We start from the raw sequence: 72,089 nt of genomic DNA on the forward strand, positions 1-72,089 counted from the left end.
AATTAATTAATAATAAAAGCAAATGAATAAAATAAATGATGAGCTTAATTAAAAAAGAAAAAACAAAACAGTAAGCACGATAAAAAGAAAAAGAAAAAAGAGCTTTATTGTTTTTAATTAGTTTTTATAATTAAAAATATCACAATCCAAAACAAATAAACTGTTTTTACTAAAGGTTAAGTGTCAAATTTGAGAGATTAATGCATTTTTCTAAAGCTGAACCTAAGCCTAATGCACCCATTGCACCAATTTAATTAGACCTTTTTAAATATTGAAGAAAAAATATATCATTAAATAGTTAATTAGAAGGAAAAAATGAAGAAAAAATATGAAATAATAAAATTAATTAATAATAAAAGCAAATGAATAAAATAAATGATGAGCTTAATTAACAAAGAAAAAACAAAACAGCAAGCACGATAAAAAGAAAAAGAAAAAAGAGCTTTATTGTTTTTAATTAGTTTTTATAATTAAAAATATCACAATCCAAAACAAATAAACTGTTTTTACTAAAGGTTAAGTGTCAAATTTGAGAGATTAATGCATTTTGCTAAAGCTGAACCTAAGCCTGATGCACCCATTGCACCAATTTAATTAGACCTTTTTAAATATTGAAGAAAAAATATATCATTAAATAGTTAATTAGAAGGAAAAAATGAAGAAAAAATATGAAATAATAAAATTAATTAATAATAAAAGCAAATGAATAAAATAAATGATGAGCTTAATTAACAAAGAAAAAACAAAACAGCAAGCACGATAAAAAGAAAAAGAAAAAAGAGCTTTATTGTTTTTAATTAGTTTTTATAATTAAAAATATCACAATCCAAAACAAATAAACTGTTTTTACTAAAGGTCAAGTGTCAAATTTGAGAGATTAATGCATTTTGCTAAAGCTGAACCTAAGCCTGATGCACCTTCCTCACCAATATTATTTCTACTTTTTAAATATTGAAGAAAAAATATATCATTAAATAGTTAATTAGAAGGAAAAAATGAAGAAAAAATATGAAATAATAAAATTAATTAATAATAAAAGCAAATGAATAAAATAAATGATGAGCTTAATTAACAAAGAAAAAACAAAACAGCAAGCACGATAAAAAGAAAAAGAAAAAAGAGCTTTATTGTTTTTAATTAGTTTTTATAATTAAAAATATCACAATCCAAAACAAATAAACTGTTTTTACCCAAGGTCAAGTGTCAAATTTGAGAGATTAATGCATTTTGCTAAAGCTGAACCTAAGCCTGATGCACCCATTGCACCAATATAATTAAACCTTTTTAAATATTGAAGAAAAAATATATCATTAAATAGAGTAAGTTGCCATAAAAATTTACAAAAAGCGAGTTTAATATACCAGTTTTTATATTTTATAAAATTAAAATTAAAAATTTTTTTATGTGTTTTTTTCTATCATAGGTTTTCAAAATTTATATTTTTTAAAAAAAATGATATGTTATAAGAATATGTGGGTATATATAATTTCAAATTTGACATTTTCTGAATTCAAAGCTTTCAATTAACTCAAAAGTAAAGCTAATTTAAGCTAATTTAGCTTTATATCAAGTTATTAAGATATATTACATTTCGCCTTTTATAAATTAAAAAGGCGGCATTTCGCTCGTTAATTAGGAGGGAAAAATGAAAAAAAAAAAATGAAATAATAAGATTAATTAATAATAAATAAAATTAACAAAGAATCAAAAAATAAGAAATTATAATAAAAAGAAAAAGGTAAACAAATCAAATAAATTAAAAGAGCTTTAATGTTTTAAATTAACTTTTATAATTAAAAATATTAAAATGCAAATCAAATAAACTGCTTTTATTAAGTGTAAATTTTAATAGCAAAAAATGAAGAAAAAGTATCAAATAATACAAAATGAATAATAAATAATTAATTAAAAATTTAAATGAAAATTAAGTTAAAATAATAGCTAAAAAATTTTTGTTTTAATAAAAATCATTAAATAATAATGATAATTTCTATAATAAAAATTATTTATTTAAATAAATTGAAAATTAAATATACAAAAAATATTAATAATAATAAAAATAATATCTTTTAATTAAATATACTTGAGATCAATATGTAGAATCTAATGAGGTAAATGTGAAGACCTTAAAAACTTTTTTTATAAATTAAAATAAATTTAAAGGATATTAATATAAAAATTAATAATTACTTCTTCTAATTTTTTATATTTTTTAATCTATTATATCATTTATTTTTTTTTTTTCAAAAATATTGAATAGCAATTTATTAAATTTGATTAATTTATTAATTAATTATAAATGGATAAAAAGAACAAATAAATATAATAATGAATTAATTATCAAATATAAATTTATAATTTGGTTTTATGAAGAGATATCACAGAAAAATTAATTTAACATTCACTATTTAAACTTAATATTTGTATTTAAAACAAACGCTTAAAAATATATATAGTAAGAATTAGAGATGGTCAGTTATTTATTTAGTCCTATTTGAAAAAATTCTAGTTGTTAATGTTCTTAAATTTTATAAGAATAACGTTTATAAGTAGATTTTTCTGTTTTAGTTTTGTAATTTTGGGAATATTTATAATATTTCTAATATAGCAAGATGCCATACAAAAATTTCATGGTTTGTATTCCACTTTTTATGAAATATATTTTTTTATTAATTTATTAAAAAATTTAATGTATATATATATGTATTATAATATAATTATAATTAATAAATAATTTAATTTATTTTTATTTCAAAATAAATAATCTCGTTTTTTTGTAAGAATACTACTAGTTAGATTACTTACAAGTTGAAGTAACTTTACCATATATCTATTTTCTTATTAATTACTAAAAATAATTTAAACATGAATTCCTAAATCATTTTTAAGATTTTATTTCATTCTATTCACATCATTTGACTCTATTTTTTGGCTTTTAAAAATTGAATAAAGCTGATCAATAATTTTGTATTAAAAATGTGACATTATTCTTTTTTTCTCCTCAAATATTTTTGTTAACACATCTGCAGCGTTAAAATAGTTCTAGACATAAATAAGCTAAGCAATTTCAGCAAAATTTAGCATCAAATCTAAATTTTCAAATGAAAAGTAGTTATTTAAAAACTGTTATGCTTGTTAGTCTTATTCTTAATTTCTAAATAACTCAAATAAATTTTCTAAAACGCTTAAATTATGCTATTAAAAGGAATCTTAATAAGATTATTTTAATTAAATATCTTTAAATTTTAGTTTTTTTTGAATAGAAGAAAGCAAAATAGTTTCTAAGTGTTGATTACTCTTCAAAGATTTCCCCATTACTTTTTAATCCTTAAAATAGACTACGTCATTCTATAAATTAGTAATATTTGCATTCAAATATTAATTGCTCAAGAATAATTAATTATAAGTTCCATCTTCTTCTTCCTCATATTTTTAAAAAATGTTAGATGTAATCTTTTGTTATTGTTAGTCTACGAGCAAAATATTTTAAGATTGATTGCCTGCTTTTTAAAATTTTATCGCTCTTGTAAACTTTTTTGTTTACTTAGAAGATAGTAAAGGGCTATATTTTTCATTAAAGCTTAAAATAGTTTGAGGACAAACTACTTGCTTTTAACTGTTTTCTCGTTCATTTATTTATATTTAACTAAGCTAATTTCTACGATATAATAACATATTTTATGATTTTGTTTGTTTATTCATTTTAAAATAGCATCGAGACATCAATAGGTAAATTTCAACTTATAATTATTTGCTTTGTGGTAAATGCTTTGTAATTTTTATCAAACGTTTACAAAGCTACTCTATTTCAGGCCAAAAGTTAAATTCATTTGAGCAGTGTTGTATTTGCCTTAAAGAATCAAAATGTTCTTAAAGTGCTTAAAGAGAGACAATAAAGTTTCTTTCTCTTTAGTATAAATTATTTAAAAGTTCAATTCCTTATTCTTTTAACTCATCATTGAACTTACTTTCTTATAAAATACATTCTTTGCTGTTACAGAAGCTGTCTCTCACTTTTTTAATATTATTGTTTACTCTCTCAATTGAAAAAATGCTCTTATCTTTATCCCTCGTCTTCTATTAATTAAAACTGTTTTTCTAGCTGAGCTCATAAAAAGATGTGCTTTTTTTTTTCTAGTTAAATTTGATAAAAAATAATAATTAATTACTCTAATATTAATATGAAATATTTTATTTAAAAAAATAGTCGAAATACTTACATTAATTTCTTTGTTACCATCTTACTATTTTAATTATAAATAACTGTAACTTTAGAGGGTATCAAAGAATGTGCAGCTTGGATTCTAAATTAAAAACTCTTGTATTTCATATCTAGCATAAATTATGGAAGATTAAAAATTTTCTAAAGCTTGAAAATAATGCTCTTATTTTAGTAATATTGAACCTATGTTATTATAAGTAATTCCTACTGCTTTTATATTTCCAAACTATTTGAAAAATTCAATGTTCTCATTTAATTTCAATAACTGTTCAGTATCGTTTTAATTATAAAAATCTTCTGACGAGTAAAGCATAATTTAATAAATCTACTTGAAGCTATCATATAATTAGCTTGCATCTAAAGATAATAATTAGTCAGCGGTAATAATATCGAATATGCTTGATGATAATTTTTTGTCATTCATTTTAATTAAAATATCAGTTAATTAGTTAATTGAAATATAAAAAATATTCTTTATTTTTGATGTGTAGTATGTGATGACTAAAATGGATATTAAGCCTAGAATGCCAAATGATATGTTGAATGCTAAAAAGTAATTTTAAAAAAAATTTTCTATTTATTATGCATGAATTTTTAAATTTTCATTTGAGATAATATTAACTTGTACATAAGGAAATTTAATTAAATACTGGCTAGCTTTTTTATTATTTTGAAGATTTTAAAATTAGGGACTCTTATCAATAATGTAAACAGGGTTTAAAATCGCTATTGTTTTTGTTCCATTTCTATCATATGAAAAGGTTTGATTAAAAGAATTAGCTTCTTCTAAAAATTCAGTATTTAGATTGCTTATATTTTTGAAAATAGGATTAGCGTAATTCTAATTAAGAGTATTGTTAAACTTAAATGCTTCATTTTGTGATTACAAGTGTAGGTTCTAAAAAGTAAACCTATTTTGTAGAACTAGCAAAGTTCTAGAAATAATTTTGAGTTTGATTAAAATATAATCCTGAGCAAATCACGCTTTGTAAATCGTCTGACTATGTAGTTTAGTTAAATAGCATAATCCTTTAACATGATAATGAAGATAAAGAGGGAGTAGAATATCCGTAAGTCAAGCTTGGTGGATATAATTGTACAGATTCCTATTAAGCAGTTAAAGCATACCAGTATCGACATCGAACATCATTCCCAGTCTTACAACTCGGAGCTTTATGTGAAGCTTTTAAAGTAGAATTAACTCCAGTAATAGCATATATTGCTTCATATTAAAAGGTTTCAAAGAAATCACTTATAGCTAATGTTTTTTATCTGAGATATCTTAGTATTAAAAAGCTCTTGAAAGAACATGGTATTAATCCAATATTTTAAGTTTCTATTATCCTATCTAATCCATTTAACTTATAGTACTATAATTTGTCTAAAACCTATATTTAAAATTTGTATTTATTAACATAACATATATTTATGCTTAAGATAACTTGTTAAAAAAGCCAGTAATCTCTACTTTTTATGAGATCAATAATTTTAAATTATATATAATTTTTAGCCACTAAGATTAATTTATTTTTAAATTAAAATTAATAAAATTTAAATGCTTCTAAATTTGTAATAAACAATGACCGGAAAAATACACATTTTTGTTTTATTTTTTGAAAAAGAAATAAATACTAATTCAAATAAATGTATGAAAATGCCTTCTTTTAATTTTATTTTTAAGGTGTAAAATAAAAATATCTTTTTAGAATAGTATAATTTGAGTTTAAACACTCTTTTTTACCAGCAATTAACAAGAATACGGTTTCTCGCAAACATTTTCAATATATATGGATCAACTTGGCTATCGTGGAGCTATTATACGGGAACCATGGAGGATTTATGTTTAGGATTAGATTTGACCTAACCTTAGATGAGCTTAGCTAGAAACTAATTCAGAGTTCTAACATATAAAGGAATTTTTTGTATCTCTTAACTAAGTTAAAATGATATTTATTGACTAAAAGCTTAGCTAAGCATAATTTAAGTTTAGAATAAATTATTTTAAATCTAATTATTGTAATCCTTTAAATAAATAAGAGCTACATACTAACTCATAATTGCAATAGTGAATACTAAAATTATTGGTAAACTAGCCAATCCAACAACAATATACTTAATTCGCATGGCTTGTATTAAAAAGAACTTTTTGTTTTTATGCTTATTATTAATTAATTATTTATTTTTTTTTCTTTTTTAATCGAGTCATATAAAAACATAAACCTATAAAATCTATTCTTGAAAAATACAATATTTTATTATCCTAATTTTTTATTTTTTATTTTCATGCATACCATAAGTAGTAAGTATCGAACTGATTTCTTCTTTGTTTTATGATTAGCCATAAAAATTTATAAATGTAAGCTGGAAATGGTATTTAAATCCTGAACCCATCCCCCCCCCCCCCTCCATTTTCTTTCTTCTCAATTATTTCTCTGTTTATGATCAAATAAAACTTTTTTATTTGTAAACATTAAAAGTATTTTAGATATTTTGTTGGTTTTAAAAGTACAATAGCTTTACATTATTTTTCATTAATCTTAGATTAATTTACAATACCTTTTTTAATCTGTTGTAACTAAAATTTATTTTGATAAACTTTAAATCTAAATAAATCATTATTGTTAATTGCAAATTATAAAACTAAATTTAATTAAAATTTGAATAAAGCTATAAAGTAAATATAAATGTGGAACCTATTTAATAATATATTTTGTTATTCCTTTTGAATTAAAATACTTAAAAAAATTGTTGAAATATGATAATAAAATCAACGACTTTTAGTTTAAAATTGAAATGCTATTGAAACACGCTAAGAAATCAAAGATATGAAAATTAACATTGATTATAAATATAATATTTAATTTTTATGAACATTTGAATTTTTTATATATTAGTTTGTTGCTTAAATTATTTAAATAAGCAAAGTAAGTTGTCATAATCATTATTAGTTTTTATAATATTACTTTTATTCTTATTAAAATTAAAGATCTTTTTATTATTTATAATTTATTTAATTTTAGAAAGCAATTTTTTTGTTCATTTTTTTTCTACTATATTGATTTTTTTGTTTTATTTTTGAGGCAATATAGTCTCGTTATATTTTAAAAATTTAGAATATTTATATAAATAATTTAAATTTTATATTTAATGCGAACTTTCAAGTATTTGCTTCATAGCTTTAAGTCTGTACTTTGAAGTAGATTCTTAAATTAGCTTTTATTGTATGTTTGTATTTAATTTAATATTTGGTTCCTCATTAAATAATCCTATTTAAGCTAAAGTATTTTTTTAAATGAACTCTTTTAATTAACTATTATCAACTTATTCTTTTTAATCCACTACTGAGTTGGTATTTTAGATATTCCTGTTTTAATTAACTGGGATTACTTAGTTTATCTTATCTTTTTTGTTATTTTCTTAATTGTTAGCATTTTCAATTTCACCAAAATCTGTTCTTCTTTTAGAATATGAAGTATTTATAGAAGAGGACCTCTTCGACTTTCTTGAAATTGCATATTTTTTGTGGTTGTATTTACAGTTCATATAAAGCTATTGCAAAGGTTCATTCTCATAAATAAAAATTGTTTTAATTTTCCTTCTGTCTCCTCTGATGGGAGAATTGGTGGTGCAGTTTTGCTATTTTTTAAATGCTTTACTGAGGGAATCTAAGATTTTAGATTTTTTTATGATAGGAGTTAGTGTATCAATATCATTAAAATTGGGTTATTTTACAGAGTTGGTTTCTGCTTCATTTAAGTCATTTTCACCATAATATTAAAGAGGATTTATGGAAAATTTATGTCTTTTACTATCTAAAGTATATACATTAGGGGAATTAATAGAGGATCTAGTTTAGCGGTTTGTACTGATTAAAGTAGAGAGCTAACTTTGATTACGTTCTTAACTTTAACTTATCAATGGGTTAAAAGGTTTGGGATTTAATGTGAGATAAGAATCACTAATCTAAGGGTTATAAGATTCTATTTTATATTAATTTTATTCAAAGTGTTAAACTTGATGTATACTGCTATGATACGAATTGTTTCTTTCAGAAGAAGCGCTTATTGATTTTGATGTAAAATCAGTTTTTAAATATTTTTCTTATTGATGTTTTTGAGTTGGAAAATTATAAAATTCGTATGATTTAATTTTATCTAAATTCTAAGGTAAAAGTGATTTAGGGGATTAATTTAATGATGCAACGAACTCAGCAGATTAAGGAGATTAAATAGGATTAGATATATGATGTTAGAAGCTACTAATACTATTATTATGATTATTATTATTTTAGGAGTAGCTGAATGACTAGTTTCTTGTTTAGTATTTTTAGAAAGGATTTTAAAAAGCATAAGGATCCTAATAAAATTATTTTTCTTCTTTACTGCTATTTTAAGTGTAAATCTTTTTTTCTGAGCTTATTTGGAAATTTATTAAATGATTACTAGGTAAAGATTTCAACTAATTACTGCTTATTTTTTCTATTTATTCCAATTTATTCTAAAATTCTTTTTCGCTATTTTTTTTATTGATGTGATGATCTAATTTCCCAAAATAAAAAAATATTTTAATAAATTTAATTAAATAAATAAAAATTTGTTAAGGAATTTATTTAATTTTAAATTACTCTTTGTATTTTGCTTTGTTGGACTAAGAGGTTCTATTTAAGCTTAAGTTTGAGAATTTTCTAATATTTTTTTTACTTGCTCATGGTGGTTTTTTGTTGCAATTTGTATCTTTCTAAACCTTGACTATCTCCAACTCGATTTATTTTATCTTGCTTAGTTAAGGTTCTCTTTAAGATCTGAATTATCAAGAAGGAATTTGATTTAATTGCTATCAAAAACATAAAATATATTTGTTGTGCTAATGGTTATTGCTCTAGTAATTCTTTTTATGTCTTTTAAAATCTCTGACTCTCCAAAGATCTACCCTGGACCTATGATAGCAATCTTAAAAAACAACAAAGTTTAAAGTAAAAATGTTATTTAAATTAAATTATTTACCTTTTATCTTCTTTGATGGAATTACTGATTAATAAAAGGGTAATCTTCAAATTTCTTTTCTGTTTCTATAATATGATCAATCTAAATTTTTTATTATATAAATTCTATGAAAGGTGTTTATTTTAAAAATTACTTCTATTTCTCCTTCCTTTACTAAGTAAATTCTATCTGATGGATCATCTTCCTTGTATATAATTGAATCTTTTTTGAAACTTACTGACTCAAGCTTAAGCAGTATTTATTCAATTTCAGATTCATCAAATTTGCTAAAGAGGCAATTGTTTTAAAAAAATTTAATTTCATTGATTAGCTTCTCTTCGTGATAAAGCATTAAAATCTCCTCAAAAAAGGTTTTGTCTAATATTGCTAATTTAGCCTCAACTGAATTCACAATAGCAAAAGAAGATCTCTCATGCTTATTTTCAAGCATTTCACTTCCAAACATATCACCTGGTTTATATTCGCTTACCTAATAGAAGTAGGTAAAAATAATTAATACTTAAAAAATTTTTCGTTTTTTTGTTAATACTTTATCTAGATTGCAAAAAAATGAGTTTAGACTCTTTCCTTTAAAGGATTAGTTTATATCAAAATCTTTTATTAGTAAAGATTTATTATATTAGTTATTCACTTTAAAATTGGATGGACTCTCTAAGTCTCCTATACTATTTGCACCAATAGAGTCATCATTTTCATTCTAATTATTATTTTAATTTCCGTCATCTTCTTCAATAATAAGTTGTTACTGCTGAAAATTAGAATCATCGAAAGGGTCTTTACTTTTATTTTTCTGCTTTATTTTATTAATAGAGCTGAAAATAAGACTACCTTTATTGAATCCTCCAAACTTAGATTCAGAAAACGAGTTAAGAGTTTCATCAAAAAGTGACTATTCGCTTTTTTAATCTTTCTTTTTAATACTGCTTTCTCTATTAGTTTACTGCTTCCAATAATACCTTTAAAGTTATATTTATTTTTAAATTTAAGATTACTTACTCAAAATAACATTTTAAGATTATGATTTATAATACTAAATCGATAATAAATGCTAACATTAATTACCTTTTGAGAAGTAAATTATTTTCCCCTTAGTAGCTTAAAGCAGGAGAAGTCGGATTATTATCTTTTAATGGCGACTTGTTCTATTATTTTGAATTTGTTAATTCTATTTTAGGTAAAATTTAATTTGTTTGTTTGAGCTTTTAAGAGGGACTTTCTCTTTTATTGAGTTTAGGATTTAAAGTTCTACCTATGTTAGAAAAATTATTAGCTCTTCTATTACTCTCTATAATTTATTGTATTACTTTTTATCTATTTTCCATTCTTTGAATATCAAATTATATTTTCTCCTACTCTTTTTTTCTTTATTCTTCTAAGTTTTTTGCTCTTTCCCTCATCATATATCTAACTTATCTATCTAATTTTTCTTCACGCTTAAGCTTAAATCGCTATAAAAGTTCAGGGTCATTAATCAATTTGGCTATTTCTTTATCTTCATAATAATATTATGTGCTTTTTAAAAGATTTTCATTATTTTCCTATTTAATTCCTTCTTTATCTTCTTGATCTATATTCAGGTTATTTTTTTATACATATGAATCAATTTATCCTTTCAAACAAATATAAATGGTGTCGCTAATATTGCCTTGCTCATAAATTAACTCGTGCTACTTGAAAGTTTGTATCTTAAACCCTGAATACATTTTTTTCATAATCTAGCTAGGTAATTAATATGAAAGATTTCTTATAAAAATTTATTTTTTAAGATACTTTCCTACCAATTCTAAGTCCAAATCGTTTTTCTCATCTTTCTCAATTAAAGAAATCAAAAACTAATTTTCATAAGGTAAAGGTAAAAAACAAAATAAAGTTCAGTCATGATATTGAATATAAAATTATAAGTTACATCTGCATCTTATTCATTTGAAATATCCTATTAAAGCAGTTTAAATTATTTCATTAACAGCTTTTGATGGCCTTTTTAGAAAAAGATTAATTAAAATCCAATTAAAACTAATTTTTAATCAAAATTACATTTTGACAAAAAAAGATTTTTGATTCATGTAATTATTCATAATAAGATTTTCAATGGTTTTTAAATCGCCATAAATAATACTTAATTAATAAACAAGTAAATAACCATTCAATTAATTATGATTTACATTCTAAATATTAACTGTAATTACATATTATCAATTTGTTTAAATCAGCATGGTAACTCAATAAGAGTGTTTGTTGATTGATGCAATAAATTAATATTTTAGTAGAGAAAAATAATTTATTTTAAAATTTATATTTTTTATTTTTATTTTTTAATATTTATTTAAAAAAATTTTTTAAATATGTTTCAATTTTTTTTTTCATGTTTTTATAATTGTTATTATTATAAAAGTAAAATGTTTTTGTTTCTAAAATAAAATATTATTTAATATGATTTAATGAAAAAGATTTTTAAAATTCTACTAAATAATTTTAAATAAATATGTAAATTATAACTAGGTATTTATGCCATATAAATTATAACATAATAACTTATACAGATTCTTAGATAATTGATTAAAAAATATTCAATATTAATAGTTTACAAGAGGAATTACTAAATTAAAATGCAAAAAAACAACTAAATAAAATGTAAGATCAATATATTTATTCAAGTCTTTTAATTATGTATTTGATAATTTCATTAAAAAAAATGAAATTGAAAATATAATTTAATAATTTTTTGATCTTCACAAGATATAATTTTTTAATAAATTAAATTTAGGAATTAATACTTTTTATTTTTTTTTTCAAAAGGTTTAATTTAAGGTAAAAAAAACCCTAGGTTATGACAAATTATTTATACTTTTTGATTTTTGTAATCAAATCAATTTTAAGCAAGTAGATTCTTGAAAATTCTATCATTCTTTAGTAAGATTCTAAACAGTATGCTTGCTTTGCTTAAAACACTTATGACTCTTTCAGTGGTGTAAGCTTATTTAAGAATTTTTAAAGCGATATTTAAAGCTTAGCAATAACAGGATGGGTATTTTTAAATGGCTTTGGCCCTGTTGCAAATTCAATAGTTTAAATTAAAGAATAAAACAATTAAATTCTAGACTTTACTTATGTCTCAAACGCAATGTTTGTTACAAGATATTTTACAGAGGATGATAAGCAATATACTTTTAATGTTAAAATAAATACATGGTATTATTTTATAGTATTTCTTTAAAAAATTGAATTAAGTGGAAGTTTTTAATATAATCTTCAAATTTAAGTTTTCTATTCAAGCGACAACATTAACATAAATCAGTATACAATTACTTAGCAAGCAGAAAGTACTGATGTTTAATTTGATAAATCAAAATTATTACTTAATATAGGTGGGTCTGACATTTTTAGTTAATGTTGTTGTTAGCTGTAACTTGTTTATTTGTTTTGGAATCTGTAAATGACTGATTTAGATATTTTTGGTATACTAAATGATCCCTCTTCAGGATATTACTAACAAATTTATTCTATTGATTTTTTTGGATAATTAAGTGGTTCAAACTATATATTTAACTAAGGCTTTTATTAAGATAAAATTGATGTAATATACCTTAATTAAGATCCTTCAAAACTATATTCAAATCAATATTTTGCCTTTGATACTTTTATTTCTGAAGCAAAAGGATTCACATTTTCTTTTTATTTTAGAATGCTAGAAACTTCAAGCTTAATAAATTAAATAATGATAGTATAAAGTAATGGCAAATATATTTAGCTAAATGTAAATCCTAATAATTAAATATTTATCTTATAGTAAAGTAGTGAAGCTCCTTATTTATTATAAACTGTTTAGCAGAATTAATGGGTTCAAGTAATATTTGTTTTCTAGCTTAAGTTAAATGCATAAATTTTTGTTTTAGTGTCATTAGGCACAGACTAAAGAACATATAAATGTGAAAATTAAAACAATTAATATTTCGATTATTTTACTATCTAATTTGGAGACAGTGTACTACATAACAAGTTTTAAATAGCTTATATAAATCTTTTTGAAGGAACTTTATTATCATAATCTCAAGAATGCAAATACTAAATTCATCTGATTGATTCTATCAAATGTTTACAATGCAACCAAAATTATCTTTTAGATGTATAAAACGGTTATACATGTGTGCCATAAATGAACTTTTCATCTTCTATTATTGGAGTTAAAGATTAAATGACTCCTCATATATACTGCAGCGGAGATCTTATTTAAGATCAATAATCAAACAAATGCGTATGTAGGAGATAGCATTATTTAAAGAATGGAATCTGCTATAGATGTCCTCTTTACTGTGATGGATGTGTTGATTAAAATACTTGTTTAAAAGGGGGTGATAATAGAATAAATGGAGTATGCTAAACTGGAAATTTTGATGATGGATTTTCTTGTTTATAAATAGGAAATTATTACTTTATCCCTACCAATACTAACCGAGTTTTTTCAGTAACTAATCTAAATTTTGATCCTGAGTGCAATTAAGAAGTTAATTTGTAGTAATTTGTTTATGGAATTATAAATGATAGTTTGATTTTAAATGAAAATGACTCATTTTTCTATGGTTTTACTATGCTTCAGAACACTCCTTCATAACCAGATTCTGTAATTTCTTACTTCAAAAATAATGGGTAAATTGCCTTTTCAATAAGATATAGTAAAGTAAATTAATGGGAGTACATTTAATTTGTAGATTATAACAATGCTGTCCTGTTAAAGTACAGATTTAATTCTTAATTTTAGTTTTGGATTGGAATTTGGACAAATATGCAAAAAGTAATTTTTTACTTATACAATTATGGAATTTATTTCGCATAAACAATATTACTAGGATTAAGTCCATAATATAACCAACCATAGATCTGTATAGGGCCTTGTAAAATTCCTTCCTTACCATATTTTTGTGGGTCTATGTTTGACTCCAAGGCTACTATTATAATAAATTTAAAACCTCCAAATAATTAGCTTTAAACAGATTAACAAATTTTTAACTTAATGACACCTTTTAATTAAGTTATAAATTATTTTATCTTTGATGAAAAAGACCCAAATAATTTAACTAAAACACTAGACTAAATTACTTAAACTTATTTGCTAACATATACAGCTGGTGTTTAACAAAATGATAAATTTAAAGGATTTGCTTACTCTAAAAACTTTAATGGTTAAGTATAAATTAATTTTGAGCATTTTGTATCTTTTTCTTGCTCGATTTATATTAGCGTTAACTAAAAAAGAAATTACTTTCAAAGTATAGGTTTTTTTAAGGTTTTATTTGTCCCTCACGAGTCTCTTTAATCCTCTCTTATATAAATTTGCAATTTTAATATTTGTTTGTCAACTTAAAAGTGCATGATATAATTCTAAACTATCAGCTAATTATTAATAATTCATAGGCTTAAATGTAAATATTGCAATGATATAAACTCTTAAGAATTTACTGTAGTTATTAACTACTGCTAAGAGACACTAACTTTTTAATAATAATTTACTCATACCACATAAACTTAACTCAATATCGGAGTAGCATAAACTGATGATGTCATATACTTTAACTACCTAAAATATTATCAAGAAAATGGATTTTTTTATTTGAGCTATGATTTAACTGATAAGTGCTTTATTTATATAAATCTAAGTTAAATGAAATGTATTTATCCAAAATAGAATTATTATTTTTTAGGTGATTAGATTTTATCATTATAAGAATGTATAGGGAAGAGCTATTATGGAAATTATGTATATTAAATTAATGAATATTCAAGGGAATGTATTTAGACTTAATTAAGTAGTTAACTTTGTGTATAAATTGATTATGAAACAAATTAATGTCTAAAATGCAAGGATAATCTCAAAAGTAAAGAATCATTTTGTTTAAGCTGTATTGATCGGTATTTTTTAGATAAATCAAATTAATGTAAACCTTGCCATTTTAAATGTGTTAAATGCAAAGACTTTTATGATAATTGCTTGATTTGTAAGTATTTAAATAGCTAAAGACCTCCTATTTGTGATTGCTTTCCATCATAATTTTTAAATAGTAATTAGTAGTGCATAAATTGTTCAAAGAAGTGTTTAAATTGTTAAGACAGTCCAGATAAATGTACTTAATGCAATAATAGAAGAGTTATTCCTCCAGCTTGTAACTGTAATGAAAAATTTTATTTATAAAACGAAAACTGCGATGATATAATTTGTGATATTCAATGCCAAACTTGTTAGTATTAATCTAGCTAATGCTTGTTGTGCAAATAAGGGAGAGAAAATCCACCTTAATGCAGTTGCCTAACTAATTATTACCCAAATATAAATGGAGATTGCCTTCCTTGCTAATAAAATTAATACTTTGATTCATAAACATAGTCTTGTAAAGATTGTGATAAAAAGTGTAGTTAATGCTAAAAATTTAAAGATTTTTGTACTGAGTGCTAATCAAACATGTATCTTTAAAATAATTAATGCCTATGTTTAGAGGGAAGTAGTGCTTATTACTAAGGATAATATACTTGCCTACAAAATATGAAAGTAAATTTAGAAATAAAGCTCATAGATAACTAGTATTATTTATAATTCACTTTTGAAAAAAATATCATATAAATTAATTTTTAAATATTAGATATAAAGAATATAATATCTATACATTTTTCTTAAATTCCTGAAGATTTCTACTCTCTTTCATATTTTTAAAGTACTGAAAACTAATTATTGATAAAAATTAATATTAATTAAAGCTTTTAAACATTGTAAGGAAGTGTATAGATATTATAGCCTTATTTGTTTGTTGATATTTCTATGAAATATGTCTTAAGCAGTATTTATCAAACAAACCCATTTCAAATAAAGTTAGGTCCGTTTATGCTTACTAAAGAATATCTATAATAATAATTCTTTGATACATTACTAAAATCTGTTTAGAGTGTTGACTAAAATTTTATAAATGTCCTTTAATAATTTTAGATAGTGTTCTATTTTTTAAACACTGTCTAACCTACAGCGATGATACTTCTATTTAATACTTAGCTTCCTCCAAATTTTTATAAATTATGCTAATTATTTGGAGCATTTGTATTTCCATTTGTCCCTGACTATTAAATACAAAATTATAAAAACACATTTTAGTTATTTGGCTTGGTCTTATCAAACAAAGATATTTAACCAAGTAGCAATAAGATATTAAATAGATTAGGGTTTAGTAACAGCTTATTGGTAAATATGCAATTAATTTTTCTAAAATAGATAGTTATTTCTTTTATTGCATTAATTGTAATTTTAATTAAATTCAAGCATTTCTAATTATAAAAGAGTAAAAAATCCAATTTACAAAAACTAAGTAATTTTTAAAATATTCTATTCAATAAATTTATAGAAGAAAGTGAAATTAATTTTCTATTAACTTTATTATCAATTTTCTGTCAATTTGAAGATTTATAGCAAGACCTTTGGAGCATTAGGTATGGAATATACTTAACTGGTTTGCAAATAATTCTTATAGTAACATAAGCTCTTTTTATATTAAGAAATTTAATTAAAAATAAAAGTTTTTAAAGTATAAAAGTATTTACTTCTAGAATAAATAATAACCATAAATATCTATCAAAATACTATTTCTATATCCAAATGTTGAAGAAATACCTTGTTTTATTTATTAAATTTTACATGTATGATAATTATACTTTTGTTGGCATAGCAGTATCTCTAATATTTTTAATATCTGGTATATTATCATATATTTAATAGCCATACAAAAATTCATTTACTAGATATTTAAAAATATTTGGGGAATTAATACTATCTGTACTTTGGATTATATTGATACTGATAAGAAAAACAGAAGATTAATTTCAATAAAATTACTTGATTAGCTCTGATTTATTAAATAAATATCTTACTTATGGATCAGTAGCTTCTATTATGGTGATTGTATTTAATTTTTTATTTTTATTAGAGTTACTATCACCTTTAGCAAGATATTTTTACAGTATAATACTTGCTTTAAGGAAAAAATAAGAGTAAAGTACAAAAAGTAATTAACTTAAAAAAAGTATATTAAACATATGAAATTTGCTATTTCAATAAAACAATAGCAATTAAGTAAAAATTATTAAAATATTTCCTATTTATTTCGATAATAGATATTATATCCTAGATGCTTTAGGATTACACATATTTCCTATACTAATATTATTGAGTAATTTCTTAAAATTAATAATTTAGAATATCTTTTGTAAATTATACAAATATTTCTTATTATTTCTTTTATTATGGTATGTAAATTAATATTTAAATTAAAAATATTGATATTAATTATTTGTTATAAAAAATCCGTTAATTAATTATATTTAGACAAAATTTGTATTAAAATATTTTAAATACATCTTTAGTTTTAGAAATCTTATTTAATAAATATAATATTAAAAATATACAAAAAAGAAACAAATTTAATAAAATATAAAAAAGGTATTTCATATGTAATTTAAATAATTGTAAGGTAAGTAAATTGTATTTCCTTTATTGTTTGTCCAATATATAATTAGCATTTTGTTGTAAATATTAAAATAAAGTTAATATTCAATATTTATGGTTGCTTAATAATTAAAAATATTTAATGACAAATAAATTATCTTGAAGGTTTTTAGAAATCTATAATTTTATGTATTAGTTGTCATTCAAAAACAAAGAAATTAGATTTTTTCTGAATGAATCTATTCTGTTTACTCTAAATTTTGTATTACTTTATATGTTTTTACAAGTAACTTTTTCAAATAAAATTCCTAACAAATTTAATGTAAATTAAAAATAGTAATTTGTTTAAAAACAATCAAATAAAATATAAGAAGCATCAGAAATTTACTGATCATCATTAAACAAAAAGTTTTATTTGAGAATTTCCTATTTACATTTTTTAATAAGATAAATATATTTTTCTTTTTTCTTTTTATTTTATCACTGTAATATTAATAATAAACTTATATATGGGTTTTAAAATTTATTAATATGATTGTTTTAAAAAATATTTTTACAATTTTTATATTTTTACAGGCAATTATTCAAAAATATTTATTAATTTAGAATTTAATTTTTATATGAATTGATTTATTCTACTAACTATTATGATTTATTTTTATTTTTGATTATTATAATTCCATATTTGTCATTTGAAGATGTATATTTTCTTATTTACTTTTAGCAAATAATAGATAGTCCTAGCAATCATGTTTTTATAAAGAAAAAGAAAGAAATTATAATACTTTGTATTATTTATTATTAATTTTTTAATTAAAAAATAAGCATTAATCAAAAATTAAAAAAATTAATTATGAAAAAGCAAACGAATTTTATCATTTTAGTATAAATGTTTTTCTTAATAAAATCAATTTATCCTAAAAACTACTTCTAATTGAATTATGATGTAAAGTTTTAATAGTCACGCATTGCTAATACACATTAGCTAATTCAAGGAAGCATTATATTTGCAGAGTCTGATTCTACTTAATCCTATGTGAGTTAACTTTCAATATCAGGGTGGTTTTTTATGAGATATTTCTATGCTAACACTTTCAATATTTTTACTATTTCACAAATATAATAGGAAGTTCTTAGCGTATCTTATAATAGTAGTAATCCTTATTAGATTAAATAAGTATTATTATCTTCTTTTAATGACATTTAGAGTGGTATTCCTTTAATCAATAATTAATGGTATTTAATTACATCTTAGATAAATATCTAAAATAGTTAAATTTCTTCGGAAACTTATTTTCACTAATATGGATAATTATTTTATGCAAGCTTAGTTTCCTAATCTTATTCTTTTAGCTAGCTTTTATTTAAGTAAGATTTAGCAATTGAATTAGGTAACTCTAAAGTTTATGGTGTAATTGAATCTCCTTTCTATTATAAATATGTTTATTTTTACTGGGATTCTAATATTAGTATCAGTAATATATCAAACTATATGGATGATTATACTGCTCTTCAAACCTAGTTAGTATGGAATTTTGACTTCTTCTATACTAAAGCTAATCCTAAGACTTATTTTAATGTAGCTAAATAAATGAAGATATATCCATCTAATTATGATACAGGTGATTCTTAAATTCTACTTGTAAAATAAGGAACGGTATTTAAAACAGATTACGTTAATCCTCTTGAATTTGGAGGATTAGTTGTTACTTTCCACTTTAAAATATCTTCTCTTTAGTTCGCAAATTTAAAATTATTTTAAATAGTAAATAACTAAGTGTAAATTAGTATATCCTTAGATTCTTCTTAAAATATATACTTAAATACATAATAAATTTAAGGAGTTTAATATGATAAATGGAATTAAATCACTCTTATAGTTAAGACTTTAATACTAAATCAGGTTTACCTAATTGTAAACACACTACAAAATCAAGCTTAAAATATATCTTTTAATTAGCAATTTTTACTTGGATAGCTTTAATTTGGAGATTTGTAAAACACATCAGATATCTAATTTAGTCACATTAGATATTACAAAGGAACCTTTCTCACTTCTAACGAAGGAAATTGTTTATTATAAAATTCTAGAAACACTGTTTCTTGTATAATTTGTTAATCTGGTTTTTTTATAAACTACCAAAGTAGTTTAACTTGCTCATCTTAAATATTGCCTAGCATTGATGTTAATAAAGATAATATAATTGATTGGAATGAAAATTTTTAGAGTTGCCCTAAAGGTATGGTATATGATCCTATTTCATATCAATGTAATTGCATGAATCAATTCTACCTTTAAAGTAATAATACATGTGCAAAATGTCCAAGCTACTGTGATGGGTGTATTAACTAATAGACCTGCATTTAGTAAGATCCATAACGATTGGCAAATGGCATATGTCAGAATGGGTATTTTGATGATGGGTATTCTTGTATTACCTAAAAACTTACTATCTTCAGCTAAAAAAATATCTTGAAAACATTCTAAGTACCTAATCTGAATCCCATTTGTTCACAATCAATAAACCCTACTGATTACACATTAAATGATAGTTCTCTAAAATTATCATCATTTGATTCTTACTCTTTTTTATTTAGTTTTACATATTAGTTTATTGATAAAATAAGCAACTCATCTATTGCAATTTTTAGAGATGGAATGAATGAAATTTTTACTTTCTCTTTTGATCTAATCTCAAATATTTCCTATTTAAATTTTGAAGTATACGGATAAGTTAAATACAGGGCTATTATAAATTCTAATTAAACCGTTTGGATTAATTTGTGGACTGATTTAAATTCAGTGACTATGTTAATTTAATCTTGTTCTTTATTTTTTCATACTACTATTAATGTCGATCTTAAAATTAAATTGACAAACCCATCTTTTTGTTTAGGTCCTTGCAAATCTTTTTATCATCAAGGATATTTATGTGGAAATATTTAGGATAGGCCTTTGATATTTATCTAAAATATAACAAACCCAATTTATGATTTGATAAGTTTGCAGATGTTTTTATCAAGCACTGTAATTAATGTTGCTTTATTTAAAATTAGCTTGTTTTTAGATTTATCATAAATTTATTAAAATTAACTTCAATCCAACCCTTCTTTGACTATAAATTTTTAAAACACACCTGTTATATTACATAAATTAAAAGGTTATGGATTTAATAAGTAAGTAAATGCAATCATTCAAAATATTAATATTTCAGGTTATTATTGGATATCCTTTTATTGCACAATTCTTCCAGTTGTTATCAATTCTTAAGTATCATTACTATCTTATACTTTGAATGGAGGTAATGTTGAGTATTTTCTTGTTCCTAATGGATAAAAAATATTAATAAGAATTTGTTTCATAACATAGTGCATAGATTCAAAATATTCTATGTTAAGCCTTAATGAAAGCAATAGTTTATTTATTTTAATGAGAAATCAAAGCTCTTTTTCTGCTGGAGTTTTTTTTATTGAGTTTGATGTGATATGCAATTATCTTAGAGAATAAATTTAGTTTTTGAATAAATTTTTTAACACCAATATACCAACTATTAATCTGAATATAGGACTTTAAACATAAGATACTGATGATTTTTTATTCTATCTAAATTTAATTAATATAGACAAAGGTGATGGCTTGTACTACTTTGATTATAATCCAAATTAAGATTGCTTTATATTCTAGCAAATAGACTAAATGAATTGCATTTATTATAAAAATAACTTAATAAAATATTAAGATAAATAAATAACTATTCAATAATGCTTAAGTTTTAATGATAATAATCCATTTACGTTTTTTATTGCTAATCTTTAGACAAAAGAATGCTAAAATACTCATTAATAATTTCCTGGTTGCCTAAACGTAGATTTTGTTAATAATACTCTTTAATGTGTATAATGCATAAAAGATAATACTGACCCACTGAATAACTGTTAGTGCTTAGAAGGTTTTTATTATGATAATTAAAGATAACTTTGTCTTTAATGTGATATAATTTGCTAAGCATGCGAAGGTAGTAAGAGTAATTGTACTAAATGTAAGTAGGAAAATCAAGTAATTCCTTCATGTAATTGTCTTTTAACAAATCAATTTTTGAATTAAAGTTTTGAATGCTAGCAATGCTCTTAAAAATGTGATTCTTGCTTAAAAACTTAAGATTTTTGTTTGATATGCTCAAACTATAGGATAAATCCACCTGAATGCAACTGTGATTATGATAAATTTATGGAAATCAATGGTATATGTACCTAAATTGTGTGTGATAAATCATGTGATAAATGCTAATTTGACATTTCAAATTAAAGTATAACTTGCTTAAAATGTAAAACAGGGAGAGAAAATCCTCCATAATGCACTTGTTTGTAAAATTATGAGGAAAATAGTGATGGTAGCTGTTCTCAATAAAAATGCAATTTAGGTTATTAATATGACTCAAACACTAAAAATTGTATTGTAATAGGTTGCCCTGTTGGGAAATCCTTGACTATTTTAAATAATTAAAAACTTTGCTTAGAAAATATGGATGTAAGTTTATCAGTTTCCTTAAATACAAGTAATTAATATATACTTTAATTTAGGTTTGATTAAACTATTTAACAACTTGATATTAAATACCAATAAAATATTAGCAGTCTAATATAATTAAGCTTTTCTGAAATTTAAGATAACTTTTATAATTTAAGTGATCCATTTATTAAAGAAAATACTCTTTTTGTTAAATTAACTATCAATCATAGCTTTTATGCACAGCAAGGATATATCTTATTTTTAGATAATACAAAATTCGTTAGTACTTCATAACAATTTGTACTAAATTAAATTTATACAAAAAAACAAATTTAATTTGAAATAGGTCCATTCCTACTTGAAGAAAGTACTTTAGCTAATAAAATGGCTGATCAAGCAATAGACTATTTTAAAAACTAAAATTAAGATACCTTGAGATTTTTTTAAAGCTTTTAAATAATTTTGTATATTTTAAATACAGTATAACCCTCAGTACTTTTCTTGCTGCTGAAAGCTTAATTACCCCCTAATCTCTATAAATTTTATTAAATGATTGGATTGTTGATATACCCAGATGTGGTAGATTATTAATCTACAAATTTTAAGTAAGAATTTGAATTATTCTATATGGATTTGAACTCTACAGAAGTTTACTAATCTGGCAACATAATATTTAAAAAATTAGGATTTTCTAATAGCTTTTTAATAAATGTTTAAATCATAATAATCAAGTATTTATTCCTTTTTTTGTTGATTATAATTACTTCAGCAATAATATAATAAAATATTCATTAGCTAAAATACAGTAAATTTTTATAGAAATTTCAATCTATAAATTAAATTGCAAAATAAAGAATTAATTCAGAAAATGATTCAAATTTGCTGATGGTTATTCAATCAATTATGGTTTAGTTTACATTTTTAGACTAATAAAGTTGGGCAGTAAGATATGGTTATTATTTAGCAATACTTTTTCTTCTTCTTCATTTTATATCATTTTATTAGAATTTTAAATATATAAACGGGATATAAAAATATTAAGAGTAAGATTATTCATTTTAATTTGTTGAAAGACTATAAAATTAAAACAGCAAATCAAATAAATATTATTTCTTAAGTTAACTAACTAAAAAATATTTAGTTTTGATTATATTATTTTCTTTTGTAGAGTTCCCCATCATATCTTGCATATTAAATGCAGTAGTCTTTATTATTTCAGCAACTTTAACATATTTGCAGAAGCCTTATAAGAATTGCCTAAGCAGATACATTAAACTAATTGGTGAAATTATTATGTCTGTTTGTTGGTTTATTCATATATTTATTGTAATATAAGAATATAAGATGGTTAAGTTGACAACATTAGATCCAAATGATTTAAACTAATATTTAAGATATGGAGAAATAGTCATCATACTGCTAATTATATTTAATATTTTGTTTTTAATAGAATTATTTGCTTAGCTAGCTTATTTATTATAAATATTAATTGCAAAAATTAAAAAATGAGCAAATTAATTTATAATAAAATAATTAGAGGTGTGTGTTGATTAAAATTAATGTTTTTATTTAGTGTCCTAATTCAAATTGTCCTTTAAAATAAAATTTTATTTAATAAAGTTTAATTTAAATAACATATTTAAAGATTGTTTATCAATTCAATTTAAATATTTCTCTTTACTGTATACTCTCATTAATTAAGACCCATATTTATAAAAGTAAAATATTTTTGAATTAAGACTTTATTTTTTTACTAAAAATTTTAATTTAAAATAATATTTTTTAGAAAAATTTAGATTTACAATAAAATATTTTTGAATTGAATTCAATATTATTTTTGGTTCTTTATCTAATGATATTTCTTTTATTGAATTAATTTTCATTTTTATTCAAAATAAAAAAATTAGAAAAAAAGTGTATGTGCTTAGCTTAAATTTTTTAAACTAATCCATACAATTATTTTTAATTTGAAAATTTGGAAAAAATAAATTATTGATTGGATTTAGTTTAAGAAATGTTGAACTGGGTTTGTATACTTTTTTTCTAATTTTGGGTAAGACTAATTTTTCTTGCTCATTTATAAAAAGACTTGTATTATGTGTATTAGAATTTCACCTAAAATTAGTCACGACCTGCAGATTTTAAAATGGGGCAATAAAAGTAAAATAAAATAAAATGATGAAAGCATTAGTAATTAATATCATAATTAGATTTCTCATTTGCATTGAAATTTTTTCTTATTTAAATTTTTCTTATTTTTTAATGTAAACAAAAATCAATTATTAATTTTTTGATAAAACCTATTCGTTGATATTTAATAGTATCGAATTTATTTACCATAAATTAAATAGCGCCAAAAAGGAAAAATATATGTAAAATAAATAAAAAGCTGATTAATTTTAAAACAAAAGAATTGATTTAATGAAAAGAGTAAATTAAAAAGTATAAAATTTTATTTGTTTATTTTTAATAACAATTTTAGTTTCTAACGCATAAAACTATTATAAGCTTTCAGATGGAACAAAGAATATTGACTGTGATAGATCTTTAAATTCTCAAGTAGTATAGGGTATTGATATTTTTTAAAATATTGGAATGAATACTCCAGCTTCAATTTTAAATATCTCTGGATGGATTTTCTTAAGAGGATTTCAACAAAAGTACTATACTATATTTTCTATACATTAGGCATCTAATTTAGTATTTAGCCTTTAATATACGCTTGTTCCATCACCAAAAATGAAAGTTAGTTTATATAGCATAGAATAAACAGCTGATTACTCATTTTTAACTTAAAAACAATGGTTATTTTTTATGACTTAAATTAATTACAGTTAAGTTTCTTTAGATTTATCATCAAATACTTATTTAATAGGAAATAACATTAATGTTGCTCTTCCATCAATATCTTTTAACACTAATATCATCCATTTTGATAAAAATAATTTATTTATTAATTTTGGATTACCTGGAAATTCACTTTCTGTAGAATCTTCTTGTTCTTTTACTAGAGATTTTGTTATTGTATGGGACTTTGATTTTTATTAAAGTATATTAGGAGCTCGTAGATATGATCTTAGTGATTTTAAGACTTATATACTCTGGAATTATGATCTTTTCTATATTAAAAGTAATTAAGGCTAGTTAATAAGCTAATAAGTAAGGCAGAGTAAAATAAAATCTCCATTCCTTTTCTAACAAAATGATAATTAAGGGATTTTTGAAACTTTGAGGGCTGGATAAGTTTTCACTACTGATTTTATCAATGTTAGTGATGTATAAGGATTAACCTTTTCTTTTTAAGTTTATCTAACAGGCTAAATATTGAGTGATACACAGATAATTACTTTAATTTCAGAAAATAGTTAACTTATTTTTGGATTTAATAAAGATTATAAATTTACCTTAAAAATAATCGAAAATGGAAACAAATAAGAATAATAGACTTTAACAAGAACTATATAATATTAAGAGTGGACATAATTTTTGATGGTATTCAAAATAGGATTGTTTTAAAAGGTTGAATTTCAAATCTCTTCGAACAGTGTAATGAATAATTTTAGATTTAAATTGATTAAAATTAATAAAAATGTTTAAGTTAAATTTGGCTCTACAGAAAATTTAATAGATATAAAATTTAATAATATCTTCATCGTCAAAGGTAGCTATTTAGGTTTTTCTTAATAATGTTTATACTTATTACCAACAAATTAATGTTTAGTTTGTAGCTAAGGCTAGTATTCAATCGATTTTTAAAATAATATGAATTGTGTTGACTAATCGACAATAATTTAAAATCCAGATGGATTCAATCAAAAGCTATGGAATAGAACTGTATGTGCTAAGGATTAACTTAATGTAGGTAATGATTGTATTTGTAGAAATTAATTTTACAAATAAGGAAATGAGTGTTTCAGGTGTCCATCTTATTGTAACGGATGTATAAGTGCATAAATATGTAAAGAAAAGCATATAAACAGAAACAACTAAGGATAATGTTAAAGTGGATATTTTGATGATGGTTTTAATTGTATTTTAAGAGCATTTTCTATTTAAGAATATAATTTAGCGCTAAATTATTAAAATTCACAATATAATTGTAATCTAGCCATTGCCGATTCTAGCTTACACACATTTGATAATAATTTAATGTAGATCTAATAAAATTAATCTATCCTCTATAGTTTTAGCTTTAGCTTAACATAACAACCAGCTGATTACAGTGTTATTTCAATACTTACTGATAATGGGATAGAAGTATTTACAATTTTAGCCATAAATAAAAAAATACATGTATATATTTAAGGAAACGATGCCCTTTCTATCGAATTTAAGGAAAGCGAAACGACATGGGTTGCTATTTATACAAACTGGAATCTTCTTCAATTATTTGTATTTACAGAAGCTCAAATGAATGTAAAATCTGCTCCAATTAGTCCTTCTATAGCTATTAATTCACCAAAAATTTGCGTGGGTTCTTGCTACTCAACTGTATTCCCTAAATATATTTGCGCGAATTTAGGAGAAAGACCATTCATTTTAATTAAAGATATTTCTATAATCTAAGAAAAAACAGATATTTTATTTTTGATTTCTAAACCTATGATTAAAATCGCTCAATTTAGATCCATTAAATCTAGTTTACAGCCTGAATAAATTATACTAATTAATTAAAGCCAATAGATATTTATTGATTTTCAAGATAGCTTGAAATATATTGATGAATTTAAAGGTTTCTTGTTTGACCAGAATACTTCAGCTTAAATTATTTTAGATACAACCTACTAATCTCCAATTACATTTTCCACATCCATATTTATTGAAAAGATGGAAAAGACTGTTTTATTACTCAGCTATGATAATGTTCAGTATTACTTAGTTCCATAAGAAGATCTTAATAGGATTTTTATAAGGATTTGCTTCAAGCTAGATTGTGCTGATTCTAATTATTCAAGTTTAATTTTTAATGAACCTAATTTTCTATTAATTCTTTATAGAAATAAATCACCATTTACAACAGATTACAGCTTTTTATAATTTGAAGTGTATTGCAACTATAAAAAAGAATAGCTTAATATAGTTTAATCTGGATATCAAATTTCATTTTTTTCAAATTTGATGTTAGGTTTATAAAATTAATTAGACGAAACTTCTATGTTTTTGAATAATATTTCACTATATACTGGAGATGGATACTTATATTCTGACTATACTAACCTCAATAATTGTTTTATTTATATAAATATATCACCAAGAGAATGCTTAGTTGCTAAATAAGATCATTTAGTAATAAATGGCAAAGTAGCTTCCATTTAAGAATGCTTAAATTTAAATAAAAATTATATATAAAACTAAGGCTATTATTAAATCAATCCCTTTACAAAAGAATGCTTTATTAAATGTTTAATTTAAAATGCTTTTCCTGATTAAAAAAATAATTGCATTTGTAACAAAGGATATTTCTTGTCGATAGATTAGAATGGCAATAAATAATGTAAAAAATGTAGTAAATAATGCAAAACATGTTTAAATAATCAAGATTATTGCTTAGAATGCTAAAGCGACGATCTTATAGCCCCACAATGTTAGTGTCATAAAGATAACTTTTACTTAGATCAAAATAATTAATGTTAAATATGTTCTCCTCAATGTAAAAGTTGCGAAAAAAAGGAAAATAATTGCTTAGCATGTACTAATGGAAGAACAAACCCTCCTTTATGTGAATGTGATCACAGTGAATTTGACATCGATGGAAATTAATGCTCAAAAAGAAATTGTAGTAAAAAATGTTAAAAATGCTTATAAGATTTAAACACATGCACTTAATGTAGTAAATTTAGAGAAAACCCTCCTATTTGTAACTGTCAATATGGTTACTTTTAAGGCATAAATGAAAATTGTGTAAAATGTAATTTAAATGAATACTTTGATAATAATTTGAAAATTTGTATTCCATGCTTATCACCTTGCTTAACTTGCAGCTAAATTGGGTCTAATTGTCAAAGCTGTATAAATGAGTATATTTTAGATGGAAATGTTTGTAAGTGTCCGAATGGAAATATTAGCTAAATATCTGAAAAAGGTGATATTTACTGTTTAGAGCTAATGGATTTGACATGTCAAATAAAACTATAATAAAATATTTACAAAATTACTTTAACATTTGAGCATAGCTTAAGATATTTTGACATATAAGAAAAGAGTAAACAAATTGAAATTGTTTCTATTTATATTCCACAAATAGAATAATCAGCATTTTCAATTAATAATTTCCAAATATATAGGGAAAATCTTTCATTTGATTTCGTACCTAAAGCTAGTTTTTTAGCTTTGTCTGCTAAAATGTATATCAAATATCCCTAAATTTTTATTAGCCAAGATAGTAAATATATTTTATCAGATAAGTATGTTAAAAAACCTTTTGAGTTCGAAATTGGACCATATATTATATCACAACAAACTCAAGAAAGCATAGTAATAAACTCTGCTTTAGAGGTTTTAAATGATTAAAGTACAATTGTGGAAATATTTCAAAAATTACAGCTCACTTTGTACTTACTTAACACAGTATAACCATCTGCCATTTTTTTATTGTTAAATGCATAACTACCTCCTAATCTCTATCAATTCTTACAATTATTTGGACTATTTATTTACCCAAATGTCTAAAATTATCAATAAAAGTCAATTAAAACTAAGTTTTCACTCTTAGGAATTTCAATTAGTGAAGAAGAGGTTTCTTCACATTGCAAATAGACTTATTCAAAGCTTGGATTTTCGAATAGTCTTTTAGTTAATATTTCTATTATCCTATTGAAGTATTTTTTAATAGTTTTAGCATATATTATAATTGCCCTTTTCACTTCAATTTGCTATTATAAATCTGATAAATAGATATTTTATAAAATCTAAACGTTTTTATTTTAAAGACTTAACAATGAAAACGAAATAAATTTATTAATGGTGACTCTTTCTATTTTAATTCAATATGAGTGCATCCAATCATACTCTTGGTATGTAAGATATGGGATATATGCATCTGCTTTACTTATTGTATTAAAAGTTATTATTCTATTAAAAAATTATTAATACATTAACTATTAAGATGATAAAGAGAAAGTAAAGTCAACTAAAAACTAAATGTTAGAAAATAAATTTTTATTTTTTACAGAAAGATTAAAAAAATCATAAAAATATTTGATAAAAAATTATTTCTTCATTTAGATGATAAAAAAGTATATTTAGGTATTTATATTAGTTATTTTTGAGCAGCTTCCTTAGTTTTCTTGTTTAATTTGTGGAATAGTTTCACTATCATCATTTATCTTAACTATTTTAAGTAGACCTTATCAAAGTAAAAGATCAAATTTTATCAAAATCTTAGGTGAATTTTAACTTTTCATTTGCTGGGTTATTTTTATTATTATCCTTAAAATTGAAGATAAGCTTTCCTCATAAGCAATTTTCAACTAAGATTTAGTGGAAAGTTATTTAGAGTTAGGAAGGGTAGTAATAATATTATTAGTCACTTTTAATCTATTATATTTATTAGAATTTATAGTCTCAAATGCTCTTTAACTTTATGAAAAAGTTTTCAATAAAAAAAAAACAAATAATTTGCAATATAAAAATATGCATTAATGAAGTAAATATTTTATTTTTCTTTTATTCAATTTATTAAAAATGCATTTTTTAAGTTTCAATTATTTTTTAAAAAAGCAAATATTTCAATAACGTAAAATGATGAATACTTTTGAATTAGTGTAATAACTTGAAGAATATGCAAAAGAGTTAATAAAAGATTAAATTTATCCTGAAAGTGATCAACTAAAAACTATTTTTGATATAAATTTATTAAAAGAAGTTTTCCTGGAACGGCTATATTAAGACAATTATCTAATTTAAGCCTCTAATTTAAAGTAAAAATCAAAATAAATGAACTTCCCTAATTTAAGACCTTTCTCCATTAAATATCTTAATTTTTAGTTAATGGAATTTTTGATCTTTTAAAATTAGAGTAATTACAGTACATATGTGGTTTATAAATTGATTCATATTTTTTACTATAATTTCTTGGTGTATAGCTAGCTTTATTGTATTTCTTAAATTTTCAATAAGATATTATAATATTAATAAAATTTAATTTTAATTATGATTCAGTATTTATTTAAAAAATTAAATTATATTTCTATCAATATTAATATTTAATTAAATTTCAAAAGTTATTTCAATTTAAAAATAAACAAAATTTTTTTATTATTTAGGAAATTAAATATTTTGTTAATATTTAAATAATAAATTTTATTTTACTTAATTTGAAAATATAATTACTAAATAAGAATACAGATTGCTTTATCCTATAAATATTCCATAAAAAACTTTTTATTACTTGCAGTCAAGATTATTCTTTATAAAAAAATATTAAAATATACGTTTAAATGTATCAATTTCCTTAAATTTAAATACTTTTTATTTTACACTTAAAATTAAATTTTGATAATAATTTCTAATAGTAAAAGTAAATGTTACATATAAAATTTAAGAACTAAAAGAGTTAAAGTTTTAAAAAATTCATAAAATCTATTTAATTTGAGTTACCTAATATTTATATATTTATTTATAATATCTTTAATTATAATAACCTTAAAGATAGTTTAAAAAAATTAGATTAATTAATTGTAAATTTTTACTCAAATATCAATCTATTAATTAAATTTCTCAAAAAAATATTAGATTTTATTAATGACAGTAAAATTAATTTTAGTTTTACTAACAATTATATAATAATAAAAATCAATAAATATTTATTTTTAGCTCATATGTTTTTAAATAATACCTTTTCATAGATCATATTCAATTAAATTATTTTTTATTATTTTAGACGTTCAAAAATAGCTTTAGAACCCCTATAGGCTTTGTCTCAAAAATAGTTTTTAACTAAATTATTATTTGATTTATTTTATTTTTTCACCACTAAAAAATAAAGGTTAAATGTCACTAAATTCATAATATTTTGCTTTATAAATTAAATGTAAAATATTAATTTATTTTATTTTGTAAAAAAATCACAAAGTCTTACTAATATTAGAAATTATTCTTTGTAAATTAAAAATTTGATACAAAATATTATGAATTAAACATAGAGGCGAAGTGAGGTTAAGTTTATTAAAACACCTAATAAAAGTTTGATGATTTGATATAGATTTTATATTAAATTTGTGCATATATATTTTTGTCAAGTTAATGAAGGTAGAGAGGGGATATATAAAGGATATTTTATGAAATAAAGAAAGCGCTGCCTATTTTTAGGTTAATATTTAAATTATTAATAAAAGAATTATAACTATGATTATTTTAAATTACTTAACATTTCTGATATAATTAGTGTAAAGAAAATAAAAATCATACTAAAAATGAATATTTAACTATGCATAATACTAGCAATGTTATTTAAATGCTAATTATAAAAATTTTAATTTTGAAACATTTTAAAATATTCTGATTAATTAATGCGCTTTAAAATTATAAATTTAGATATCATGACATAATTTTTACATTCTATAAACAAAATGCATGGCTTAAAATTAAAAATTAGATTTATAACAAATCATCTAATTATCTTGATAAAAATTAGATTATAAAGGATTACAAACATTGTCAGGCTAATAGAAGAAAAGAGGTTTTTCAGAAAATTAATAGATTACAAATATTATATTTAATTTGAAACCTTAGATAATAAAAAGCTAATTTGAAAAACTGTAAATAGAGATATAGATATCATACAATTTATAACTTTGTAAATTAATAAATAATTGATATCCTAATCATTATTTCTCAAAAATTTTAAAAAATATTATGTAAGTAATAAAAAAGCATTTAAAAAATTTAAAAATACATTTTAAGTCAACAAATTATTGAAGAAAAATCTTTTTTAAGCTAATTAATTTTGATAAATAAGTACTTTTCTAGTAGATTTCATTAGAAAAATTTAATTTACAGTTTAAAAAAAAAATTTTTTATCAAATCTTACTAATCAAATAATTCAAACCATGCAAAACAAACTATTATTTGGACTGTGCTAAGTTAAGCGCATAGTACTCCTTAATTCATATACATATTATTTTATAGAAACTATTAGATTTAGCTTTATGAATATGAGAAAATGAAAAGCTAAAATTATAAATATAAATAATTGACTTTTAAAGAATATTTCATCATAAATAAGGGACTTTATGAGAGTTTTTATACTTGTAAAATAAAATTCATAAATCTCATTAAAATCAATTTAACTTCAAGCAAGAATTTCTTCTTTTTAAAGAGAGTTATGACATAACTTCAATCCATATTTTTAGTATTAAAAAATTTCAAGATTTTTCCAGATTACTACTTTATTATCATTGAATTAAATAAATTTATAAATTGTATTCAAAATTTTTATTATGAATTTTTCTTTAAAAAAGTATAAAAATTTTTAGGTTAAATCTTTAAATCATAAAAAAATAAATACTTAAATTGTGTAATCTTAACAAAGTAATATAAGCAAGCAATTTAAAGTTAAATATTTGGCAATAACATTTCTAATAAGTATAATTAAGGAGTTTTTGTTAAATTAATATAGCATTATTTGATATTTTATATTTATTTATCTATAATTTTATTGATTTAATTAAAAGATTTTTATTTGATAAATCTGCATACTTTTTTATGTAATCAATAAATTTTTTTTCTATTGTTTTAATCGAGATTTAGTTTATTCATTAAAAAGTGTTTATTTTTTGATTTCTACATTTGATGAATTTATTAATAATCAATTTCAATTGAATAATTAGAAATATATGTAATACTTTTGTTTGGTCTAAGAAATAAGATAGAGCAAAATAAAGATTTAGGTTGCAAGTTATTTAAATGAATTATAAATGGATAACTTAAAATAAATTTAAGCTTTTAGCATTAGTATTTATATTAGTTAAAATGGTTCTGGGTGTTAACTATTAGCAATTAAATTATGATTAAAGGTTTAAATAGTAGCGCATCATTCATTCGAACTAATTTTATTATGGAAATTTTTTGTTTTAAAACTCTGATCCTACATCATCCAGCATAAACCAATTTGCAATCTCAGGATGGTTTTTTATAAGATGTTCTAGTATTGATTATTATAATTTTTTTTCATTTATACTGAAAGGATAATAAATATTGAGCGTATCTTTTAGTTTAGGCAATTTGAAGGTTAGATAAACTCTTCTCTCTTCTAATCAAGACTAAACAGTTAATACAATTGCTTTCAATAGTTGGTTTTTGATTAAATCATAAATAAGTGTATAGAATAATTAAGTTATTGCATAAACATCTGTTCATAGTTATGGGAATTTATTTCTGGCTAATATAGCTCCGGCACCACAAAGTTTTAATTAAATTTTTTCAAAAGCAGATATAACTCTAGAGATAGGAAATTCATCTTAATTATCAGGAATATATGAATCTTGTGCTTATTCTAAAAATGTTTACACCTACTGGGATGAAATCATTGATGATAGTAAGACTTAAAATTATGTAGATGATTTCACAGCACTACAGACCTAACTCGTATGGAATTTTGACTTCTTTTATACTAAAGCTAATCCTAAATCTTATTTTAATACAGCTAAATCAACAAAAATATATTCAACTAATTATGATTTAGGTGAATCATAAATCTTACTTGTAAAATCAGCCACTTAATTCTAAACAGACTATGTTAATCCACTTGATTTCGGAGGATTAGTTATTACATTCCACTTTAAATTAACTTCTCTCTCTTTCGCAAATTTAAAATTATTTTAAATTCTAAATCAGTAGGTTTAAATTTCTATTTCAGTAGATTCCTCTTAAAATATTTATTTAAATACATAGTAAATATAAGGAGTATAATTAAATTAATGGAATTAAGTTACTCTAATTATTAAGACTCTAATTCTTAATTAAGCTTTCTTAATAGTAAATACATTGGAGAATTAAACATAAAAAGTAACTTTAAGCTAACAGTTTCTGTTTGGCTAACTTTAATTTGGAGATGCGTCAAATACATAAGACATTTAATTCAGTCATATCAGATATTACAAAGGAACTTTTCTTACTTCTAATAAAGGAAATTGTTTATTGTAAGATTCTAGAAACACTGTTTCTTGCATTATATGTCAATCTGGTTTCTTTATCAACTACCAAAGTAATTTAACTTGCTCATCTTAAGCACTGCCAAGCATTAATGTCGATAAGGATAATATAATTGATTGGAATAAAAATTTTCAAAATTGCCCTCAAGGTATGGTGTATGATCAGACTACATTTGAATGCAGCTGTTTAAATTAATTTTACATGAAAAACGATAACACCTGCGCAAAATGCCCAAGTTATTGTAATGGGTGTACAAACTAATCTACTTGCATATAGCAAGATCCATAAAGATTAGCAAATGGGATATGCCAGTAAGGTTATTTTGACGATGGATATTCTTGTATTAATCAAAAGCTAACTATTTTCAGCTTAACAAATAATATAGTGAAAATATTCAAAACACCTAATTTAAAGCCTATTTGTTCACAGTCTATAAGTCCCATAGACTATACATTAACAGAGAGTGTTCTTAATTTATCTAAATAAAATTCATACTCATTCTTATTTAGTTTTTCTTATAATTTTTAAGATTTTTAAGATAACTATTCCTTCGCTGTTTTTTCAGATGGAGCTAATGAAATATTTACTTTTTCTGTTAGCTAAACTCCAAACTATTAATTCATAAATCTTGAAGTATAAGGATAAATAGTATATAAAACTGCTATCCTAACAAGCTAAGTAGTTTGGATTGCATTTTGGACAAACTTAAAATCAATAACTTTATTAATATAATCATATTCATAGTTTTTTCATACTTCAGTTAATACCAACCTTAATATGATATTAAATAATCCTTAGTTTTGTGTAGGACCTTGTAAATCTAAATACCATACTGCTGGGTATTTGTGTGGGGATCTTGAACATAGACCTTTAATATTCATATAAAATATAACTGATCCAATTTATGATTTGACAACTTTATAAATGTTTCTGTCTAATCCTACAGTAAATGTTGCTTTATTTAAAGTAGGATTATTCTCTGATTTAACACAAATTTACAAAAATTAATTGACATAAAATCCTTCATTAATTTTAGATTTTTAAACCACTCCTGTAGAGATAAATAGACTAAAAGGTTTTGGTTTTATTAAATAAGTCAAAGCAGTTGTTTAAAATATAAACATTTAAGGTTATTATTGGATTTCATTTTATTGCTCTATACTACCTGTCACTATTAATTCTTAAGTGTCACTTTTATCTTATCCATTGCATGGAGGAAATGTTGAATATTTTCTTGTTCCTCATGGACAAAAAATATTGATAAGAATTTGCTATATAACTTAATGCATCGATTCTAAATATTCGATGTTAAATTTGTAAGAAAGTAATAATTTATTTATTTTAATGAGACACCAAAGTCCTTTCTCTGGTGGTATTCACTTTATTGAATTCGATGTAATATGCAATTATCTTAGAGAATAAATTTAATTTTTAAGTGTTTCATTTACTTAAAATATTCCAACGATCAGCATTAATATAGGCCTTCAAACATAAAACACAGAAGATTTTCTATTTTATTTAAATCTAATTAATATAGATAAAGGTGATGGTTAATATTACTTTGATTACAATCCTAGTTAAAATTGCTTTATTTTTTAGCAAATAGACTAAATGAATTGCATTTATTACAAAAATAATTTACTTTTCTACAAAAATAATATGATTACAGTTTAAGAATGTTAAAGCTAAAATGATAATCAACTGACTTTTTTTATTCCAAATCTCCAAACTAGAGAATGTATAAACACATAATAAACCTTTCCTGATTGTTTAAATGTAGACCTTGTTAATAACAATTTATAATGTATTAAATGTATAAAAAATAATACTGATCCATTAAATAAATGTTCTTGTATTGAAGGATATTACTTAGATAGTTAAACATAGCTCTGCCTTAAGTGTAATCCCATTTGCCAAACATGCTAGGGCAATTAAAGTAATTGTACAAAATGCAAATATTCAAATTAGATAACACCTTCTTGTGACTGTCTTGAACCAAATTATTTTTTAGATCAAAATCTATCATGCTAAAAATGCTCATAGTAATGTGAATCATGTGCATATACTAAAGATTCTTGCTTAAAATGCTCAGTTAATAGAATAAATCCCCCTTAATGCTATTGTGATAATACAAACTATATTGAAGTAAATGGTGTTTGTATGAAAATTATTTGTGATAATAAATGTGATAAGTGTTAATTTGACTTATCATCGAACAGTATTATTTGTTTGAAATGTAAATCTGGAAGATAAAATCTCCCTCAATGCACTTGCATGAAAAACTATGCTGAAAATTCTGATGGTACATGCTCTCCTTGTCCACCTTCATAATTTTTAGACTAACTTACAAATCAATGCTAAATTTGCTAGTTTCCTTGTTTACAGTGCATTCACACAAAAAATTAGTGTACATTTTGCTATTAAGGATTAGAATTAGTAAATAACACTTGCAGTTGTGGATAAGATTAAGAAATAAAGTAGATATCTGAAGGTTAAACCTCTCAATTTGTCTGTATTTAAGCTATGAAGACAAGATTATCTGTAGTACTCTAAATAACAAATTACTTATTAACATTTACTTTTGACTAGAGTTTAAAATAAATTGATTTCTTAAAAAATCCTTTTTAAAATCTTATATAAATTCAGTTATCAAACGTTCCCTAATCTTATTATTCATTTGAAAATCCATAAATTAATTAAAATTAACTAACATTATAAATGAATGTCAAAACAAGCTTTTAAGTTAGTAGTGGCACAGCTCTCTTTTTACAAACAAAAATATTCGAGAGCTAAGATAATAGGTTTGTTCTAAGTTCATATTATCTTACAAATCCAATTTAATTTCAAATTGGACCATTCATTTTTACTGATTAAGTTGCTTAAAAAAACATGGCTGCGGTGATGAGTAATCTGAAGAGTAGCTAATATTAAAATATGTTAGGAGTAATTTAACAAACATAGATATTATTTTATCTATTAAATACAGCATAACCAACATTACTATTCTTACTATTAAAAGCTACCTTTCCTCCTAATTTATATATTTTCTACTAAATATTTGGAACATTCGTATTCCCAGGTGTTGTTAATTATTAGTCAACAGATTATAAGCAGAGTTATAGTTTATTTGGTTTAAAATTTGATTAATAGTAAGTTTTTTTAACTGATAACTAGATATTTAAACGAATTGGTTTTTCAAATACATTTCTTGTAAATACTTCTCTAGTCCTCTTAAAATATTTTGTGCTAATAGTCATTTATGCTATACTTTATTTAATTGCTTAATTTGTATCATATTTTTCTTAAAAATCAATAATAATTATATTAAAAGTCAAAAGTAAAGTATTATAAAGGCTAAATGCTGAAAATGAGGCTAATTTACTTATTGTATTTGTGTCAATTCTACACTAGTTCACTACATTTTAACAAGAACTCTGGTCAGTTAGATATGGGTACTATTTGGCTATAACATTTTTAGTAGTATTTATAGTGTCATTTTATCAGAATTATATTTAAATAAATTATTTATAGTTAAGAAATGAATATCTTTACTCATTTTAGTTTACAAATAGATTAGCTATAGATAAAAAGAATCTTTCAGCTATAAAAAGAAACTATTTTCTTATTTAACTTATAAAAAAGTACTTAGCAGTAATAATCTTATTTAGTTTACAGAATAGTCCTTATGCTGTGTGTGTCATCCTTGGTTTATTATTTCTTATTTCTTCTTTGATAACGTTTTATTATAAACCTTATCAGAATCTTATGAATTCGATTATAAAAATAATAGGTGAGCTTATATTTTCTGCTGTGTGGTTTCTTCATATTTACATTTTAGTAATAGAAGATTAATTAAATAGGGAACAATAATTTGAATAGAGTACAATTGAAACTTATTTAAATATAGGCAATATAGCAATAGTGCTTCTCTTTATTTTTAATCTAATTTTCTTAATTGATATCTTTATCTTCCTTTTTAATATTGTGAAAAACTTCTGCAAAAAAAAATAAAACCAAAAGTTAGAGCAGAAGCAAAAATAAAACGAAGAAAATTAATATATGGAATTAGAAAAAATCCTAAAAGAAAGTGTTAAAGTAAAATAGTTTAACAATTATATTCAAAAATTATCAATTAAGAAAGCGTAAAGTGTTGATGGAAATCAAAACTAGTAGTAATTTGTCTCTTTAAAAACAATTAATGTTAAAAGTTATTTGGAAAGTCTATGAATTTATACTATTGTATAAATATTTTATAATAGAAGTTAATTAAACTACTTAAATAATTTAAGCACATAAATTTTAATATTCTTTTTTTTTATTTAGTGTATTTTTTCCTTAGTTAATTGCGATTTATATTAATACCAAAGGTTTAAAAAAAGTGATTTTTTAAGAATTAGGTTTGGCAATAAACACTCAAAGTATTGTTTTAAAAAATTTATTATGGTATCTATTATTATATTAAAATAAATTAAACATAATTAAAAAAAATTAGATTCTTTAATTGTAAATAAATTTATACTTGATATTCACCTGTAAATTAAATTTCTTAAAAAAAAATATTAGATTTTATTAATGACAGCAAATTAATTTTAGTTTAACTAACAATTTTCTATTAATAAAAATCAATAAATATTTGTTTTTAACTCAAATATTTTTAAATAATAACTTATTATTGATTATATTCAATAAAATTATGTTTTATTATTTTAGATACTCAAAAATAGCTTTAGAACATATATAGGTACTTTCTAAGCGTATATATAATATTCAAAGTTAATTGGTAAACTATGTTTCTAGATGTTAGATTATGATATTTTGATTTGAGAAGTAAGATAATAAATTAAACTACTTTAAATTTAAATAGTTTAGACTAATATTCAATATTAACAAAAAAATAATGAAGGAATATAATAACTCATAGTTTAAATAGAATTTAATTTATTTTTTATTTGATATTTTTGAATTTATTTTATTTTCTTTAAGCTAAAAAATTAATATTAAATGTCCACATAATTTAAATAATTTCATTCATTTATTAATTAAATATAAAATTTTAATTTATTTGATTTTGTAAAAAAATCTCTAATTTTTACTAAAATTAGAAATCAATGTTGAAATTAAAACTTTGATTTAAATTATTATAAGCTAAATATAGTAATGAGGTAAAGTATATCAAAACACATAATAATAGTTTAATTTTATGAGATGATTTTATTAAAAACATACACATATACTTGTGAAATTAAGTAAGATAGATAGGGGATATAAAAAGAATTTTATCTGAATTATGAAATAAAGAACTTACCACTCCACCTATTTAGGTTAAGATATAAATTATTAATAAAAGAATTATTTTTACAATTATATTAACTTACTTAGAATTTCTGATAAAATTAGTGTTAAGAACATAATAACCATACAAAAAATTAATAATTAACAAAATTTAATTTCATCGTTAATTATAAAAATTTTTAATTTAAAAAATATTAAAATAGTCTGATTAGGTTAATCAATAAATACACTTTTTAAGACTTTCTAAAAATTATTTAATAGCTATTATGGCATAAATATTTCATTTCATAAAAAAAATGCATGGCTTACAATTAAAAGTTAGATTTATAACAAATAATCTAATTATTTTGATAAAAAATAAATTATAAAGGATTACACTCAAGCTCATTGAAAAAAAGAGGTTTTTCATAAAATTAAAAATGTACATATTTATATTTAATTTGAAACTTTAAATTATCAAAAATTAATTTAAAAAATTAAAAAATAGATTTAATTATATATCATACAATTTATAAATTAGAAAATTAATAAAGTATTTATTCTAATTTTCAAAAATTAAAAAAAAACTATTAAGTAATTATAAAATATTTTAAAAATACAAAATACATTTTAAGCCAATTAAAAATGGAAGAATAGGCTTTTGCTAAATAATTTTGATAATTATGTATTTTCTAGTACAGGTAAAAAGAAATATTTATCAAATCTTACTAATCAAATAATTTAAAAACACTCTAAAGTATTATTTAGAATATTCTAAGTTAAATGCAAAATATTTCTTTATTCATATTTATGTTATTTTTTCTTGTTTTTTAATGATCAATCCAAATTTTAGTATTAAAAAATTTAAAGATATTTCCATATTACTTTACTATTAAATAGATTATAAAATTGCATTAAATAAATTTATTTTGAATTTTACTTTTTTATAACTACAAAAGTTTTTAGATTAAGTCTTTTAAACATCAAAATAAAAGATAGCTAAATTATATAATCTTAGCAAAGTAAAATAAGCAAGCAATTTAAAGTTAAATGATTTGAAATATCAGCATTATTAATAAGTATAGTTAAGTCTTATGTTAAATTTATTCATTCACTTTATAAAATTTTTGATATTTTATATTTATTAATTTATAATTTTATTGAGTATATTAAAAGATTTCTATCTGGTACTTTTGCATAATAATTTATGTAATCAATAAATTCTTTTTGTATTTTATTTAATCTAAATTTAGTTTATCCATTCATTAAAAAATTTTTATTTTTCCATTTCTACTTTGAATTAATTTATTAATATTTGATTTAATTTAAATAATTAGATATTTATGAAATACTTTTGTTTTGTCTAAGAAATAAGATAGAGCAAAATAAGGATTTAGGTTGCAAGTTATTTAAATGAATTATAAATGGATAACTTAAAATAAATTTAAGTATTTAACATTAATATTCGTATTCATCGAAATGATTCATGGTGTTAACTATCAGCAATTAAATTATGATTAAAGGTTTAAATAGTAGCGAATCATTCATTAGAACTAATTTTATTATGGAAATTTTTTGTTTTAAAACTCTGATCCTACATCATCTAGCATAAACCAATTTGCAATCTCAGGATGGTTTTTTATAAGATATGTTGGTATTGATTATTATAATTTTTTTAAATTTATATTGAAAGGACAATAAATATTGAGTGTATCTTATAATTTAGACAATAAAAATGTTAGATAAACTCTTCTCTCATATAATTAAGACTAAACAATTAATACAATTACTTACAATAGTTGGTATTTGATTAAATCATAAATTATTGTATAGAATAATTAAGTTATTGCATAAACATCTGTTCACAGCTACGGAAGTTTATTTCTGGCTAATATAGCTCCGACAACACAAAATTTTAATTAAATTTTTTCAAAAGCAGATGTAACTCTATAGATTGGAAATTCATCTGAATAACCAGGAACATAGGAATCTTGCGCTTATTCGAAAAATGTTTACATCTACTGGGATGAAAAAATTGATGATAGTAAGACTTAAAATTATGTAGATGATTTCACAGCACTAGAAACCTAACTCGTATGGAATTTTGACTTCTTTTATACAAAGGCTAATCCAAAATCTTATGTTAATACAGCAAAGTCAACAAAAATATATTCAACTAATTATGATTTAGGAGAATCTTAAATCCTTCTTGTAAAATCAAACACAGAATTCAAAACAGACTATGTTAATCCACTTGATTTCGGAGGATTAGTCATTACTTTCCACTTTAAAATACCTTCTCTCTCTATCTAAAACTTAAAATTATTTTAAATTCTAAATCAACAGGTTTAAATTTCTATTTCTATAGATTCATCTTAAAATATTTTTTTAAATGCACAATAAATTTAAGCAATTCCTTTGAATTAATGGAATTAAGTTACTCTTATTATTAAGACTCTAATACTTAACGAAGCTTTCTTAATAGTAAATACATTTGAAAATTTGATATAAAAAGTAACTTTAAGTGAACAGTTTCTACTAGGTTAACTTTAATTTGGAGATGCGTCAAATACATAAGACATTTAATTCAGTCATATCAGATATTACAAAGGAACTTTTCTTACTTCTAATAAAGGAAATTGTTTATTGTAAGATTCTAGAAACACTGTTTCTTGCATTATATGTCAATCTGGTTTCTTTATCAACTACCAAAGTAATTTAACTTGCTCATCTTAAGCACTGCCAAGCATTAATGTCGATAAAGATAATATAATTGATTGGAATAAAAATTTTCAAAATTGCCCTCAAGGTATGGTGTATGATCAGACTACATTTTAATGCAGCTGTTTAAATTAATTTTACATGAAAAACGATAATACATGCTCAAAATGCCCAAGTTATTGTAATGGGTGTACAAACTAATCTACTTGCATAAACTAAGATCCATAAAGATTAGCAAATGGGATATGCCAGTAAGGTTATTTTGACGATGGATATTCTTGTATTAATCAAAAGCTAACTATTTTCAGCTTAACAAATAATATAGTGAAAATATTCACAACACCTAATTTAAAGCCTATTTGTTCACAGACTATAAGTCCCATAGACTATACATTAACAGAGAGTGTTCTTAATTTATCTAATCAAAATTTTTATTCATTCTTATTTAGTTTTTCTTATTATTTTTAAGATTTGAATGATAACTATTCCTTCGCTGTTTTTTCAGATGGAGCTAATGAAATTTTTACTTTTTCTTTTAGCTAAACTCCAGACTATAAATTAATAAATTTTGAAGTTTAAGGATAAATAGTATATAAAACTGCTATCCTAGAAACCTAAGTAGTTTGGATTGCCTTTTGGACAAACTTAAAATCAATAACTTTATTAATATAGTCACATTCACAATTTTTTCATACTTCAGTTAATACCAACCTTAATATGATATTAAATAATCCTTAGTTTTGTGTTGGACCTTGTAAATCTAAATATCATCCAGCTGGGTATTTGTGTGGGGATCTTGAACATAGACCTTTAATATTCATTTAAAATATAACAAACCCGATAAATGATTTAACAACTTTACAAATGTTTCTGTCTAATCCTACAGTAAATGTTGCCCTATTTAAGATCAGCTTATTCTCTGATTTAACACAAATTTTCAAAAATCAATTACCATCAAATCCATCTTTAGTTTTAGATTTTTAAAACACTCCTGTAGAGATACATAGATTGAAAGGTTTTGGTTTTACTAGATAAGTCAATGCAGTAGTTTAGAATATAAATATTTCAGGTTATTATTGGATTTCATTTTATTGCTCTATACTACCTGTCACTATTAATTCTTAAGTTTCCCTTTTATCTTATCCTTTAAATGGAGGAAATGTTGAATATTTTCTTGTTCCTCATGGACAAAAAATATTGATAAGAATTTGCTATATAACTTAATGCATCGATTCTAAATATTCGATGTTAAATTTGTAAGAAAGTAATAATTTATTTATTTTAATGAGACACCAAAGTCCTTTCTCTGGTGGTATACACTTTATTGAATTCGATGTAATATGCAATTATCTTAGAGAATAAATTTAATTTTTAAGTGTTTCATTTACTTAAAATATTCCAACGATCAGCATTAATATAGGCCTTCAAACATAGAACACAGAAGATTTTCTATTTTATTTAAATCTAATTAATATAGATAAAGGTGATGGTTAATATTACTTTGATTACAATCCTAGTTAAAATTGCTTTATTTTTTAGCAAATAGACTAAATGAATTGCATTTATTACAAAAATAATTTACTTATCTACAAAAATAATATCACAGTTTAAGAATGTTAAAGCTACAATGATAATCAACTGATTTTTTTTATTCCAAATCTCCAAACTAGAGAATGTATAAACACGTAATAAACCTTTCCTGATTGTTTGATTGTGGATCTTGTTAATAACAATTTATAATGTATTAAATGTATAAGAAATAATACTGATCTATTAAATAAATGTTCTTGTATTGAAGGATATTACTTAGATAGTTATACATAGCTCTGCCTTAAGTGTAATCCCATTTGCCAATCATGCTAGGGCAATTAAAGTAATTGTACAAAATGCAAATATTCAAATTAGATAACACCTTCTTGTGACTGTCTTGAACCAAATTATTTTTTAGATCAAAATCTATCATGCTAAAAATGCTCATAGTAATGTGAATCATGTGCATATACTAAAGATTCTTGCTTAAAATGCTCAGTTAATAGAATAAATCCCCCTTAATGCTATTGTGATAACACGAACTATATTGAAATTAATGGTGTTTGTATGAAAATTATCTGCGATAATAAATGTGATAAGTGTTAATTTGATTTTTCATCAAACAGTATAATTTGCTTGAAATGTAAATATGGAAGATAAAACCTCCCTCAATGCACTTGCATGGAAAACTATGTTGAAAATAATGATGGTACATGTTCTCCTTGCCCAAATTCACACTTTTTAGATGTACTTACAAGTCAATGCTAAATTTGCTAGTTTCCTTGTTTACAGTGCATTCACACAAAAAATTAGTGTACATTTTGTTATCAAGGGTTAGAATTAGTAAACAGCACTTGTATTTGTGGATAAGATTAAGAAATAAAATAGATATCTGAAGGTTATACATCCTAATTTGTTTGTATTTAAGCTATGAAGACAAAACTATCTGTCGTTCTCTAAATAACAAATTATTTATTAACATTTACTTTTGACTAGAGTTTAAAATAAATTGATTTCTTAAAAAATCCTTTTTAAAATCTTATATAAATTCAGTTATCAAACGTTCCCTAATCTTATTATTCATTTGAAAATCCATAAATTAATTAAAATTAACTAACATTATAAATGAATGTCAAAACAAGCTTTTAAGTTAGTAGTGGCACAGCTCTCTTTTTACAAACAAAAATATTTGAGAGCTAAGATAATAGGTTTGTTCTAAGTTCATATTATCTTACAAATCCAATTTAATTTGAAATTGGACCTTTCATTTTTAGTGATCAAGTTGCTTAAAAAAACATGGCTGCAGTGATGAGTAATCTGAAGAGTAGTTAATACTAAAATATGTTAGGTGTAATTTAACAAACCTAGATATTATTTTATCTATTAAATACAGCATAGCCAACATTACTGTTCTTATTGTTAAAAGCTAACTTTCCTCCTAATTTATATATTTTCTACTAAATATTTGGAACATTCGTATTCCCAGGTGTTGTTAATTATTAGTCAACAGATTATAAGCAAAGTTATAGTTTATTTGGTTTAAAATTTGATTAATAGTAAGTTTTTTTAACTGATAACTAGATATTTAAACGAATTGGTTTTTCAAATACATTTCTTGTAAATACTTCTCTAGTTCTCTTGAAATATTTTGTGCTAATAGTCGTTTATGCCATACTTCATCTAATTGCTTAATTTTTATTTTATTTTTCTTAAAAATCAATAAAAATGATATTAAAAATCAAAAGTAAAGTATTATAAAGGCTAAATTCTGAAAATGAGGCTAATTTACTTATTTTATCAGTGTCAATTCTACATTAATTCACTACATTATAACAAGAGCTCTGGTCAGTTAGATATGGATACTATTTAGCTATAACATTTTTAATATTTTTTATAGTGTCCTTTTATCATAATTATATTTAAATAAATAATTTATAATTAAAAAATGAATTTCTTTACTCATTTTAGTTTACAAATAGACTATCAAAAGATAAATCGAATCTTTCAGCTATTAAAAGAAACTATTTTCTTATTTAACTTTTAAAAAAGTACTTAGCAGTAATAATCTTATTTAGTTTATAAAACAGTCCTTATGCTGCATGTGTTATCCTTGGTTTATTATTTCTTATTTCTTCTTTGATAACGTTTTATTATAAACCATATCAGAATCTTATGAATTCGATTATAAAAATAATAGGCGAGCTTATATTTTCTGCTGTGTGGTTTCTTCATATTTACATTTTAGTAATAGAAGATTAATTAAATAGGGAACAATAATTTGAATAGAGTACAATTGAAACTTATTTAAATATAGGCAATATAGCAATAGTGCTTCTCTTTATTTTTAATCTAATTTTCTTAATTGATATCTTTATCTTTCTTTTTAATGTTTTTAAAAACTTGTTCTATAAAAAATAAAACAAAAATTTAGAATAGAAGCAAAAATAAAACTATGAAAATTAATATATGGAATTAGAAAAAATCCTAAAAGAAAGCACTCAAGTAAAATAATTTAGCAACTATTTTCAAAAATTATCAATTAATAAAGTGTAAAGTGTTGTTGGAAATCAAAACTAGTAGTAAACTATCTCTTTAAAAACAATGAATGTTAAAAATTATATGGAAAGTCTATGAATATTTAATAATATATAACTATTTTATATTAAGTATAAAATTAAATTTCTTAAAAAATTTAAAACCATATTCATTTTAATATTATTTATATTTATTTATAATATACTGTAAATGCTCATTAATTAAGGCATTACCTAAGTATCTTTTTTACCCCAAAAAAAGTGCCTTAAATAAAATTTTTTTATATTTAAATTATTCAAAAACAATCCTTAATAATATAATTTTTGGTAAATTAAGTCAATTAAAAGAAATCAAATAAATTATGAATTGATTATTAAAATTATATATAGGAATTTACTCACATGTTATATTTTTTAATGAATTTTAAATAAAAGATAAATTAAAATATTTCTTTAACAAATTTTTCCCATTCATTCAGTGTATAATCAATTTTACTATTTTCTTAATAAGAAATTCTGAAATATCATAATTGAATTTGAAAAGGAAAAAGATAAAAGCTTAATTGAATTAATAAAAGAATTTTTAATGAAATTTTCCTAATTACAATTAATTGCAAACCTCTCCTTATCAAAAAATCTGATTGTAAATGATAATTAAAATTTTATTGGATTATATTTTTTTGATAAAAGAATTAATAATTGCTCACACTAAATGAATTTAATATTAGAAAGATATTTATTTAAATTAGTCTGTTTTCTTCTAGTTTTATGCTTATCTGCATCTAGCTAAATTGACAATTAATACTTATGTATAGGAGACTACTTTGTTACACCCTGCTATCAGAATTTAAATAATAGAATTGATTACTTTTGCTCTGGAACTGATGTTTTTAAATAATATTCTAGTCCCACTATTTAAAAATTCACTATCACGGGCTGGGTTTTTTTAATGGGAAATATAAATTAGAATTACAATATCTTAACGGTCCTAGAAAACAATACTTTACTTTTTAAAATTGAATATAACATACAAATGTCTGTATTTACTGGAGCATTATTATCAAACACCCCCTAATCTTTTAGTTAAAGTGGGTCTTCTTCACTAATTTCAGCATGGTACTTTATAAAATTTAAGATGGAAGTATTGGTTGGTACACAATTAAATTTATATGCAAATATTTAAAGTGGTGGAACACATTATTTTTTAACATTGTCAACTGCAACTAGAAGCAATACAGCATTCTAGGCATCTAAAATGATCTTTGACTATGGGAATGGTTAGTCATTTTCTTAATATAGCTGTTTATTGATTTTAAATATATATATTTATTGGGATTCTGACCTATCAGATTCTAGCTATTTTACACTTTTTAACGATCTTTCTGCGATGGATATTTATTTGAAGTGGAGCTACGATACTTTTTACATCCAATAAAACTAAGGCTATTTATTATAAGCTAACAAACCTAATGGTAAACTTCCTATTGGTATTAATAGAAATGAATCTTTTGTATTGAAAAGCTAAGAATAAATAGTATCAGATTTTATTAATTCTTAATCAAATAGGGGATTTGTCTTGACTTTTCACTTTAAATTGGTTTCTTAATTGGGGAAAACTAATAAAATTGTGATTTTGGAAATAATTAACTATCCTAATTCTTAATTGATCTTCGATAATAATTAACTATATTTCTTTAATACTCTAATGGCAAATATTTAATTAAAAAAATGGAATTAAGTAACAATAATCTGTAATAAAATTGCCTCTTAATTTTATTTCATTCTCAATGATGATTAAACAACTTTAAATTCATTTACAAAGAATAATGCCCTCTAATTTTGTTAAATTTTGTTTGGAGATTCTAATAATACAAATTATTATTTATATTTAAATTATATAAGAGTATATGAAGGTATGTTTTTGAGCAGCAGTCCAACCTGCTTTATGCTACAAGCTAGAGGTTAACAGAATTGTATCATATGTAAAAGCGGTTACTTAATAGATTACTAGAATAACATGGATTGTGTTAGCCCATCTTCAAATAGTTAGAGTACAATAATAGATAATGTTAAAGACTGGTTTCCAATATAATTCAAATGCCCTAAAAATATGATTTTGAATAGCTAAAATGTGTGTATTTGCATGTTTTAATATTACAGAGTGGGTGATGATTGTTTTTTATGCAAAAATTATTGCAAAGGTTGTTTAGATGCAGATACGTGCATATAAATGGATCCATTAAGATAAAGAAATGGAAAATGCTAAGATGGTCTTTTTGATGATGGGTATAATTGCTACAATACTTTATATAATATTTAAAGTAGGATAAATTACATTAAAACGTTAAATCCTAATAATTTTCTTAGTGGATGCTCTTAAATTGGAACTCAAACTTCTAATTTAATTGATAATTCTATTTTAATGCTGTAAAAAGAGAAGGCATTCTTTTTTTCTTTTAGTGTGAAAGTCTATGACTCAGTTAGTTAAGCTGCTATAGCTTTCTTGTAAGATGGAACATCTGAATTATTCACTATAATGTTTGAATTGACCTCTTATAATGGATAAAGTTTACCATCTGTAAATCTGTATGTAAAAGGCTCAAAATTACTAAGTTTAATTATAGGGTAACAATCAACAGTATGGATAGGCTTATGGACGGATTTTAACAATCTTTGCTTTTTTATTTTCTCTGATATGATTATGCAATACTAAAATATAAATGTGAATAGTTATTTCTCAAGCTATAGTGTGCAAAATCCTACTTTGTGTGTTGGAAAATGTAGTTCTTAATTACAATCAAATTATGCATGTGCAGAGTATAGTTAAATTCTTTATATTTATAATTTAAACCAGATTAATGATTTAGCCCAAGCTAGATATTTAATTAACCTTTACACATAAACAATTTCATTATTTAAACTAGATTTCTTTAATTTGCCAACTTCTAACAGCATTAAAGACTAATCAAATTAGTATGCTTTAATTTCAAACTCAAAAATAATATCTAATAGATTCAAAGGAATTCAATTTACTTAAAATCTTTAAGCTTAAATCTCAGGTGTTGATATTTAATAAAACTATCCTAGTTTTTCGTGTTATATCTTTCTTGAAGAACTTACTTTTTAGCAAATGATATTTTAGATACAACTAGGATCTTCGTAATTATAGTATCATATAGTCCCATATGGTACAAAAGCTTTTGTTAGGATATGCTAATTTAACTTATGTCTTGATACAAAATACTCTATGCTTAATATTTATGAGCAAAACTTTCTATACATTATTTATAGAAAAATAGGAAATTTTCAAACAAATATTTATCAAGAGTTTGAAGTATTTTGCAACTATTAAAGAGAAGTCTTATTATTTTTTGTATAATAGTAAACATATCCAGTATCATTAAACATATTTATTTTTAAGCAAATCTATCTTTCTAATTTGTAAAATCAATCAGTTTATCTTAATAAAATCAGAATCGAAGCAGGTGAAGGATTTTATTATCAAGATTAAAATCTTTCCGAAAAATGTTTTTTATTTAAAAATATTTAATAAATGGAATGCTTAATCCCAAAAAAAGGATTTGTTTTTTATTAAGATAATTTATTAATCACAGAAGACGAATGCAAAAATTTAACAATTAAAAACAATTATTTTCATATAATAAATCCATCAACATAAGAATGTATTAATACTTACTTATCTCCATACTGTGAATAATTAGACGATATCGATGATTCTTTGAAATGTAATAAATGCTAATATATAGGCCAGGACCCTGACAAGAATTGTGAATGCCCATTTGGAAGCTATTTAAATGTACAAATAATTATTTTTCTTTATTAAATATTATATAATTTTTAATTTTTTTATAATTTTATTTCAGAGTTTATCTAATCCCAAAATAAATGATTTTTTGGTTAAGATTTTGAAAATTCATAAATATAGATAATTTAATCTTAATCTAAAAATTTGTACTTATTTCTTCCTAATTTAAAATTAAATATTAAAATTTGTAAATTAACTTGAAAAAAACCCCCTTCAATTATTTATTTTAATTTTTGAGTTTTTCTATTAATTCATCATTTATTCAAGGACCAATAAACCGAAAAGTTTTTATTAATCTTAAAAATTTTTATAAATAACCTTTTATATCAATATACCTATTAATCTAAATTTAAATATAAAATTTATTTATTAAAATTTATATATTCTTTTATAAATAAGATAACAAATTCAAAATGCGAATAATGCAATCCTTAATGCTAAACATGTGATGGTTCATCTAATAACTGTTTAACTTGCAAATATGCTAATTAAAATCCACCATAATGTGAATGCTTAAATTCAAATGAGTTTTTAGATGAAAATTACATTTGCAAAATTTGTTCCTATAAATGTTAAACTTGCTATTAGAGTGCTAATATGTGCCAAACTTGTTCTACTAATAGATTTAATCCACCTAATTGTGATTGTGCGCCATAGTATATAGAGTTTAATGGTTAATGTTAGCCATTAAAATGTGAAAATAAATGTTCAAAATGTGATTAGTCTACTTCTAATTGCATTGAATGCAATATAGGTAGAGTTAATCCTCCTCTTTGCAACTGTTAGCTTAATTACATTGAAAATTAAGATGGAACTTGTTCATAGTGTATTTAAGGATATTATTATGATTAATAAAATAATAATTGTCAATAGTGCTCAATTTAGTGTCATTCTTGCATAAATTAACAATATAATTGCACTTCTTGCAATTATGGATTAATTCTTTAAAAAAATAAATGCATTTGCTCAGATGGAACTTCTATGATTAAAAAAAATAATTAGATTTTATGCTTAAAAAATATGAATGTTAGTTTGAGTGTAATTTTGAACTCTACCTATTACTCTCTTGTTTTCAAATTTGATTATGATATTCAATAACTAAATAACGAATATTAAAAGAATATAGCTTAATTAATTTAAATAACTTTTTAAGAAGTTCCATAAAGCTTCTTTGAAATTAGTGATCCAATTGTTTAAGGAAATACAATTAAAGTTAAACTAAATATTTTTAAAAGTTTCTAAACCTAGCAAGGTTGGGTTTAATTTTTAGACAACACACAATTTATAAGCACTTCACAAGAATTTGTACTGAATCAAAATTATACAACAAACTTAATTAGGTTTGAAATTGGGCCATTTCTTTTTGATAAGAATGTTATGGATGGAGGTTTATCAGATTAAATTATTAATCAGTTTTAGGATTCAAGCAAAGATGTAGCCTTTAATTTTATAAAATAATTCTAAATAATTCTTTATATCCTGAATACAGCATAACCTTCAGCACTATTTTTGCTATTAAATGCTAAATTGCCTCCTAACTTATATAAATTCTATTAGGTAATAGGATTATTAGTCTACCCAGATGTGGTGAATTATTAATCAACTAATTATAGATAAAATTTTTAATTGTTTTACATGAACTTAAATCAAAGAGAAGTTTTTTTATCTAGTGAATCAGTCTACAAAAAACTAGGTTTTTGTAATAGTTTTCTGATAAATGCATAGGGTATTATAATGAAATACTCAATTATTTTATCAATAATAATGATTTTATCAATATTTTTATCTAAAAATTCCTTTTATCAATCTTATAAAATTAATAATAAATTGTTACGCATTAAATAGTTTTTTATAAAACTAGTGAATAGTGAAAATGATGCAAATCTTTTGTTACTGTTTTAATCAATTTTAGTCTAGTTTACATTTTATGATGATACTATATGGGCTATAAGATATGGATTCTATATAGCAATCTTATTTGTGTTTGTACAAATGATATCTTTTTATTTAAATATCAGATAAGTAAATGGTTAACAAGATTTTAATGAAAGGGATTATTCTTTTTAATTTATTGAAAGGCTGCTAGATACAAAAAATAAGTTAAAAAAAAATTATTTCATCATATAATTATTCAAAAAATATTTAGTTTTATTGGTTTTGTTCTTTTTTAGATAATATCCTATACTAGTTTGTATAATAAATGGAATCACTTTTAGTTTGTCGTGTTTCTCTACAGCTTTTATGAAACCCTACAAAAATTTAATTAGTAGAATTGTCAAAATAACAGGAGATTTATTGATATCGATTAGCTGGTTTCTTCATATTCCAATACTAGTTTTAGAAAAAAATTTTAGTTAAGAAACACAAATAAATTAAATGTAAATAAATTAGTATTTATTATTAGGTAAAATAATAATTATATTGATTATTATATTCAATATTTTATTTCTTATTTTGAAAATTATTGAAATAATGATAGAAATCAAAAATCTTTGCTTTTCAAAAGCATAAAGTGAAAAAAATACTAATTAATTAAGTATTACTAAATAACAAATTAATAACTTTAAAGATTAAAATCATATTAAATATTATAAACCTTAGACAAAAAATAAATGAAATGCTATTAAATTTTAATTAAAAAAATATAATATTTTGCACGAATTACTCATAATTCATATTTAAATTTATTTAAAAATATCTCTTTAAACTTTTTTGATGTAAAAGACAAAAATTATAAATAATGTAAATTTTAATTATATATAGTTTATAAAATGTTAAATTATGAAATTAATTTAATCTGCGATTAATAAATTTTTTATTAATAATAATTGCATTCAAAAAAATTTTTAATTTATTAATTTTAAGGTAACAAATATTTTATATTTAAAAAATTCAAAATAAAATGAGCTCCTAATTTGTAGTAATTCAAAATATATTATAATATCACAAATTACAAAGCAAACATTCAAAGTTATTTTTGGTTAATCTAAATTTCAATTTCTTTTAAAACTTGGAAAATATCAAATTCTTTTAAATAATGTTAAGAATGTTGAATGACAAAAACAAAACCAAGTAAACATGGAAAGTAAATTGTATAAACGTTCTATTTAAGATTAATCTAATTAAATAAATAAAATAGAAAACTCTCTAAAGCATATTTTTGCTATTTACCTGCAAAATTCATGGTTACTTTGATAAATTATTTAATTAAATATGAATTAAATTTTATTTTTGTAATCTAATCAGCTACTCCTTTTTAAAGAATCAAAAAAATAAATAAAAATTTTGAACAAAAACAAATTATTTGATCAAAAACAATTAAAAACAAATGAAATTCTTGTTCTTTTAAATTATTATATCAATAAAAATACTAAGGTCCCTACAAGACAGCAGTCAAAACAGCTAAGCTATTAATTAATTTAGATGCTTTGGAAGATATTCATATACTCCTTGCTATCAAAATTCTGATCCTTTATCACTCTATGTAGGCCTTGGAAGTGATATTTTTGTAAGTAAAACTGATCCTACTATTCAAAACTTTGCTACTTCAGGTTGGATTTATCTACTAGGAGATTAAAGTTAAAATTATAACATTTTAACTGTTTTATAAGGTAGCTAAATTTTATTTAGTGTCCAATACAATATACCTGGCAATTATTTCTCTGTTTAACTAAATTCTGATAGTGCTGCAAACATGGTTTATTAGAATCCTGGGATTATTGCAATAATATAATAATAGTGGTACTTTTTTTAATTTTATATGGAAGTAACTGCAGGATCCTAACTTAATTTAAATACATATATTTTTGAATAAAATCAAAATTATTTTATCTTATAATTATCAAAACCGGGAATAGGGTTTAATTCTTTCAAAGCTGCTGATTTAGTATTTGATTTTGGTAAAGGATAATCGTCTGTATATAGCTGTCTATTTCTACACTACGTTTATATTTATTGGGATTTAAAACTAAATAATCCCAATTCGTTTAGCTTATTTGAAGATATTTCTGCATATGATATTTATTTAAAGTAGAATTATGATACTACTTATACATAATAAAATAATGGATACTTAATCTAAGTAAATCTACCAAATGGAAAGCTGCCTTTACAGATTAATCAAAAAGATCATTTTGTTTTGAAAAATTAAGAATAGATAAAAACAGATTTTATAAATTTCAAATCACAGAGAAGTTTTGTTCTTTCTTTTCACTTTAGATTAGTTCCATAAAGTGGGAATTCAAATCCTATATCAATAATGTACTTAACTTCTTAAAATAATTATTAAATTTAAGTGAGTAACAATAATTTGTATTTCATTAATAATTTAGTGAATGGATTTTAATTAAATTAGTGGAATTAAATTACTCTTATCTATAGAGAGTTTTATTATCTGACTCTTTAATTAATTTTGAATGACGATTTGGCAAACTCGATTGTAATTAATCTTAATTCTAAGCTTATCGCTTCCTAAGCAACCTTTGGTGATTCATCTATTACTAATTATTTTCTATACTTAAATTACATTAGAATATATGAAGGAGGATTTTTAAGCTAAACTAATTCATGTTTTATGCTTGCAGCAAGAAATGATTAATAATGTATAATTTGTAGAAGCGGCTACTTGTTAGATTATTAGAATAATATGACTTGCGTTACTCCATCTTCTAGTAATTAAAGTACCTTAATAAATAATGTAAAAGACTGGACACCTAAGCAGTTTACTTGCCCAAAAAATATGATCTTGGATAGTTAAGATATTTGTAAATGTTTTTTTTAGTTTTATAGAAGAGGTGATGAATGCTTTCAGTGTTAAAGTTACTGCAAAGGATGCATAGATGCAAATACATGCATAGAAATGGATTCTTAAAGATAAAGTAATGGAATATGCAAGACTGGATATTTTGATGATGGATATACCTGTATAAAGCCTATGTTTAATATAAAAAGTAGGATAAATTACAAAATTAATTTAAGTCAAAGTGATTTGGGTGCTGGATGCTCTTAAGAAGGTACTTAATCTTCTTATATAACTCATAATTCAGTTCTCAAAATTTAAAAAGAAAGGGGATTCTTTTTTTGTTTTGTGTTCTCAGCGCATAATACAACTCCTTAATCCACAATAGCCTTTATATAAGATGGTGGACTTGAATTATTTACTATAATGTTTGAGATGAACAATAATAATGGATATTCTATGCCATCTTTTAGTTTATACGTATTGGGGGTCAAACAATAGATATTATTTTCTAGTTAAACAAATTCAGTATGGATAGCTTTCTAAACAGATTTTAGTACAGCTTATTTTCATATATTTTTTTATCTTAATTTATACACAGCTGTAATAGATGTAAAGAGTTAGTTTTCAAGTTACACAGTAAATGATCCTTTTTTATGCATAGGTAAGTGCTCTTCTCAATTTTAACCATCATATGTTTGTGCTAATTATGATTAACTTTATTACATTTATTAATTAGATCAGCTAGGGGATTATTCTTAAATTAAAAATCTTATTTAATTTTAAACAAATTAAATAGCATTTTTTAAGCTAGACTACTCTAATCTTCCTACTTCTAATTATATTATTGACCCTATTTCTTCTCTCAAACTATAATCAAATATAAATTTAATTATCAAGAGATTTAAAGGAATTCAATTTACTTAGAATATAAATGCTTTAATTTAAGGATTAATATTAAATTCTATTTATCCCACATTTTCTTGCAATATCTTTATTGAAAAGCTTACTATGGAGTAAATGATATTTAATATTTAAGCAGGATCATTGTATCTTTAATACTTTTTAGTTCCTTATGGGGAAACAAAAGCTTAAATAAGAATGTGTCATGCTAGTTTATGCATTGATACTAAATATGCTATGTTAAATATCAACTAATAAAATTTTTTATATATCATATATAGAACAAGAGGATAAATATAATAAAAAATATTTGAAGAATTTGAAATATTTTGCAATTATCAAAGAGAAGTAATATAATTTAATAATCCGCCTCTACCAGATAATAATCCAAAAACGGCTCTTATCTTTTATTAAGTTAATTAATTAAATTTATAAGACTAATCTCTTTACATAAATAAAATAAGAATTGAAATAGGTTAAGGATCGTATTATTATGATTATGATAATTCTGAAAAATGCTTTTTATTTCGTAATATTTTGTAAATGGAGTGCCTGATACCTAAAAAAGGTTTTGTATTCTATTCAAACAATTAAATCATATCAGAAGATGAGTGTAATAAAATGACTTCAATTTTAAAATTGTTTCATACAATAGACTCTTCTGCTTATGAATGTGTAGATACAAGGCTATCTCCTGATTGCATAATGCTAGATGATAGTAGTTAAAATTTCATGTGTATTAAATGCTAATATAGTGGCTAAGATCCAAGTATAAATTGTGAATGCCCTTTTGGTTCCTTTTTTAATGTAAAATTATTTTAATTACTAAATAAAAATGTTAAATTTTAATATTTAAAAAATTTTTTTAAAGTAATAGATACTTTCATGCTAAAAATGTAGCCCAAATTGCTTGACTTGTATTAATACTTTTGATAATTGCATAAAATGTGTGAATTCTAATCAGTCTCCGCCATAATGTTCATGCTAATAGTAGAATTATTATTTGGATGAAATTTTTACATGCAAAATGTGTTCATATTAGTGTGATACATGTATTTAAAATTCTAATTATTGTCTAACTTGCTCAAAAGATAGAGAAAATCCTCCTATATGTAATTGCTAGCAATAATTTAATGAAGTAAATAAAATATGTGAAAAAATTGAATGTGATTAGAAGTGTTTAACTTGTGCCTCATCATCTTCTAACTGTACTCAATGCAAAAATGGAAGAGTAAATCCTCCTTAGTGTAATTGCTAGGATTAATTTGTAGAAAATTAAGATGGAACTTGCTCATAATGCAACTAAGGATACTATTATGATTTTAAAACTCAAAATTGTTAATAATGCTCATTGTAGTGCTTATAATGTGTGAATTCAAAATCAAACTGTATTGTTTGTAAAAGTGGTTTATTTTTAAATAATAATGATTGCTTTTGCTCGAATCGAACATCTCTAGCTTTGGTTGATAGACAGCTAATCTGCTTGAAAAGTATGGATGTAAATTTAAAAGTTACTTTAGATACTGATCATTATGTTCTCATATTTAGTTTTGATCATGATATCTAATAGATAGATAGTCGCTTTTATTAAGACATCAGCTAGTTAATATATTTAAGATTCTAAGAAATTCCAACAAATTTATATAATTTAAGTGATCCAGTTATAAAAGGGAAAACACTCACTATTAATTTAAATGTGAATGAAAACTTTCAAACTTAACTTGGATGGGTTTAGTTTTTAGATAATACCAAATTTATTAGCACCTCCTAAGAATTTATTCTTGATTATATTTACACTAAAAAATATATTGATTTTTCAATTGGACCATTTTTATTTAAAAAAAATAATTTGGATTCTAGCATCACAGATCAAATAAAAAACAATTTCAAAAACTCGAATTAATATGTATTTAATTTTGTAAAATATTTCTAAATAATACTATACATATTGAATTCAGCTCAACCAACAGCATTGTTTTTATTATTGAATGCAAACTTACCTCCTAATTTGTATAAATTCTATTAAATGGTAGGAATGGTTGTATATCCCGATGTGGTTGATTATTAATCTACAGATTTTAAGGAAGACTTTAATTTATTTTATATGAATCTCAATTAGACAGAAGTATTTAAATCTAGTGATTAAATATACAAAAAGCTAGGATTCTGTAATAGCTTTTTGATAAATGCTTAAGGAGTGATAGTGAAATACTTGTTTTTATTTATTTTTATAATTATAACTCAATTAATTGTTTAATTATGCAAAGAATTTAATAGAAATAAGTTGCAATAAAAGTGTAAGCGATTTAATTAAAAATTAAAATAAGCAATTAACTCTGAAAATGATACTACTTTATTAATAATAGTTTAATCTATGCTTGTTTAATTTACCTTTATTGACTAATAGATATGGGCAGTAAGATATGGATATTATTTAGCAATTATTTTTTTAATAGAATTAATAGTATCACTCTATATAAATATTCAACAAATAAATAGTAAATAAAAGTATGATGAATCAGATTATTCATTTTAGTATACTGAAAGAATCTTAAATTAAACAAATAAATTAAGCAGGTATTATTTCATATTTTAACTGATTAAAAAATATATTCTATTAATAGTGTTATTTGCTTTTAAAAAGTACCCAAATTAAACATGTATAATAAATGGTATTTTAATAATTTTTTCAGTAATCTTATCAATAATCCAAAGGCCATATAAATATATAGTTAGCAGATATATAAAGGTTATTGGAGAACTTATTTATTTTGTTTGCTGGTTTCTACATATCTTTATTATAGAAAAAGAAGCTAAAATGATGAAATAAGTAATTTTAGATGCAGATGATGTTAGTTAATATTTGAAATTAGGTTAGATAATAATAATTCTATTATTAATTTTTAATATACTGTTTTTGATTGAAAAATTAATATAAATAGTTTCACTTATTTTAAAGATTGTAAGCAAAAATAAAAAAGATAATAAAAAATCTATTATATTTTTCTAAAAAAACGAAAGAGCATAATTAAAACTTTGAATGGCTTAATTATTTTACAAAAGGTAAAGCAAACTACTTTATAAAAAATGGTCCTAAAATTAAATTTTTTTAATATTATAGTTTTTATCTATTTATAAAATGTAATATGAAATTAAATAAAAATGTTTGAAATTGAAATAAAAATTTTTAGTAAAATGAATTTGAATTAAAGAAAACATTTAAAATTTGATAAAAATAATAACTTTTCTTGATAAATTGTTAATTTATAGGTATATGACTTATTTTAAGATATACCTCTGCACATTTAAATTTTTAATTTTATTCATTATTTTAAATAAAAATGTTGAAGTGTTTCTTTAAAATTAATAATTTACAACTAAAAAAAATATCAAAAATATATTATTGTAAACTTTTTATTTTAATTGAATTCATAAAATAAATAAAATTTTCAACACTTCTAAAGTTGAATAATAATTTTAAAATTATAAAATTAATAATATTTTTATTAATAATAATTGCATTCCTGAATTTTAAATTAGTTAATTTAAAAATAACAAATATTTTATAATTAAAAAATTCAAAATAAAAAGTGCTCTTAATTTGTAGTAATTTAAAATAAATTATAATATTATAAAATATAAAGCAAACATTGAAAGGAATTTTTTAAATCCAAATTTCTACCCTTTTAAATTTGGAAATCATTGAATTCTTAACTAAAACTAAAAATGTTGAATGACAAAACAAAAACTAAGTAAACTTGGAAAGTAAATTGTATAAAAGTTCTATTTAGATTAATGAAATGAATTATATAGAAAACTCTCTAAAGTGTATTTTTGTTATTTGCAGGCAAAATTAATGATTTTTTTGATAAATTATTTAATTAAATAAGATACAAAGTTTTGTTCTTTTAATCTAGCCATATATCTTTTTTAAGACATCAAAAAAGTAAAGAAAAAGTTTGAAAAATACAAATTATTTGAACATAAACAATTAAAAGCGAATGAAATTATTGTTATTTTAAATTATTATATCAATAAACATACTTAGATCCCTACAAGACAGCAGTCAAAACAGCTAAGCTATTAATTAATACAGATGCTTTGGAAGTTATACATTTACTCCTTGCTATCAAAATTTCGATCCTTTCGCAAGCTTTTTATGCACTGGAAATGATATTTTCTTAACTTATACTAATCCTACTATTCAAAATTTTGCTACTTCAGGCTGGATATTTTTAAAAGGAAATGAAAATTAAAATTATAACATTTTAACTGTCTTATAAGGTAGCTAAGTTTTATTTAGAGTCAAATATAATATACCAGGTAATTATTTCTCTGTCTAACTGCATTCTAATAGTGCTGTAAATATGATTTATTCTAGTTTTGCACCATATACAATAAAATAATAGTGGTACTTTTTATAATTTTATATGGAAGTAACTACAGGATCTTAACTTAATTTAAATACATATATTTATGAAAATAAAAATAACTATTTTAGCTCATAATAATAAAAATTGGGAATAGGATTTAATTCTTTCATAGCTGCTGATTTAGTATTTGATTTTGGTAACGGATAGTCGTAAGTATATAGCTGTCTCTTTGTATATTAAGTTTATATTTATTGGGGTTTACAACTAAATAATCCCAATTAGTTTAGCTTATTTGAAGATATTTCTGCATTTGATATTTATTTAAAGTAGAATTATGATACTACTTATACATAATAAAATAATGGATACTTAATCTAAGTAAATCTACCAAATGGAAGGCTGCCTTTACAGATTAATCAAAAAGATCATTTTGTTTTGAAAAATTAAGAATAAATAAAAACAGATTTTATAAATTTTAAATCATAAAGAGGTTGTATTCTTTCTTTTCACTTTAGATTGGTTCCATAAACTGGGTTTTCAAATAATATACTAATTATGTACTTAACTTCTTAAAGTAATTACTACATTTAAGTGAGTAACAATAATTTGTATTTCATTAATAATTTAGTGAATGGATTTTAATTAAATTAGTGGAATTAAATTACTCTTATCTATAGAGAGTTTTATTAACTGACTCTTTAATTAATTTTGAATGACGATTTGGCAAACTCGCTTGTAATTAATCTTAATTCTAAGCTTATCGCTTCCTAAGCAACCTTTGGTGATTCATCTATTACTAATTATTTTCTATACTTAAATTACATTAGAATATATGAAGGAGGATTTTTAAGCTAAACTAATTCATGTTTTATGCTTGCAGCAAGAAAGGATTAATAATGTATAATTTGTAGAAGCGGCTACTTGTTAGATTATTAGAATAATATGATTTGCGTTACTCCATCTTCTAGTAATTAAAGTACCTTAATAAATAATGTAAAAGACTGGACACCTAAGCAGTTTACTTGCCCAAAAAATATGATCTTGGATAGTTAAAATATTTGTAAATGTTTTTTTTAGTTTTATAGAAGAGGTGATGAATGCTTTCAGTGTTAAAGCTACTGCAAAGGATGCATAGATGCAAATACATGCATAGAAATGGATTCTTAAAGATAAAGTAATGGAATATGCAAGAATGGATATTTTGATGACGGATATACCTGCTTAAAGCCTAAGTTTATTATAAGAAGTAGGATAAATTAAACAATTAATTTAATTGCAAGTGATTTGGGTGCTGGATGTTCTTAAGATGGTACTTAACCTTCTTACATAACTGATAATTCAATTTTGAAAATTTAAAAAGAAAGGGGATTCTTTTTTTGTTTTATAATCTTAGGATATAATTTACTTACTTAATCCACAATAGCCTTTATATAAGATAGCGGGATTGAATTATTTACTATAATGTTTGAAATGAACAATAATAATGGATATTCTATGCCATCTTTTAGTTTATTTGTATAGGGGGTCAGAAAATAAATATTATTTTACAATTAAAATAATTTAGATTGGTTATGGATAGCTTTTTAAACAGATTTTAATACAGCTAATTTTCATTTATTTTCTAATTTGAATTTATACACAGCTGTAATAGATGTAAAGAGTTAGTTTTCAAGTTACACAGTAAATGATCCTTTTTTATGCATAGGTAAGTGCTCTTCTCAATTTTAACCATCATATGCTTGTGCTAATTATGGTTTGCTTTATTACATTAATTAATTAGATCAGCTAGGAGATTATTCTTAAATTGAAAATCTTATTAACCATTTAACAAACTAAGTAGCATTTTTTAAGCTAGACTACTCTAATCTTCCTACTTCTAATTATATTATTGACCCTATTTCTTCTCTCAGACTTTAATCAAATTTAAATTTAATTATCAAGCGATTTAAGGGAATTCAATTTACTTAGAATATAAATGCTCGAATTGAAGGATTAATATTGAATTCTAATTATCCCACATTCTCTTGCAATATCTTTATAGAAAAACTTAGTATGGAGTAAATGATATTTAATATTTAATCAGGATCATAATATCTTTAATACTTTTTAGTTCCATATGGGGAAACAAAAGCTTAAATAAGAATGTGTCATGATAGTTTATGCATAGATACTAAATATTCTATGCTAAATATCAACTAATAAAATTTTTTATATCTCATTTTTAGAACAAGAGGATAAATAAATTCATAAACATTTGAAAAATTTGAAATATTTTGCAATTATCAAAGAGAAGAAATATAATTTGCTTATCCATCACCAGACAATAATCCCAAAACAGCTCTTATCTTTTAATAAGTTAATTAATTAAATTTATAAGACTAATCTGTTTACATAAATAAAATTAGAATTGAACTATAATCAGGGTCGTATTATTATGATTATGATAATTCTGAAAGGTGCTTTTTATTTCGTAATATTTTGTAAATGGAGTGCTTAATACCTAAAAAAGGTTTTGTATTCTTTTCGAACAATTAAATCATATCTGAAGATGAGTGTAATAAAATGACTTCAATTTTAAATTCATTTCATACTATAGACCCTTCTGCTCATGAATGTGTAGATACAGGGTTGTCTCCTTATTGCATAATGTTAGATGATAGTAGTCAAAATTTCATGTGTATTAAATGCTAATATAGCAGCTAAGATCCAAGTAAAAATTGCGAATGCCCTTTTGGTACCTTTTTAAATGTAAAATTATTTTAATTATAAAATAAAAATGTTAAACTTTAATATTTAAAAAAATTTTTTTAAAGTAAAAGATACTTTCATGCTAAAAATGTAGCCCAAATTGCTTAACTTGTATAAATACATTTGATAATTGTATAAAATGTGCGAATTCTAATCAGTCTCCACCATAATGCTCATGCTAAGAGTAGAATTATTATTTGGATGAAAATTTTACATGCAAAATGTGTTCATATTAGTGTGATACATGTATTTAAAATTCTAATTATTGTCTAACTTGCTCAAAAGATAGAGAAAATCCTCCTATATGTAATTGCAAGCAATAATTTAATGAAGTAAATAAAAAATGTGAAAAAATTGAATGTGATTAGAAGTGTTTAACTTGTGTCTCATCATCTTCTAACTGTACTCAATGCAAAAATGGAAGAGTAAATCCTCCTAAATGTAATTGCTAGGATTAATTTGTAGAAAATTAAGATGGAACTTGCTCATAATGCAACTAAGGATAGTTTTATGATTTTTAAACTTAAACTTGTTAATAATGCTCAATATAGTGCTTATAATGTGTGAATTCTAAATCAAACTGTATTGATTGTAAAAGTGGTTTATTTTTTAATAATAATGATTGCATATGTAAAAATGAAACATCTCTAGTTATGATTGGCAATCAGTTAATTTGCTTGAAAAATATGGATGTAAATTTAAAAATTATTTTAAGTACTGATCATTATGTTCTTATATTTACTTTCGATCATGATATCTAATAGATAGATATTCCATTTTAGTAAGACATTAGTTAGTTAATATATCTAAGGTTCTAAGAAATTCCAATGAATTTATATAATTTAAGTGATCCAGTGATAAAAGGGAATATGCTCACTGTTACTTTAAATGTGAATGAAAACTTTCAAGCTTAACTTGGATGGGTTAAGTTTTTAGATAATACCAAATTTATTAACACCTCCTAAGAATTTATTCTTGATTATATTTACACTAAAAAATATATTGATTTTTCAATTGGACCATTTTTATTTAAAAAAAATATTTTGAGTTCAAGTACTACAGATTAAATAATCAATAATTTCAAAAACTCCAATTAATATTTATTTAATTTTGTAAAGTACTTCTAAATAATACTATATATATTGAATACAGCATAACCAACAGCATTGTTTTTATTGTTGAATGCAAATTTACCTCCAAATCTGTATAAATTCTATTAAATGGTTGGAATGATTGTATATCCAGATGTGGTTGATTATTTATCTACAGATTTTAAAGAAGACTTTAATTTATTTTTTATGAATCTCAATTAAACAGAAGTATTTAAATCTAGTGAACTAATATACAAAAAGTTAGGATTCTGCAACAGCTTTTTGATAAATGCTTAAGGAGTGATAGTGAAATACTTATTTTTATTTATTTTTATAATTATAACTCAATTAATAATTTAATTAAGCATAGGGTTTAATTTAAATAAATAAAAGTTTTAGCAATTTAATTAAAAATTAAAATAGGCAATTAACTCTGAAAATGATACTAATTTATTAATGTTAGTTTAATCTATGCTTGTTTAATTTACCTTTAATGACTAATAGATCTGGGCAATCAGATATGGATATTATTTAGCAATTATTTTTTTAATAGGATAAATAATATCACTTTATATAAATATCCAACAAATAAATAGTAAAAAAAAGTATGATGAATCAGATTATTCATTTTAGTATACTGAAAGACTTTTAAATTAAAAAAATAAATTAAACAGAAATTATTTCATATTTTAACTGATTAAAAAATATATTCTATTAATAGTGTTGTTTTCTTTTAAGAAGTACCCAAAATAAGCATGTATTATAAATGGTATTTTAATACTTTTTTCAGTAATCTTATCATTAATCTAGAGGCCATATAAATAAATAGTTAGCAGATATATAAAAATTATTGGAGAGTTAATTTATTTTATATGCTGGTTTCTACATATCTTTATTATAGAAAAGGAAGCTAAAATGATGAAATAAGCAATTTTAGATGAAGATGATGTTAGTTAATACTTGAAATTAGGTTAGATAATAATAATTCTATTATTAATTTTTAATATACTGTTTTTGATTGAAAAATTAATATAAATAGTTTCACTTATTTTAAGGATTTTAAACAAAAATAAAAAAGATAATAAACCATCAATTTTATTTTACTAAAAAAACAAAAAAGCATAATTAAAACTTTGAAAGGCTTTTTAACAAAAGGTAAAATAAATATTTATAAAAAATGATCCTAAAATACAATTTTTTTTAATATTAAAGTTTTTATATATTAAAAAATTGTTGTATGAAATTAAATAAAAATGTTTGAAATTGAAATAAATACTCTGAGTAAATTAAATTTGAAATTTTGTTAATTAACCTTTTTAGTATAATAGAAAATAAAAATATTAAATTAAATTAACCATTTAAAGTAAAATAAGTAATGTAAATGAGAAAAAGAAATAAAATTGAATAATTATAATTTAAAATTACAAAGAATTTTTTAAAAATAGTAAAATAATTAAAGGTATTTTATTGGATAGAAGATATTTTAAAAAGTAATAAGATCCTTATTTTACATAATATTTTTATTTATCTTTAACAAAAATACAAAAATTAAAAGAAATAATTCTTTCTCTTATTGAGAGTATATTTTGAGAACAAATAATACCAAATTATTTTATTTGTATCACTAAAATCAAAAAATAGACTCCTATGAGAAATATTTCACTCTCAAAGTTTATATTCTTTTAGCAAATTAATACACAGTCATTTTATACATTTATGTACCATCCCTTTACTCTCATACTAATATTTCAGAATATTTTAAAAAATCTATTGCAAAATAGCCACCTTAAATCACATATTGTTATCAAATAAGAAAAAAATATTTGTAATTATTATTTGAAAAAATATATTTTTGTTTAATTAATTTTCTTTTATTATTTTTTCCCTCCCATTTTTTATTAAATAAAGATAGATTAAATTTAATATTAAATAATTAAATTTATTAATAATAAATAAATATTTATTTTTCAAATAAAAACAATCCATCATTTTTTTCTTATTAGAATATAAAACATTTTATAAATTATATTTATTAATTTGCTCAGATATAGAAAGAAATGATTATCTAAAGATCACCTATTATTATAATTTATAAAAAAAAATTAGGTTACAATTTTAAAATTTTAAGATTGATTAATTTAGAAGAGCAAGTTATGAGTGTAAATTTTTATTTAATAATAGAGGTAAAATTTAGCAGCCAAGTAGAAAAATTAAGAATTTAAAAAATAAATTTCTTAACTATTTTATTAGAAATATTCTAAATTTATCTAAAATAAAAATTTTAAAATTACATTTTAATGAAAATAATTAAATTGATAAATTTGAATAAAATATAAAGCTATTTCAATTAAAAATATTTGGATAACTAAATGTATGATTAGGTTTTACAAAATTCAATTTTTATAATAAATGAGTAAAGAGAAAAATGTAAAATCTTAAAGTATACTTTGAAATTTAATCTAATAACTTTTTTAGAAATAAATATTGGCGTAATCATTAAATTTATATTTGTTTTTAATAATCTTCTTAGTAATAAAAGAATATAATCAAGTAAAACTTAAAACAAATAATTTCTAATGGTATTCTTTTTTTATTTGATATTTCTTCTTACTGTGATATCTAACTGCGATTAAATTAATAATCAATATCAATGTATCAGAGTATTGACAATGACTCCTTGCAATTAGAATTTAGATGTTGGAATCAACTATTCCTGCCCTGGGGCTGATGTTTTTAAATAATATTCTAGTCCTACTATTTAAAAATTCGCTATTTCTGGGTGGTTCTTTTTGAAGGGGTCTTTAAATTAGAATTATAATTTAATAACAGTTCTAGAAAACAACTAACCTCTTTTTTAAGTTAAATATAGCATTTATTCTTCTTTATTTACCTCGACTTTGATATCCTAAACACCTCAATCCTTGAATCAAAATGATTCAGTGCATCTTGCATATAAATGGTATTTTGTAATATTTAAGATGGAAGTAATAGTTGGTACACAGCTAAATTTATAATTAAACATCTATTGTGATTCTAGTTAATTCTATTTAACATAATCAACAACAATGAGAAGCTCAGTACCATTCTAAGCATCATAAATGACTTTCGACTATGGAAATGGCTAGACAAATACTTAATATAGCTGCGTAGCAATTTATATGATATTTATTTATTGGGATTCGGACCTGATAGATAACTAATCAAATTTGATTAATAACCTTTAACAATTAGATATTTAATTAAAATGGAACTATGATACATTTTATGCTTAATATAACTAAGGAAATTTAATCCAAGCTAACAATCCTAATGGTAAATTAGATACTAGAATTAATCGAAATGAATAATTTGTATTAAAAAGCTAAGAATAGATAGTAACAGATTTTGTCAATGCTTAAACTAATTAAGGCTTTATATTGACTTTTCACTTTAAGTTGATTTCTTAATCTGGGAGTTCAAATTAAATTTAGATTGTATAAATATTAAGTCTTCCTAATTCTTAGTTAATTTTCCAAAATAATTAATTGTAATTTTTTGGTTAATAAATAAGTGGAATTCAACTAAATATGTGGTATCAAATTACAATAATATTTAATTCGTAAGCATAATATATTTACTTGATTGTCAATGACGATTAAGCAAATTTAATAACATCTAACATTAATACTGTAATCTAATTTTCATAAATATTGTTTGGAGACACTTACAATACAAAATTTAATTTATATCTAAATTATATAAGAATATATGAGGGTACATTTTTGAGTAACAGTCCTTCATGCTTTATGTTATAGGGAAGAAATTAAAATAATTGTATTATCTGTAGAAGTGGTTATTTGATAGATTATTAGAATGAAATGACCTGTGTAAGTCCATCTTCAAATAATTTTAGTACACTTATAAATAATGTTAAAGATTGGATTCCTAAATAATTTCCATGCCCCAAAAATATGATTTTAAATAACTAGAACGTATGTGTTTGCATGTTTTAATATTATAGGGAAGGAGATGATTGTTTATTATGCTAAAATTATTGCTAAGGTTGCATAAACGCATATACCTGCATAAAAATGGATCCAAATAGATAAAATAATGGAAAATGTTAAGATAATATGTTTGATGATGGTTATAATTGCTAAGATCCAAAATATAATATTTAAAGCAGGCTAAATTACATTAAAACACTATCTCCTAGTGATATCGAAAATTCAGAATGTGCTTCAGATGGGACTTAACCTTCATATTTAATTGATAACTCAATTTTGTAGCTTTAGAAAGGGAAAGGTTTCTTATTTAGTTTTAATATGATTATTTAAACTCTAGCCAATTAAGCTACTATTGCATATTTGCAAGATAGTAATTCAGATTTATTTGTAATTACGCAAGAAAAAATAACTAACAACGGAATTGATTTGCCAACTATAAATCTTTATGTTAAAACAACTAAGATAGTCAGTTTAATTATAGAGCTGGGAGGATTTACATAGATTAGTTTTTGGACTGATTTTAATAGTTGTAGCTTTTTTATCTACTTTAATTTGATTATGTAGTATCATAATACTTATGTGGGTAGCTATTTTTCAAGTTATGTAGTGCAAAATCCTATTTTTTGTGCTGGTAAGTGCGGTTCTAATCTACAGAATATATATGCGTGTGCAAGTTATAGTCAAATAATCTATATTTATGATATAAAACAGATTATTGATCCTACCTAAGTTAATTATTTAAAATTACATTTCACATAATAGATATCATTATTTGAGCTAGATTTTTTTAATTTACCAACTTCTAACAGCATAAAAGATTAATCAAATGTATATACCCTTGTTTCTAACTCTAATATTATATCTAATAGATTCAAAGGAATATAATTTACATAAAATATTAATGCTTATATCTCGGGTGTTAATTTTTACTAGAATTATCCTAGTTTTTCATGTTATATTTTTATAGAAGAACTTAATTTTTAACAAAGGATATTCTAGATGGACTTAGGAAGTTCATAGATATAATATCACATTGTCCCATATGGTACAAAAGCTTTTATTAGGATATGTTAGTTTAATGTATGTATAGATACAAAATATTCTATGCTTAATATTAATGAATAAAACTTTTTATATATTATTTACAGAATGATAGGAGCTATGAATACAGCTTTTCAAGAATTCGAAATATTTTGCAACTACAAAAGAGAAGTTTTATATTTTTCAGTAAATTAGTAAACATATCTAGCACAATCAACAATATATTTGTTTTAGCAAGTCTACCTTTCTAACTCGTAAAAGTAATCAGTTTATCTTAACAAAATTAGAATCGAAGTTGGAGAAGGATTTTATTATCAAGACTAAAATCAATCAGAAAAATGTTTTTTATTTAGAAATATAGATAAAATGGAATGTATGATACCTAAGAAAGGATATGTTTTTTATTAAAATAATCTAATAATTACAGAAAATGAATGCAACAATTTAACTTTAAAATAAAATTCTTTTCATATTGTAAATCCGTCTACACAGGAATGCATTAATACTCAGTTATCTCCATATTGCCAATAAATTGATGACCTGAAAAATACACTTAGTTGTGTTAAATGCTAATATAAAGGATAGGATCCGAGTTAAAACTGTTAATGCCCATTTGGTACCTATTTAAATGTAGATTACAAATTTTATTAGTTGTTTTTAAATATTAAATCATTTTTATTAATTTATAAAAAAATATTCTTTTAATTTAAAAATTAAATTAGAGATTAACAAAATATTTTTTAATTTACTTAATTTAATAATTCTTAAGATTTTTTAGAATCATATTTTTATTTAAATCAATAATTTTATTCTAACAAAAATAAAGTTATAAAATTCTAAATGCTAATAATGCAGCCCTTAATGTGAAACATGTGTTAGCTAGTCTAATAACTGTTTAACTTGTAAATATAATGATTAGAGTCCACCAACGTGTAGTTGCTTGCTTTAAAATTAATTTTTAGATGAAAATTATGTGTGCAAAACTTGCTCATATAAATGCAAAACATGTTTTGAAAACTCTGATAAATGCACAGCTTGTTCTGATAATAGATCTAATCCCCCTAATTGTGATTGTGAATCTTAGTAAATTGAGATTAATGGCTAATGCTAGTAATTAAAATGTGAAAATAAATGTTTAACTTGTGATTAATCTACCTCTAATTGTATTTAATGTAGTATAGGTAGATATAATCCTCCTATATGTAATTGCAAGCCAAATCATGTTTAAAATTTAGATGGAACTTGTTCTTAATGTATATCAGGATATTTTTATGATTAGACAGAAAATAATTGTTAACAATGTTCAGCTATATGCCTTTCATGCTAAAATAAACCAAATAATTGCACTTCTTGTATTAGTGGGCTAATACTTTAAAGTAACTAATGTGTTTGCCCTAATGGAACTTCAGTGATTTTATTATAAAATGAGATTTTGTGTTTAAATAATATGGATGTAAATTTAAGCTTGATTTTGAACTCTAACTTTTATTATCTTGTTTTCAAATTTGATTATGATATTTAGCAATTAAACAACTATTACTAAAATAATATAACTAAACTAATTTCAGTTAGTTTTTCAGAAATCCCATAAAGTTTCTATGAGATCAGTGATCCAAAAGTATAGGGAAACATATTAAAGCTTAAGCTAAATATATATAAAAGTTTTTCAACTCTTCATGGATGGGTTTAGTTTCTAGACAACACACAGTTTCTAAGTATTTCTAAAAAATTTATTCTTAATTCATAATATAAGTTAAGCTTTCTCAGGTTTGAAATAGGGCCATTTCTCTTCGATAAGAATACTATGGATGGAGGTGTAGCAGATTAAATTGTTAATAAGCTGTAAGATTCAAGTAAAAATATTGCGTTTAATTTTATAAAATAATTCCAACTAATTCTTTATATTTTAAATACTGCTTAACCATCAGCTTTATTTTTGCTAGTAAATGCAAACTTACCTCCTAATCTATATAAATTCTATTAGGTAATAGGATTATTGATTTACCCTGATGTTGTAAACTATTAATCAACGAATTATAAACAAAATTTTTAATTATTTTATGCAGATTTAAATTAAGAAGAAGTTTTTTTATCTAGTGAAAAAATTTACAAAAAATTAGGATTCTGTAACAGTTTTATGGTAAATTCATAAGGCATAATTATTAAATACATACTCATAATTTTAATTTTAATATTATTTTATATACTGCAATCTTAGAAACATGGAGCTTAAAATATGCAAAATAATAAATTGTTTGTCATAAAATCATTTTTTATAAAAAAATTGAATAGCGAAAACGACACAAATTTATTATTGTTAATTCAATCTATTTTAGTTTAATTTACTTTTAATGATGATTAAATATGGGCAATAAGATATGGATATTATTTAGCATTAATATTTGCTATTATGCAAATTATGTCGTTCTATCTAAATGCTAAACAAATTAATACAAAAAAGGAATATGATGAATAGGATTATTCTTACTAATACACTGAAAGGCTTTTAGATACCAAGAATAAATTTAACAGAAATTACTTCATTATTTAATTATTAAAAAAATATTTGGTTTTGATTGTTCTATTCTTTTTTAAAAGATATCCTTACCTAGCTTGTATAATAAATGGAATAATCTTCTTTTTATCATGTTTATCAACAATTATTATGAAACCTTACTAAAATTTAATAAGTAGATTACTCAAATTATTTGGAGATTTATTGATTTCAGTTTGCTGGTTTCTTCATATTCCAATAATAGTTTTGGAAAATATATTTACTTAACAAGCAGAAATAGATTAAAAATAAATAAATTAATATTTAGCTTTAGGATAAGTAATTATAATAATTATCATTATTTTTAATGGATTATTCTTGTTTTAGAAGATAATAGAAGTAATATAAGTCCTTTATAAATTAATATCACCAGATAAATAAAGTAAATAAAATGTTATTTAGCTTACTT

General features: G+C 22.4%; 14 protein-coding genes across 14 annotated transcripts in view; 10 read left to right on the forward strand and 4 right to left on the reverse strand. All coding sequences in view use genetic code 6, as the record gives it.

Moving 5' to 3' along the window:
- Positions 1-139: 139 nt before the first annotated feature.
- TTHERM_000944079 (hypothetical protein) lies at positions 140-1,261 on the reverse strand (the record flags this gene model as incomplete). Its single annotated transcript, XM_012800706.1, has 4 exons — positions 140-260; positions 511-600; positions 851-940; positions 1,191-1,261. The coding sequence occupies 4 exons, from the start codon at positions 1,259-1,261 to the stop codon at positions 140-142; spliced, it is 372 nt and encodes a 123-aa protein (XP_012656160.1).
- A 2,521-nt stretch (positions 1,262-3,782) lies between these two features.
- TTHERM_00944080 (tetratricopeptide repeat protein) lies at positions 3,783-4,646 on the reverse strand (the record flags this gene model as incomplete). The annotated part of the gene is made up of 3 exons (XM_001026614.2): positions 3,783-3,907; positions 3,969-4,134; positions 4,221-4,646. 3 exons carry the CDS (start codon positions 4,644-4,646, stop codon positions 3,783-3,785), a joined length of 717 nt encoding a protein of 238 aa, XP_001026614.2.
- A 448-nt stretch (positions 4,647-5,094) lies between these two features.
- Positions 5,095-6,052, reverse strand: TTHERM_000944083 (tetratricopeptide repeat protein; the record flags this gene model as incomplete). The annotated part of the gene is made up of 2 exons (XM_012800707.1): positions 5,095-5,610; positions 5,954-6,052. The coding sequence occupies 2 exons, from the start codon at positions 6,050-6,052 to the stop codon at positions 5,095-5,097; spliced, it is 615 nt and encodes a 204-aa protein (XP_012656161.1).
- A 907-nt stretch (positions 6,053-6,959) lies between these two features.
- Positions 6,960-11,275, reverse strand: TTHERM_00944090 (cyclic nucleotide-binding domain protein). The gene is made up of 7 exons (XM_001026615.2): positions 11,132-11,275; positions 10,288-11,057; positions 9,755-10,181; positions 9,359-9,694; positions 9,226-9,306; positions 8,847-9,171; positions 6,960-8,760 (listed from the first exon to the last, which is right to left on the reverse strand). Exons 1-7 carry the CDS (start codon positions 11,183-11,185, stop codon positions 7,259-7,261), a joined length of 3,495 nt encoding a protein of 1,164 aa, XP_001026615.2. The 5' UTR covers positions 11,186-11,275; the 3' UTR covers positions 6,960-7,258.
- Positions 11,276-14,273: 2,998 nt separating this feature from the next.
- Positions 14,274-14,594, forward strand: TTHERM_000944093 (transmembrane protein, putative; the record flags this gene model as incomplete). The annotated part of the gene is made up of 1 exon (XM_012800708.1): positions 14,274-14,594. One exon carries the CDS (start codon positions 14,274-14,276, stop codon positions 14,592-14,594), a length of 321 nt encoding a protein of 106 aa, XP_012656162.1.
- Positions 14,595-15,389: 795 nt separating this feature from the next.
- Positions 15,390-15,761, forward strand: TTHERM_000944097 (hypothetical protein; the record flags this gene model as incomplete). Its single annotated transcript, XM_012800709.1, has 1 exon — positions 15,390-15,761. The coding sequence occupies one exon, from the start codon at positions 15,390-15,392 to the stop codon at positions 15,759-15,761; it is 372 nt and encodes a 123-aa protein (XP_012656163.1).
- A 3,432-nt stretch (positions 15,762-19,193) lies between these two features.
- Positions 19,194-28,939, forward strand: TTHERM_00944110 (bowman-birk serine protease inhibitor family protein; the record flags this gene model as incomplete). The annotated part of the gene is made up of 8 exons (XM_001026617.2): positions 19,194-20,125; positions 21,809-22,257; positions 22,477-22,922; positions 23,031-23,163; positions 23,380-23,537; positions 24,299-24,371; positions 24,694-28,722; positions 28,896-28,939. 8 exons carry the CDS (start codon positions 19,194-19,196, stop codon positions 28,937-28,939), a joined length of 6,264 nt encoding a protein of 2,087 aa, XP_001026617.2.
- Positions 28,940-33,182: 4,243 nt separating this feature from the next.
- On the forward strand, positions 33,183-38,591 carry TTHERM_00944120 (bowman-birk serine protease inhibitor family protein; the record flags this gene model as incomplete). The annotated part of the gene is made up of 5 exons (XM_001026618.2): positions 33,183-37,281; positions 37,384-37,513; positions 37,703-37,844; positions 37,937-38,015; positions 38,155-38,591. 5 exons carry the CDS (start codon positions 33,183-33,185, stop codon positions 38,589-38,591), a joined length of 4,887 nt encoding a protein of 1,628 aa, XP_001026618.2.
- Positions 38,592-41,114: 2,523 nt separating this feature from the next.
- Positions 41,115-44,457, forward strand: TTHERM_00944130 (bowman-birk serine protease inhibitor family protein; the record flags this gene model as incomplete). The annotated part of the gene is made up of 2 exons (XM_001026619.2): positions 41,115-44,031; positions 44,114-44,457. 2 exons carry the CDS (start codon positions 41,115-41,117, stop codon positions 44,455-44,457), a joined length of 3,261 nt encoding a protein of 1,086 aa, XP_001026619.2.
- Positions 44,458-48,148: 3,691 nt separating this feature from the next.
- On the forward strand, positions 48,149-51,231 carry TTHERM_00944140 (bowman-birk serine protease inhibitor family protein; the record flags this gene model as incomplete). The annotated part of the gene is made up of 5 exons (XM_001026620.2): positions 48,149-48,171; positions 48,323-49,801; positions 49,895-50,237; positions 50,646-51,070; positions 51,120-51,231. 5 exons carry the CDS (start codon positions 48,149-48,151, stop codon positions 51,229-51,231), a joined length of 2,382 nt encoding a protein of 793 aa, XP_001026620.2.
- Positions 51,232-53,299: 2,068 nt separating this feature from the next.
- Positions 53,300-56,820, forward strand: TTHERM_00944150 (bowman-birk serine protease inhibitor family protein; the record flags this gene model as incomplete). Its single annotated transcript, XM_001026621.2, has 4 exons — positions 53,300-53,331; positions 53,622-56,000; positions 56,169-56,656; positions 56,759-56,820. The coding sequence occupies 4 exons, from the start codon at positions 53,300-53,302 to the stop codon at positions 56,818-56,820; spliced, it is 2,961 nt and encodes a 986-aa protein (XP_001026621.2).
- A 21-nt stretch (positions 56,821-56,841) lies between these two features.
- TTHERM_000944156 (hypothetical protein) lies at positions 56,842-57,389 on the forward strand. The gene has a single exon (XM_012800710.1). It carries the CDS (start codon positions 56,895-56,897, stop codon positions 57,258-57,260), a length of 366 nt encoding a protein of 121 aa, XP_012656164.1. The 5' UTR covers positions 56,842-56,894; the 3' UTR covers positions 57,261-57,389.
- Positions 57,390-59,613: 2,224 nt separating this feature from the next.
- TTHERM_000944157 (bowman-birk serine protease inhibitor family protein) lies at positions 59,614-63,575 on the forward strand (the record flags this gene model as incomplete). Its single annotated transcript, XM_012800711.1, has 5 exons — positions 59,614-59,639; positions 59,936-60,469; positions 61,088-63,008; positions 63,074-63,433; positions 63,483-63,575. The coding sequence occupies 5 exons, from the start codon at positions 59,614-59,616 to the stop codon at positions 63,573-63,575; spliced, it is 2,934 nt and encodes a 977-aa protein (XP_012656165.1).
- A 3,049-nt stretch (positions 63,576-66,624) lies between these two features.
- Positions 66,625-72,089, forward strand: part of TTHERM_000944158 (bowman-birk serine protease inhibitor family protein) — a gene marked incomplete at its 3' end in the record, with an annotated part of 5,584 nt that continues 119 nt past the window's right edge. Inside the window, exons 1-2 of the mRNA XM_012800712.1 lie at positions 66,625-69,756; positions 69,953-72,089. The exon at positions 69,953-72,089 is cut by the window's right edge and continues 119 nt beyond it. Coding sequence (XP_012656166.1) covers positions 66,676-69,756; positions 69,953-72,089 — 5,218 coding nt within the window. The 5' untranslated portion in view covers positions 66,625-66,675. The remainder of the gene's footprint in view (positions 69,757-69,952) is intronic.

The sequence above is a fragment of the Tetrahymena thermophila genome (genome assembly GCF_000189635.1).
Source record: "Tetrahymena thermophila SB210 genomic scaffold scf_8254006, whole genome shotgun sequence".
NCBI lineage: Eukaryota > Ciliophora > Oligohymenophorea > Hymenostomatida > Tetrahymenidae > Tetrahymena > Tetrahymena thermophila.